Source organism: Microtus pennsylvanicus, chromosome 9 (assembly GCF_037038515.1).
Source record: "Microtus pennsylvanicus isolate mMicPen1 chromosome 9, mMicPen1.hap1, whole genome shotgun sequence".
NCBI classification, from domain to species: domain Eukaryota; kingdom Metazoa; phylum Chordata; class Mammalia; order Rodentia; family Cricetidae; genus Microtus; species Microtus pennsylvanicus.
Window position 1 is genome coordinate 10195518 of NC_134587.1, and position 72089 is coordinate 10267606.

The 72089-nt window shown below is 40.7% G+C and overlaps 1 protein-coding gene across 3 annotated transcripts; it reads left to right on the forward strand.

Annotated features, from left to right (window-relative positions):
• Positions 1-1089: 1089 nt before the first annotated feature.
• Positions 1090-48603, forward strand: Sp3 (Sp3 transcription factor). 3 transcript variants are annotated; one of them, XM_075984884.1, is made up of 7 exons: positions 1143-1288; positions 1907-2043; positions 2536-2685; positions 10283-11642; positions 39859-40051; positions 45214-45410; positions 46864-48603. In XM_075984884.1, exons 1-7 carry the CDS (start codon positions 1282-1284, stop codon positions 47178-47180), a joined length of 2361 nt encoding a protein of 786 aa, XP_075840999.1. In that variant the 5' UTR covers positions 1143-1281; the 3' UTR covers positions 47181-48603. The 3 variants fall into 3 exon arrangements, with proteins under 3 accessions (XP_075841001.1, XP_075840999.1, XP_075841000.1); XM_075984885.1 differs by lacking the exon at positions 2536-2685 and having other exon boundaries at positions 1144-1288; XM_075984886.1 differs by lacking the exons at positions 10283-11642; positions 45214-45410; positions 46864-48603 and having other exon boundaries at positions 1090-1288; positions 39859-40045.
• The last annotated feature ends 23486 nt before the right edge of the window (positions 48604-72089 follow it).

Sequence of the window (72089 nt, forward strand, 5' to 3'; positions counted from 1 at the left end):
CTTCCTCTTGAATTTAACCTTTTAGCAAATGTATCCAAAGGTACATAGGCAGCTATGTCTCTTGTTGGCAGAGCACACAGAGAACCTGAGCATTTTTCTCCTGAATGACAGCAAGTCATTAAGGATGTCAAAGGAAGGAGTGTTAACCTAAATCACTAAGTGAAAAAGTGTACCTAAATGCTCCCAAGGGGGAAGGGCACTTTAGTGAGATTTACTATTTTAACAAATGTTGGCAATTGTTGACTTGCTTTCTCAGGAGGATTAAGCAGCAAAACAATTTGAAAAGGTGATTGTGCTTCATTAAGTATAATATAGCTAAGCCTGTTTTTGTATCACGGGCCAGAATTAAAACTCTTTTCCCTTAAGAAGAGACTTGAGATACCTTTTTGCAATAAGCGCCTGCCTCTAGGGTCCATAAAAGATGGTTGGAAACCAGGGGCTAAAGGGGGTCTGAAGGGGGGAAGGGAAGGCGATGGATCCGACAGTGGATTGAATGTGTGTGAAAAAGTCCTCCTACAGCCTCGGAGGGGGTGTCTCCCCCAATACCAGCTCCCTCCCCCAGGGCTCATGGGGCGGGTCCGGTTTGCTCAGTAGCAGCGGCGACCGCAGCAGCAGCCTTGGGGCTGAGCGGCGGTGGCCTCCTGGCAGCGCCGGCAAGAGGCAGCTCCGAGAGCCCAGGCCCTGGGGAGATCCAGCTCAGGCGGCTGCCAGGATGGAGGAAACGTCGAGCGGAGCCGGAGCCACCGGGGACGGACTTCCTCCCCAGCTCAGCTCCCCGACAGCTTGGCGAGGCCTGATCCGAGGGCCGGCGAGTAGAGGAGGCTTGTGCCTCGGGCCTGGCGGCAGCGGCGGCCGAGGAACAACACGGGCACGGCGGGGTAAACGCGCGAGCCGGGGCCGCTCTCAGGAACCTACAGCGCCACGGCCGCTCATTGTCTCTCCCCTTCCACCCGGGGGCAAACAGGAAGCCCGCCGCCTGGCCGAGCGACGGACGGGCGCCGGGACCAATGAGCGCAGCCGACGGCGAGCGTGGCGGCAAATGAGCGCCGGGAAGAGGGGCGGAACTTCCGGGCGGGCTGTCACCCTCTTCCCCCCTTTTGGGCTGGAGGCTCCACCTTTTGTGTTTCCCGCACAGTCAATCAAAATAGGAAAAAAAAAATCCCCGGACCGCTCGGGCCGTGTCCGCCGCCGCTTCCCGCATCCTCTCCCGCCGCCGCCGCCTTCGCTTCTCACCATGTGTAAGGCGGCGGGGAGCCCCGCCTGAGGTGTCCTAAACACACTATGACCGGTACGTAAGAGCCGTGCGAGAGCAACCCTCGCTGCCTCCGCCGCTGCCGCCCACAGCCAGCCCGGGGCCGCCACCGCCGGCTCCCGGCCCCGAGCGTGCGGACCGAGTGTCTGTGGAGGCGCAAAGCCGCACTCGCCGTCTCCTCCCTTCCTTCCCCTTCCCCGCCAGCCAGCGTCCAGCCCTCCAGCCCCCACCAGCAGCGCTGAGCGCCCCGGCGGCTTTGGGCCGGGCCGGCCCCGCTCCCGCCGGGAGCGCATCCCCCTGTGTGCGGGCGCGGGCGGCGGGCGGGCGTGTGTGTGAGTGACTGACGGTGCGAGAGCGGCGAGCGCCGCGGAGGGAAAGGGGAGGAGAGGAGAGAGGAGAGGAGAGGGGGCAGGGGCAGCGCGGGGAGGAGGAGGAGGGAACGAGGAGGAGGAGGGTTACAGCCGCGGCGGGCGGGGGCAGCAGGAGGGGAGGAGGGAGCGCGCCGCCGCGGCCGCGGGCCCGGGCCCGGGGGGAGGGGAGGGGAAAGGGGCCGGGGACCCGGCTGGCGCTAATGTGGCCGCGGCCCGCGGGCCCCCCTCCCTCCCCGCACCCGCCTTCCTCCCCGCCCCATCCCCCCCCGCGCTGTGCCTGCAGCTCCCGAAAAGCCTGTGAAACAAGAGGAAATGGCTGCCTTGGACGTGGACAGCGGCGGCGGCGGCCATGCAGAGTATCTGCAGCAACAGCAGCAGCAACAGCAGCAGCACGGAAACGGCGCGGCAGCGGCGGCCCAGGTGAGGAGCGGCTGAGCGCGGCCCGGCTCCCCGCGCGCCGCTTTCTCCTCCCCTCGCCCTCCCTCCTTCCCTCCCTCCCTCCCGCGCGCGCCCGCCCCTCCCCCGCCCCGGGAGCTGCCCGCCCGAGGCGCCAACGCTCCGACCCCGCCCGCGCGCCCCCGCCCGCCGCCTTTTTTTCTTTTTTTTTCTCTCTTGTGCGTGTGTTAAGTGTGCAAGCGTGCGCGCCCTCCCGGGTGGGATCGGGGCGGAGGGGGAGGCCCGGCGCGCTGCCGTCCGCCGCGGGGCCGCCGAGCGGGCCGAGCGCGGGGAGAGGCGCCGCCGACCCGGAGGAGGAGGAGGAGGAGGAGGAGGAGGAGGAGGAGAGCGCGGGCCCGGCCGGCGCGGCGCGGAGCGGAGAGGCGCGGAGCGAGCCGCACTTCCTGTGCGAGCGGGCCCGGCCCTAACCGCCACCCCCTCCCTGTCTTCCTCTCTGAACCCGCCCATCGCGGGTAGGACACCCAGCCGTCACCGCTCGCTCTGCTGGCCGCTACCTGCAGCAAGATAGGGCCGCCATCGCCGGGCGACGACGACGAGGAGGCGGCCGCAGCCGCCGCCGCCGCCGGGGCCCCCGCTGCCGCCGCTACCGCTGCCGCCGCCGGAGCGGTAAGTCCCGCGCGCACGGCCCGCCCCCGCCGAGGCCCCGCGCCCGCCATCCCGGGCCCGCCCGCCCGCCCTCCCGCCCAGAGGCCTCCCGCCGCCGCGCGCTCGCCCGCCAGCCCGCCACGCGCGGCCTCCCCGGCCCCGCCGCGCTTTCCTGCCCGCTCGCGTCCCGGCTGGGAGCCCAGGCCGGCCCGCGCTTCCCGGAGGTTGTCACGGCGGCATCGAGCGCAAAATTCTAAACAAAATGAAGTCTGGGAGGGAGGCGGTGGGGGGTGGGCACGGGACTCCAAAATGGATGTTGGAGGAATTGGGCTCGGGGCTCGCAAACTCGCTCGCTCGCAGCACTGCCTGTGCAGGCTCGGAGCCTATCGGCCATGGGTAGAATCAGCTCCAGAGGCTGGGGCTCGAGTTTCCAGAGTTTTTCAATCTTGGGATGGTTTGCTGAAGTTCCCTGATCTTGGCTAGTGTAGGCCGTAGATCATTTAAAGAGCATGTTTTATACGGAGGGACGAACACTTTCCATTAGTTTTTTTTTTTAACCTGACCATTCACAATTCGTGGCTTTTTCAGTCTGTTACAACTTAGCACCAGTTTTTCCTGAGTAGGGTTAAGTGAAACAGTTGGAGGCTATGGAAATTTAAAAGTTAAAAATTGGCTAGAATATAGGTCTTAGAAACAAAAAGCACGTGAGAGTCATTTTGTTTATATGCATGTTAGTGCACTCCATTCTTAGAGTGGAATATGGTTGGCAAAATTGAAATTTATGACTACTCTGATTAGGATGTGTTGGGGTTCTTTTGGAAATTTTAGAATATCTAGGGCATGGAGAGGAGCTGGAAGTCTTACGTGAAGACTGTTTAGAATAGATGCTGTAGGCAACGTGAGTTTTACATTTGTGTGGATCATTGCTTTTTTTTAAGCCTAAGGTGAACACACTTCTCGAGACTAGATTTTTTTAGAGGTGGGTTATAAGAATCGATTTATGTAGTGGCAGTTTGGATTGTCACTGTTGGAAAAGTTTGCTATTGCTAATTTTTACACTATGTTAGTAAATAGATAATTTTAGTCTTATACTATGGACATTGGGAGTGTTTTTAATGTCTTGTACTTTTTAAAGCAGATTAAAATGTAAAAAGCTTTTCAGAAAATTAGTTTTAAACAAACATAGGCAGATTAGCAAACTTTTAAAGTAAGTTATAGTACCTCCCAGTCCCAAAATGTCAGAATAAGTGTATTGGTTACTTTTGTAAGCCACTACAGAAGTAAAATTGAAAAACAGACTTTAATATTTTAAATACAGCAAGACTTTTCTTGTAACTACCAAAGTCTAGAAATGCTTTACAGACGGGGGAGGGGAATGGTGGCAAGAAGACTAGGGGTAAAAACATGTATTTTAGTCTCATTCAGGATTTAGCAATATTTCCTTGCTTTAAGATTCTCTGAAGTATCAGGTCACTACCAAGAACACATTTCCTGCCAGATGAGCATGAATAATCTGAGCTCATTAACAGTAATAATATTATGAAAATTTAGTTTTGCTAGAGAACCCCCAAACTTGGCTTTTTTTTGTGTGTGTGCATGTTTGGTACTTGATCAGTCTCAGAGTTTTTTCAATTTCTCATTTTGAGCAAAGTTGGAAAAAACTGAGCTGAATGTTGAATAAGCTGAAAAACATGAGCTCTCTGTGTATTTTTGTCTAAACATTAATGGAAAATGAAAGTTAATTTCCACCTTAAAAGTGATTCAAAATTTTTTGGAACATTTTAGAGAATAAACTAATTCAAATGAATTCATTGGGATACTTGCCACATTTAAAGCTATATTGTGATAAATATGTCTTCAGTACTCTTAGATTACTGGAGATCACTGGAGGACTATAGTGTCTTGAGAGTTGCATTAAAAAGCTGTGGAATATTTTCAGATTTATATCAAAACTGGAAGTGCTGAATCAGAGTTAACTTAAACCCTTCACCCAGTTCCCCCCATGCTTCCATTACTTCGGCACATTTCTCTGCTCTGAGACAGCACTGATGTATTGCTGAGAGAGTGCAGATCTTATTTGAGTTCTGCCAGTTTTTCCATTAATGTCCATTTTCTGATCTAGGTTCTAATCGAAGATAGCTAGCAAATGTGTCTAAAGTCAAGTGCAGATGTTGAACCTAATGCCAGTTTAGCTTGGTATTTCAAGATGAAAACTACTAAAGACTTGTTTAAATATTATTTTGAGTTTGGAACTTGTTATAAGAGAGTATCCTGCCAAGGGTGTTTGTGCAGCTAAAGATTAGACAGTCGCAGTTCCACCTGTAATGTCCTCTAGCATGGACATCCAAAGACGCTAAAACAAGGCTCCTTTGTTTGCATTGCTAATACTTAGGAAGTATGAAATCTCTGCATATATTCAATTAACTTGTCCAATTTATATGCTTGAACTTACTTCATTTGTACTTAGTAAAATAAACTATACAAGCAAACCTTATGAAAATCACTGTTTAAGTTACAGATTTAGTGTTCATGAGTTTTGCAGGTAAATGCTGACACATTTCTAGTAGGCTCTTTTGCCCTTAAGACCTACAGGGCTGGGATTTAGCTTAGGGACAGGGACAGGGCTTGCCTAGCACTTGCAAAGCCTTGCCTTCCTTTTCTCCCTCCTCCCCCACCCCCACCCGCATTGGGGTTGGGGAAGACCCTACAGTGTCATTGAAGTTGGAGTTCTAATTGAAGTTTTTCTTGAATATCTGCCCAAGAATGTTATGTTTTACTACACCTTAATTCCACACTTGTTCTGGTTTTTATAAAGCCACTTACGGGGTCTGAGAAATTAATGGCATTGAGAGTTTCTTTTCCTTTTCCACTGCTACAATCTAAGAAGACAGATCCTGTTTTTTGTTTGTTTTGTTTTGTTTTCCTTCAATCTTTCTGTCATTTTTATGCCCTGTTCCATTGGAGAGTGCCCTTGTCATGAATTGCTATAGCAACATCATTGGGAGTGCCATCACCCCCCAGGGCTTCTGTAGGCTATGGTCCTTTTTACCTTGTGTGTGAAAATACACACTTTTTTTTTTTTTTTTTTTTTTTTGTTTTTCGAGACAGGGTTTCTCTGTAGCTTTGGAGCCTGTCCTGGAACTAGCTCTGTAGACCAGGCTGGCCTCGAACTCACAGAGATCCGCCTGCCTCTGCCTCCCCAGTGCTGGGATTAAAGGTGTGCGCCACCACCGCCCGGCAAAATACACATTTCTTAAATGCCAACTTTGATATTAGATAATGTTTTCTTTGTTTTTAATTTCTAGTAAGAATCTTAGAGTGACTGAAAAAATGGCTTAGTTTTACTAGGAAACTTCCGTGGAGCTTTACCTGACACCTAAAGCAGCCCAAGCCCCACTGTGTCTTCACCTACTGCTTCCCCTTGTTTCTGCAGAGCTTCCGGTCACTGTCTTTGGTATTAGGTGGATTTATTACTTTTCCATTGGGTATTTAATGTACTTGATCTTTTTCCTTGGTATGTTGATAGAACTTGCATGAAGGAAAGGGCTTCAGACTTTGTAGATTTTGAGCTATCTAGAACTTGCTCATAGTGGAATTGCATAAATAGGTTTAAAATTGTTTTATAGTTTCTTGGCCACTAATATCTCAAAGTCAGTTTTACTAGTGATTTTTTTCATTCTATATACACTTCCTATAATTTTCTTTTGAGTGATTTGAAACTAATACATTTATTCAGAAAGTGTAAATTGATCTTACTTTGTTCCAGGTGTCTAATGGATGTTTTTTAAGTCTGATAACATAGTTTTAATAATTAATGATAACTTGAAATTACATAATGCTTTGCATATGTGTGTGTGTACGTGTGTGCACATACAGAGTTTGTTTTCCTTGTCCCCTTTTTAGACATTTTTGATATATAGCCCCAGTGGGCCTCCTGCCAAGTTGTTTGGTTTATAGGTATAAGCCACTGACCTAGCCCTAATACTTTCTTAAAAGTGCTTTTCACTTTAGGATTATTCACAAAAGTCTTAATTTATCGTTTTATGTTTGATGTAAGTCTACCCCTTCATTTAACTGAGTTTACTGTGGGAAGTTGGTCCAGTAGTTTACTTAGGTCTGACGAGGTGACATAGATAGTATTTAGGTGGACTTGACACTTGAGTAGCTGTGTTTATTTTCAAGGAACTTGTTGACTAGAAAGCTGTTCACTAATGATTAAATATATCCTTTATTACTCTTGTGAGAAATTATCAATCAGTATGTCATACATTTGTCATTTTATTTTGAAAACAAATGGACAAAGTAACAGCTTTGTAAAACTAGCTTATGATAGTATAAAGTACTGTATTTCTCTATAACTCTAAGAATATTTGTGGATTTAGTGTAAAGTACTGTATTCCTCTATAACAATATTTGTGGATTTAGTATAAAGTACTGTATTTCTCTATAACTACGAATATTTGTGAATTTCATACAAGCTAAAAATTTGACAGTTAATTCTCAATTGAACAATAACTTAAGATGATGAATGGATTTTATTTTATGCAGATAAAATAGACTAAATTTCAGTTTTCTTAAAATGCTGAGAGACTGAAATAAAACATTGTATTGTAATGTTAGAAAAGATTACTTATGGTTATAATTTCAGTTCCAAGTCAAAATTGAACCAAAAGTGACTTCAGTGCCTGATCCTTGATATAAATGTTGAAGACTAGCTTTAAGTGTGTTTTAGTTCAGGCCTGGAGATTTCTAGTGGGTCCGGTTTCTTCATTTATTTTCTTCTGCATTTATTTCAGTCTCCTTCATTGGGCCTTTAGTTTATCTCTATAAAATACAGATGTGATTGCATCAATCACTTGCTTATAAACCTTTTATAGTTCTCATTTACTATCTACAGGATAAAGTCCAAACGATTTAGCATGATCTACAAAGCCATTTACAAGTCTTGACAGAAGTGTCTGCTTGTATTTCCCATTGCTTTTGTCTATGAATATAAGCCTTTTCTGGACCCTCTCTTGAACTCCTAAGGTTTCTTTCTGTCTTGTGGATTTTATTGTCTGTACTTCTATTTATTAATGCCTCTAACTGACCAAAGTAAAATTTTATATGTTAATGACTTAATTATCTTTAGTATGGACAGTCCCCACCTCCTACCCCCCATCTTCTGTGTTCTCACATTGTGTTTTGATTAGTGGTTAGTATATTCCACTTTTCACATTATATTAGTATATGTGTCTATGTTTGCTTGAATAGAGTTGTGACCATTTGTAGACAAATTTTATTTTGCTTGTACATGCTTGTTTCATCTTCACAAATATGCTGAAATGTTTGCATTAAATCAAAGATGAGCTGTAGTTTATTCTTTGGAATAGACTTTTCAACTATGAAAATTGAGTATTGGATTTCTTAGTGTCTCACTATAGTCTCAGAATTGGTGACTGTAAAAAAAATTAAAATAAGTAACCGTTGTAAAGTTTGTGAAGATGCTAGTGTCAGTTACAAACTAGGCTGGCCTCTCAAGCAGTACTTCATAGGAAGTAGATACGCTGTTCCTTGATGCTCAGTCATATTTGACATTATTGGGCAAGCTATATTTGTATATTTTCATTGTTCGGTGACATACAGTGTTATTAAATCAAAATGGATCTGGAATAAGTGAGGTAGTAATGGCTTTATTTTGATGGTAAGAAGGATATATAGGGTCCTTTTCCCAATGTTTTTATGACTGGTCTTAGTACACTTAGTATACTTTACTCCTAGTCATTTAGTGAGGGCTAGTATAACAGTATTTGAGAAGGGGTTGGGATCTAGTGGTAGGTGTTTCCCCTTAGTATTAAATACACTGTCTCTTGTATTTCTTATCTATGAAGTGTAAATGCTAATAACAGTACCACAGGATTGCTTTAATAGTGTGGAACTATGGTACCTGGCATATGAAAGAAAACTTCATATGTCAGATTCTGCCTCACCCCCCTTTAAAAAAATCTGCTCTTTAACCTTGTTATGTAGGATTTTTTGCATTGTTTGTCTACATTAGCATTTTTCTAATGCTAAATCTATAAACCATGGGGATGATTCTTGAGTGTTACAGAATGTAAAACGTATATGCTTCATGTTGCAATTTTAGGGTATTAGGTGCAGCCACATTGTTTATTATCCAGCATTTAGCTAGTATTAAAACTCTGTGGACTTGACTTCTGTGTAGTCACAGGACAATCACTTTTCCTCATTAAGTGTTGTTTTTGTTTGTTTGAGACAAGGCCTTACTCACAGCCTGGGCGGGCCTTGGATTCCACATGACCCTCCTGCTTCCCCGATGCTGGGATTGTGGGTAGGAGTCTTATTAACATTACCCAGATGCTATGTGTTTTTTGTTTTGTTTTTTGAAGGTTTCATCTCCCTGCACCCCTAGTAGTTGTTTATATATCTATATAGATATAGATAGTATATATAGTATATAGTAGTTACTGATAATATGTATGTATATACACACACATATATATAAATAAAATTTGGTGGTTTAAACATCATAAAATTGTGGCTTTTTAAGATTTATAACATAGCAATAATACATAGATTTACTCTTCTAATGCAGATAGCTTGGTAACTAACACTATGCAGTTTGTGTATATCTATCTATTTCCCCCATCCCCCCAGTGGTACCTGATATGAAGGTTTTTGTTGTTGTTTGTTTTTTTGCTTGTTTTTTTTTTTTTAAAGTCTTGCTATATAGCCCAGGCTTGCTTCACCTTTTTTTTTTTTTTCCTTTTTCTTTCTTTTTCCAAATTGGTTCCAAGTGCTGGGATTGAAGGCGTGCACCATCAACGCTCAGTGCCCAAGCTAGACCTAAACTTGAGGCAGGCATCTGCTTCAGCCTCCTGAGTGTTGACATCACAGTTGTTCTATCCTGTCTCCCTCCCTTAAAACAGGGTTTCCCTGCAGTCTCCCGAAACACTCTGGAGACCAGGCTGGCTGGTCTTGAACTCATATCCCACTTGCCTCTGCCTCCCGAATGCCAGGATTAAAGGTGTGCCTCACTATTACCTGGCTTATTTAAGTATTTTTAGTGGGTTGAATACTCTTTGCACTCTGTTCTGTTCATAATCTTGCCTACACCCCTTTATTTGTACAGCTTAAAGATATAGATGAGTGCTTAAAAGATAAATTTGTATTGCTAAGCTATATCTATATCTACCTATCTCTATATATAAGTATATGTATATATACTTCACCTACCCACACCCCCAGTTCCTCCGCTGCTTTGGCTGAGTCTGAAAAATCATGTGGATATGTGAGTTCCAAGACAAGTCTGGCCAACATAGTGAGACCTTGTCCATCTCCCCCTAAAACAAACAAACCAACAAAACCTGTGGTTGTAAAATAATCTACAATATCCTGATTAAGGTACTTCTCCATGTAAATAGGATGTACTATGGTTATCATAATTTACAATTAGAAGTGAAAGTCACTATGGTATGTATAGCGCTGCTTCTGTATGTGAACTCTTATTAAGATGGCTTTCATATTTACATAGTGGGATTTATACTAGATGAGGATTTTTTGGAATTGGGTTAAACTATAACAAATACATCACAACATTTTTGTTTTTTTCATCCAGACAGGTGATTTGGCTTCTGCACAGTTAGGAGGAGCACCAAACCGATGGGAGGTTTTGTCAGCCACACCTACAACTATAAAAGATGAAGCTGGTAATCTAGTACAGATTCCAGGTGCTGCTACTTCAAGTGGGCAGTATGTCCTTCCCCTTCAGAATTTACAGAATCAACAAATATTTTCAGTTGCACCAGGATCAGATTCATCAAATGGTACAGTGTCCAATGTTCAGTATCAAGTAATACCACAGATTCAGTCAACAGATGCCCAGCAGGTTCAGATTGGCTTCACAGGCTCCTCAGATAATGGGGGTATAAATCAAGAAAACAGTCAAATTCAGATCATTCCTGGCTCTAATCAAACCTTACTTGCCTCTGGAACACCTCCTGCTAATATCCAGAATCTCATACCACAGACTGGTCAAGTCCAGGTTCAGGGAGTTGCAATTGGTGGTTCATCATTTCCTGGCCAAACTCAAGTAGTTGCTAATGTGCCTCTTGGTCTGCCAGGAAATATTACCTTTGTACCAATCAATAGTGTTGATCTAGATTCTTTGGGACTCTCGGGAAGTTCTCAGACAATGACTGCAGGCATTAATGCCGATGGACATTTGATAAACACAGGACAAGCTATGGATAGTTCAGACAATTCAGAAAGGACTGGTGAGCGGGTTTCTCCTGATGTTAATGAAACTAATACTGATACAGATTTATTTGTGCCAACATCCTCTTCATCACAGTTACCTGTTACGATAGATAGCACAGGTATATTACAACAAAACACAAATAGCTTGACTACTTCTAGTGGGCAAGTCCATTCTTCAGATCTTCAGGGAAATTATATCCAGTCGCCTGTTTCTGAAGAGACACAGGCTCAGAATATTCAGGTTTCTACAGCACAGCCTGTTGTACAACATCTACAACTTCAAGATTCTCAGCAACCAACCAGTCAAGCCCAAATTGTGCAAGGTATTACACCACAGACAATCCATGGCGTGCAAGCCAGTGGTCAAAATATATCACAACAGGCTTTACAAAACCTGCAGTTGCAGCTGAATCCTGGAACCTTTTTAATTCAGGCACAGACAGTGACCCCTTCTGGACAGATAACCTGGCAAACATTTCAAGTACAAGGGGTACAGAACTTGCAGAATTTGCAAATACAGAATACTGCTGCCCAGCAAATAACTTTGACGCCTGTTCAGACACTCACGCTTGGTCAAGTCGCAGCAGGTGGAGCGTTGACTTCAACTCCAGTTAGTCTAAGCACTGGTCAGTTGCCAAATCTACAGACAGTTACAGTAAATTCTATAGATTCTACTGGTATACAGCTACATCCAGGAGAGAATGCTGACAGTCCTGCAGGTGAGTCTTAATGATATGCCGTAAGAAGTACAATGATAATGTACAGGGAAACTTGGCTTTAGTTGTTGTGTATCAGCATCTGGCACCATTAAAGGTGACATCCTTGTATGTATATAAAAGGAGGCATCATAGTATCTTCCAAATTGTTCTTTTTGAAACTTTGTAATAGTTGTGAAAGATTTTCTGTTGTACTAGTAACACCCCCCTCCAACAGGTACATACTTGTTTTGGCTTATGATTAATATTATCAGGCATCATATGTTTTTTGGGGGGTGGGGGGGAGCAGGAGAGTGTCTTCATTGTTCTTGGTGTGGGATGAGTTTGACTTCTGGGAGCAGGGCGGGATAGTGTAGCTAGCTCAAGACTGGCCTAGAAATTGCTATGTAGACCAAGCTGACTTTGAACTCAGAGATTGACCTCCTTCTGTATCCCCCAGTGCTGCAATTCAAGATGTGTGCTACCAAGCCTGGCTGAGTTAAACATTGTATATCTTTAGATGGAGTATTAGATTGGCATAATAAAACATGGTGCTAGAAGTTAAGAGTACTTAACAGTCTCAGCCACTAGATATGTGATTCTGGGTGTTTTTCTCTGGCAAATTCAATGTCTTCATTGTATAAAATGTTAAGACTAGGAAACTAGGTGGATACTGGCCAGAGCTTACATTTTGATTTTTGTGATAGAGGCCCTTAAATTTGGCTGAGTTAGAAATAGCTATTGATAGGTATAGATTGTAGAAGATTTAAGTCTACTCGTTGAATGCTTTGCATGATGAAATAATGAAGCTTAAAATGTAGCATTGCTAACAATATTAATGTTATTTGTCTAGATAACATTGGATATTTTTGTTTCACACTAATTCCTGACTTTTATAACTTTAATTCCTCTAGTTTACATTTACATTTCTGAGGAGATTATACTGTTAAAACTTTCCAGTCTGTCTGATCTTTAGTCTTAAATTGGGTTACAGAATTGAAGTGATTGAAGGAACATCTACATTTTTTTTTAAATGTGCCAATTTTTACTGTTTTTTTTTTTTTTAGACAGTTTCTCTGTGTAGCCCTGGCTGTCCTAGAACTAGCTATGTAGATCAGATGGCCTGAAATTTAGGAGATCCACCTGCCTCTGCCTCCCAAGTGCTGGATTAAAAACTGCCCCCACCCCCGGCATCACTCTTTTTTTAAAAAAAAAATATTTATTTATTTATTTAGTATACAATATTCTGTCTGTGTGTATACCTGCAGGCCAGAAGAGGGCACCAAACCCCATTACAGATGGTTGTGAGCCACCATGTGGTTGCTGGGAATTGAACTCAGGACCTTTGGAAGAGCAGGCAATGTTCTTAACCTCTGAGCCATCTCTCCAGCCCCCCCCCCATCACTCTTAATTATTTTTTCCTCCCATTTTCTCTCTTTTATTAGAAATTTAGATATGTGTCCTTGAGTCTCATTTGCATTTGGAAATTCTTTATTGTATCTGGGGTTTCCGAAACTGATTGAGAATAGGCTACACACACACACACACACACACACACACCTTATTTTGATCTTTGAAACAGAGTTTCTCTCTGTAGTCCTGGCTGTCCTGAAACTCCATCTGTAGACCAGGCTGGCCTCAAACTCCTTTCTGAGTTCTGAGGTTAAAGGTGTGTGCACCACCACCTGACTTAGAGTAAGGATTTTCAGAGTTTATCTGTAGGCCTCTAGAGAGTCTGGGGATCCTTTGAGAAATCCTTTTTCTAATAATACAAAGACATTATTTGCCTTTTTTTTTTTTAAACTATGTTCACAGTGACTGATCAGATTTTTAAACTCAAGGCTGGAGAGATGACTCAGTGGTTAAAAACATTTGTAGCTCAATATGAGGACCAGTTCTGATCCTAGCTTGTTGGGTGGCTCACAACGTGTGTAACTCCATTTCCTAAACCTGCATCTGACACCTTATCCTGGCCTCTGCAAGCACCTGCATATACCCCTGTGAATGTAAACACACACACATATATTAAAAGAAAGGAAAAAACCTTGCAACTGTACAAGTATTTGTATTCTTCATGATTATATACTTCTAGTTGAGTAAAATTACAATCTCACTGAAAACCTGCTTGATAAGTCAGTCACGTTTACAAAATTTTGACTCGCAATGTTGCATAACTTTTATTTTTTTTTTTTTTTTTGGTTTTTTTCGAGACAAGGTTTCTCTGTGGTTTTGGAGCCTGTCCTGGAACTAGCTCTTGTAGACCAGGCTGGTCTCGAACTCACAGAGATCCGCCTGCCTCTGCCTCCCGAGTGCTGGGATTACAGGCGTGCGCCACCACCGCCCGGCCTTTTTTTTTTTTTTTTTTTTTGGTTTTTTCGAGACAAGGTTTCTCTGTGGTTTTGGAGCCTGTCCTGGAACTAGCTCTTGTAGACCAGGCTGGTCTCGAACTCACAGAGATCCGCCTGCCTCTGCCTCCCGAGTGCTGGGATTACAGGCGTGCGCCACCACCGCCCGGCCTGCATAACTTTTAAAAGTAGCAGCCTTTTATAGAAATTCCATGTGTGTGAATGCCGGTCATTTATGTATATGTGGTTGATTCAGAAGGGGCTGGTTCTCTTTCTGCTTGTGGGAACTGGGATCAAATTCAGGTGCTTAAAATTCATCTTAAGTGCTTAAAAATAATAGCTTTATTGAAGTATAATCCACATAGAAAACTTGTAAAGAGTACAGTTCAATAGTTTTCAATATGGTCACAGACATGTGCAACTATAATCTGCCTATTTTTGGAGCATTTTCATCACCTCAAGCAACCCATACTTAGCCACTTCTCATACTTACCTACTTTCTATCTCTTAATTTGCTTTTCAGTTCATATTAATGACCTATTGTGCCTCACTTTCATCTGATAGTATTTTCAAGGTTCATTCATGTTGTAGATGTGTATGTTACTTCATTTTATGACTAATATTCCATGGAGGGATATATTAAAACTTGTTTGTTGGTAGTCATTGGGTTTCTGTTTTTTTGTTATTGTGAATCATGCTGTTATAAGTGTGTACGTGTGTGTGTTTGCCTGCCTGCCTGTCTGTGTGTGTGAGAGAGAGAGAACGTGTACAAACATACTGTTTTTTGTTTTATGCACGAGGGTTCCAGTTTCTCTGCACCTCCATCAGTACTTAAAAATTGACTACTTTTTTCACTTTTGAAATTGTAGTTGGGTGAAAATGATAACTCAGTGTGTTTGGGTGTTTTTCCTACATGTATATTTGTGTAGCATGTATGGTGCCCACAGAGGCTAGAAAAGAATATTGGATTCCCTGGAACTGGAATTGCAGATGATTGTGAGCTACGAGGTGGCTACTGAAATTGAACTTGGGTCCTCTGGAAGAGTAGTCAAGTGTTCTTAACCACTGAGCCATTTCTTCATCCTCAAAACTAGTTTTTGATACCTCAGAAATGAAGTGATGTGTTTTCGTAAGAATAAAAGTGAGCTATCTGATTGGCAAATAACTTGTCAGTATAAATTGAGGATTTCCGGGAGAAGTTGCAAGTTTTTCTTTGGCTCAGATTTACTATGCAAGTAAATTTACTATGCAAGTTTATATTTTTTCTGCTGCTATGGGTGGTAGTGATAAAGATTTTAAAAATAGAATTGGATGCTTGACACTTGGAAGTTTTAGAAGAGCTGAGTGAACCCATGGTTCCTTTTTTTTTTTTTTTTGGGTTTTTCAAGACAGGGTTTCTCTGTGGCTTTGGAGCCTGTAGACCAGGCTGGTCTCGAACTCACAGAGATCCGCCTGCCTCCTGCCTCCCGAGTGCTGGGATTAAAGGCGTGTGCCACCATCGCCCGGCTGAACCCACAGTCCTAAATGAGCAGTTTACAATGGCACAAACCATTTAAATGGCAGGATAGGTCAATAGAACATGGAAAGCTTACTGATAGTGTTTAAGAGTCTACATTAAAACTGACCTTTAAGAGACTGGTGGTGCATGCCTTTAATCCCGGCACTTGGGAGGCAGCATTAGATGGATCTGAGTTTGAGGCCAGTGTGGTCTATAGAGCAAATTTCAGAACAGGCAAAGCTACATAGAGAGTCCTTATCTTGAAGAATCAAAAAAAAAAAAAGAACAAGTTTGGGGTAGGGTAGTATCAAAGAATACCTACAGTAAGCTGAAAGGCTCTTAAATTATTCCTTTTTTCCCCAGACCTCATAGCACTAGCAGTTGAATATAGAATCTGATCTGAGATTCTGTCTTCTTTCCTCAAGCAGTCAAGGATTTGCAAAAGTGTAAAGCACATTCCCCCCTTCGTGTTGTGTACTCCTGGCTGTAAATGGTTCTTGCTGTGTAGAACAGGCTGGGCTTATTTTGTTTTGAGACAGTTTCTCTATTTAGCCCTAGCTGTCCTAGAACTCACTCTTGTAGACCAGACTGGCCTTGATCTCACAGAGATCCTCCTGCCTCTGCTTCCTGGTGCTGGGATTAAAGGTGTGGCCACTACCACCTGGCCAGTACACACTGGTCTTTAAAATTTACAGTATTGATCCTTCTGTCTCTGCCTTCTAAGTGTGGGATTACAGACATGTACCACTATGCCTGGCTTGTTTTCTCTTTAAAAAAACTTTTGTTTGACAAGTAGCTTTTCATAAAGTGTTCATTTGTGTTAATGTGATGTGTTTATTTAGCTGTTTATTTACTTGATGCTGGGGATTAAGCCTGGGGGCCTGACACATGCTTAGGCAAGTACTCTTAGGATTTATTTTTAAGTTTTGTGTATTCCTCTCTCTCTCTCTGTGTATGTGTGTGTGTGTGTATGTGTGTTTATCAGAGAGATCATGGATATCCTATTATGAATAAAATGTTTTTGAACTTTAGAGAGGTTAAAACGAGAGGGCTGGGGTTGGTGCTCAGTGCTTAATACACAACAAGTTTTGGATTTAATCCTTTTATGCTTGAAAATTACTTCTGAAGGAGACATCTGAAGATATAAGCTGATATATTCGAAAATTCTGAAATGTTCTAAAAAAATTTAGAAATTCTTTTTTCCAGTTTTTGAAGATTTTATAAGGTTAGTGTTATACAGTGCTAAATATGTTAGGAAAACATTACTGGAAATTTTACGATTTTGTTTTGAGACAAATCTCACTCTTAGACAGACTTCAGACCTGCATCAATCTTTCTTCCTTGGCCTCTCAGGTGCTGGGGCTGCAGACATCCACAGTGCAGGACATACTTTAGATTCGTGTTGATTGTGAAACTAAGTTGGGATACTTGAAGTGCTTCCATGAAGTTACCTTCAGGTGTTAGCAGATAGAAGTAGTGACTTAAATATAAGGTAGGAGTTTTAAGGCAGTGACTTTTTTTTTTTTGCATGGGTACTCTAGCACTAATAATAAAAGATAGGACACTTTCATTTTGGGAATAAGTCTTTACTTTGTGTGAATAGTTGAATATGTTGTAGGTGTGGATGGTAAGGCCTACCTTACCCATTTTTTTCTCTTGACATTCTTTCTGTAGATCTGGTGCCCATTGATTGGTTAGAATGGGTTGTCAGCAAGCTCCAGGGATCTTCCTGTTACCCTCTTTTCTTTTTTTACTGGGGGATCTGAACTCAGGTCTGGGCTAACAGTTTGTACTGCAGACCTTTTACTAGCTGAGCCATTTCCCAAGCCCCAGTAAACATTAGGTTATTAGGAAAACTTTTTTTACTGTCCTTTTAATTGTCAAGGTGGGGAAAAGAAGGCTGGGCTTAGTGATATATATAGCCCTGATCCACAGCATTAAAAGGGGGGAGGGAGAAAAAAGTAACAGAGTAAAAAATTTTTGTCTGTACTTAGGCATAGATACCTAGATGAAAATGCTTAAAAGTATGTCCTTGTTTGACATATTTTAGTTTTGGTAGATAGGAATTTAATTCCAGTTTTCCAAACTATTGGAGGAGGACCCCTAACCAGTGTTCTATAATTTGTTATTTTAAAAAAGCCTTTATTCTAGCCTCTTTTTGTATGATTTATTTTTATGTGCATTGATGTTTTGCCTGCATGTATGTCCATGTGAAGGTGCCACTACCATGTGGGTGCTGGGAATTGAACCCAGGTCCTTTGGAAGAACAGACAGTTCTTCCAACCACTGAGTCATCTTTCCAGCTCCTATTCCAGCCTTTTTAAAGCAGTGAATTTGACCAAACTTCTTGACCTTTTTAAAATCCTTTCATTGCCTCTCCTCCTTTAGGAACTGACTCTTGGTGCAGAGAGTAAGCACAAGGCAAAGAGGGGAGAGGTTTGGCTAAGCCAGTAGGAAGGGAACTGAGGAAGAATGGGGTAAGAGGAAATTCATAACTGTTGGAACCTGGTTACATTGGGATTTTATTTTGATGTTCAAGTGAATGGCTTTAGTATACTGTTAGTTGGATATCAGAATCTGCTGGACTAGAAATGAAATGTTGAATAGCTATGACGAGATGAAACAATTCAGGTCTAGTTGGAAATTCTGTTCTAATTTCAGTAAACAGGTCATGATTTTCATAAAACAGTTTACTAATTTTTATGTCTATGAGTGTTCTGTCTACATGTTTGCCTGTGTATCAGGTATATGTCAGGTGCCTGCAGAGAAGAGGATATCGGGTCCCCTGGATCTGAGGTACTTTGTGGATGCTAGGAATTGACCCTGGGTCCTCAACAAGAGCAGCCAGTGCTTACTGCTGAGCCCTCTCTCTAGCCCTGAATCTTTTTATTATTTATTTATTTATTTATTTATTTATTTATTTATTTATTTATAAGTGAAACTCAGGCCAGTAACTCAAATCTCAGTTTTAGAAATCAAGGATCCTAACACAGCACAGCCTAAATACTAAATAAATACATACTAAGGAAGTAGTTGTGGTAATTACAGACCTAGGAGTTTTTCTTAGGAGGAAGATTACTCAAACAGAAGATGATAGTTGAGACAGAAAGAAGGCAGAGTGGAGCAAAGATGTTTAAGTAGACAAGCAGGAGGAAATGTAGGATACAGGTATAGAGTTGGATATTGTGACTGGGGGCAGATATGGGGACTAGAAGCAATGTGTCAGAAAATGTGTTCTTGCTTTATAATAGAAACCAGGTGGGGTAGGAGGGCAAATGCTACAAGTTTGAGAGGGAGGTCACTTGAAAACATTAGAAATTAGAATGTGAAATGAATAGGATCAGTACTAGATGCTCTCTTGAATAGTAGTGTTTTCTCCAGTCATCCATACTGCTGAGGTGGAGATAGCTGCATTGTATATATTCCTTAGTCTCTGTTCTAAACTATGCTTCTTTTCTCACTTCGTTAGTCTGCCTCTTAGAGTCTGCTGTGCAGTTGGTAAGGTAGAACACATACCTCTGACCTTTCCCCTTTCCAGTACATACTCTTTGTGCTCTGTGTGTGTTTTGTTTTGTTTTTTGAGGCATGGTCTCACTATGTAGCCCTAGCTATCCTAGAACTCACTAGTAGACCACGCTGGCCTTGAACTCAACAGAGATCCTCCTGAATTCTAGGATTAAATAAAGGCTTGCGCCATTACATCTGGCTGACATTTCACATTTCAGATAGTCAATGCTCACATTAAACACAAATTTACAAGCTACAAACGGGTAGTTTAAAAATACCTTTCTGCAATTTTTTGTTCACTTTTCTTTAGAACTGAGTTTTAGACACACCAGATTTTCATTATCCCTTCCTTTTGTTGGTGAATATTTATGTGAGATTATACAATCTCAGCAATAAGCTGCATGTTCTCTCATATGGAACCTAGCCAGTGCCATACATATATGTCACAAGTGTACCTGTGGGTATAGTATAATGTGAAGGGAAAAAAAAAAGAGCTGGATAATCAGGATGAGGAAGGGGAGAATGCAAGTAACCAACATGAGTTATAAAAGGATGTGAAGCTAATTGTCAGATTCTAGTTATGTTGTGGATTTTTTTTATTGTTCTTGGTGGTGATAGTTAAGTGGATAAAATATATTCACTGCTGAAAGTGTAAAATTTAATGTTAAGCTTCATTAATAGCTTCCATTTCTAATGCCAATTCTAATTGTAGATAAATTCATTGATATAAATTTTGGTGTGTGTTTTTATTTACACTTTTTAAATAATAAAGCTTATAAAGTAAAAAAAATCTCAATAGCATCAATAAAAAGATAATTTAAAAAGTTTTCTTTGTAAAGTAAAATCCCTTCATAGTATGTGACCTTGTAACCAGTTTTATACCCATGTCTTCATGTTCTCTTAACAGTTCTGGACATCTGTACCTTCCTTCCGAGTTAAACATTTCTATACTGTGTCTCTTGATATTTCTAGCTATAATTGTTCCATTTCTGTTTGTTTTTCGAGACCGTTTCTCTGTAGCCCTGGCTGTCCTGGAATTCACTTTGCAGACCAGGCTGGCCTCAAACTCAGATCCACTTGCTTCTGCCTGAGTGCAGGGATTAAAGGCGTGCATACCATCGCCTGGCTAGTATTTTATTTTTTAAAGAGATATTTATGTGTATGAGTGTTTTGCTTTTATGTATGTGTATATGGACACCATGTGCGTGCGTGGTGCCTGTAGAAGTCAAAGGGGGCCCTTGAATCCTCTGGAAGTGGAGTGGTAGATGGCTGTGAGCCACGTGTGGGTGCTGGAAACTAAACCTCAGTCCTCTAAGAAAAGCAGAATGATCTTTACTACTGAGCCGTTTCTTCAGCTTCATATTTTCACATCATTCATGAGTGGAAATTGTGGACTACTCAAAAGTTGTTAAAAGATGAGATTTGACTTCTGTTGGTAGAAATCTGTAATGCTTGGATTAGTGACTCCTGTTCCTAGTAATAACGCTGGCCCCTATATGACTATGAACTTGGCTTAAAGGTGGGAGGAGTGTTTCATGATCCATGAAAATCTTGAAGATGGATTGTGCCTCTGGTATCTTACTGGTTTCTTTCCTGTATTCTGAAGAAAATAGTTGATAAGTTTGGGGTAGAGGAAGACAGACGTTCATAATGAAAAAGTAGTGTTGGTTCTCAAATCTGAACAAGAGCTCATTTTATAATACTTTTGATTCTTACATTTTGCCTTATTTGGATAAATACAGAAAAAAGGCTCAAAAATATGAAAGGAGGGTAGATAGTTTTGTTTTTGTTTTTTTGACATAGGGTTTCTGTGTAGCTTTGGAGCCTGTCCTGGAACTTGCTCTGTAGATCAGGCTGGCCTCAAACTCACAGAGATCCACCTGCTTCTGCCTCCTAAGTGTTGGGATTAAAGGTGTGCCCCATCACTGCCCTACAGTAGGTTTGTTTTTAAAGAGTAATGTTTGATCGAATAGTCCCTTTGTTATATTGGGTGATCTTTAAGAGGACTAAGTACACCTTCATATTCTCTTAGTTTGCTGATTTGTTGAGTCATATAGTATAAAATTATACTGTATAAAGCCTTGTAATTGACTAAGTTACTAGTTTCTATGATTCAAGTGAGAGGGTTTCTAGTGTTGGGAAAATCTTTTAGAGAAGGTAGAATTTGAATGAGGGTGTCTAGATTTGCTCAGGTAAAGGCTTGAGGGCAAGATGCTTGCTAGTGAGTGCAAAGAGGGTCCTCTTCGGGAGACAGGGCTTTATTAATGTTTTTTTGCTTTGAGTGGTTGGGGTTTTGAGATAAAGTCTCATTGCATAGCCCAGGTTTGCCTTGAACTTTGAAGCATACTATGTCGGCTTTCTGAATGCTGATAGAACAGGTATGCCCAGCCCAGAAGACAGTTTTAATAACTCAAATAACTCAGCATTTCTCCCTGTCCGCCACTTACTTGCATATTAAGGTTTCTGTGAGAAATCTGGTGCAAAACAAATCTGTTGAAGGAAAGGAAGCAATTTTTTTTCCTTTTAGATTATATAGCTATAGAAACTAGTAAGTCGTATGACACTGAGGAGCTTCATTAGGAAATGTTAGTATGAGTGCCATATGTGTTATTTGGTTAGTAGCTTGGAGAGCGCCCTTTATAAAAAAAACTATTCTCTGTGTACATGGTCTTCATGCCATGCATATGGTGATCAGGACAGTTTGTGGGAATCAGTTCTTTATAACATGTGGGGTACAGGGTTGGAACTCAGGTAGTTAGGCATGGTGGCATGAACATATAGACCCCCACTGAGCTGTTTCACAGTAAAATTGGATAGGAGTAGAACACTGAATTTTAGTGATAGGAACTATATATGTATGCATATATACACATATATGCATATATACACATATATGCATATATACACATATATGGCTGCAACACACACACATATATATGTATGTGTATATATATTTTGGAGTTGGGGTATCTCTAGGTAGCCCTGTCCTGAAACAGTAGACCAGTGCTGCAATTAAAGATGTGCACCACTATTCTTGACTTATTAAGTATTTTTTTAAGATTTTTTTTTTTATTTTTCAAGATAAGGTTTCTCTGTGTATCAGCCCTGGCTGCCCCGGAACTTATTCTGTAGAGCAGTCTGGTTGCAAACTCACAGGTTGCCTGTTCTGCTTCTGCTTCTCAGTTCTGGGATTAAAGGTGTGTACTACCATGCCCAGCTAGAAATATATAATTTTTTAATTTAGGGTTACAACACTTTGAAGAGGAATAACATGAATAAATGAATGCTGGGAAACACTTGGGGATAAATTGGACCGAGGAGAAACTAGACCTAAAGGTAAAAGGCTGTTTCAGTTATACAAGATAAAGTGATGAAAGGAAGGAAGAGTATCAAGTGTTGAGACTGTATTTAGAGGATTTGTGGATCCATTGTTAGGTTATATCCTTGACAATTTAAGATTCTCCTTAATTTGGGTATGACAAGTAATTTGATGACTTGAAATGACTATAGCAATAGAAATGTAGAGAGTGAGCTTAGAATGTAAACCAAATTAAGTAGAAGTTATAGATATTGAAGTCAGAAGATAATTGACAACGGAGCTAATAAAGGAGTGTGTGTGGGTGGCGTTGGTGTTGGTAAGATAGCTCAGTGGTTAAGAGTGCTTACTGCCTTTGCACAGAGTTCAGTTCTCAGCACCCGCCTCATGTGGTTTATTGTTGCCTGTGAAATCCACTTGCTGTGGATTCAATACCCTCTGGTCTCTGCATATACCTCCATACGTGTAGTACATACACTCAACACAGATGTACACACACAGTTTTTTATAATCTTAAAAAGAGTTAAAGATGTTTAAGACAGTTCCGTTTGAGACATTGTTTCTCCGTGTAGTCCTGTCTATCCTTATAAACTCACTATTTAGACCAGGCTGGTATCAGACTTGAAGACTTAACTGTCTCACCGCTGCTTCCCAGATGCAATGGTTAAAGGGATGTGCCACCATGCCTGGCTTGGTTAGAAAAGTTTTGAGGGTAGATTGGGTATTTTAAGTTTACTACTACTATTAGTAAAACGTAGGTAAGTGTGTACGTTTTCTGTAACTTCTCTTATGCTCTGTCAGGGTGTTTTACTGGGTAGCATTTTCTTGTAGGAAGATTTCTCTTTCTCTGATACCTGGCATTGGGAAGTTTAGAATAGGTAGACAATTTTGTTTTGGATTGGTGTATTTTCTAGTATTGTGATAAAACATCATCTCTATGACTGAGGCAACTTATAGAAGGAAGGTTTTATTTAGGCTTAGCGTTCCAGACTGATAAATGTCCATCACAGTGTGGTGATAGCAGGCCGGCATGGTATTGGAACAGCTGAGAGCTCAACTAGAAAGCAGAGGACTGGGAATTTGAAACCTCAGTGACTTCCTCTTGCAAGTCTACACCTCTTAAGTCTCCAGACAGGATCACCAACTGGTAATCAAGTACTCAAATGCCCATGATCATGGGGGCATCTTATTCAAACCACAGCGTTTTGATTTTTATCATTTTTTCTCAGAAAAGCAATTGCATGATTGACTAGATTTAATCATCTAAGTATCTTAGTAAGTTAGAACACTGTAAAGTCTGGAAAGATAGATGGCTTAGCAGTGAAGAACACTGACCTCTTTCCCAGAGGACCTGAGTGCAGTTCCTAGCACTCACATGACAGCTCACAACTGTCTGTAGATCTAGTCTTAGGGAATCCAGAACACTGTCTTCTGGCCTATGCACGTACCAGGCACAAACATACATGCAAGCAAAACACTCATGTACATAAAGTAAACAAACCTTTAAACTTTAAGTTTATAAGGAAAAATTAATGGCTGTTTGGAGTGAACACACATCTGAAACAGTGCAGTTTTCTCTAAATATGTATGTCTCTTGTTAGGATGCTTTTTATTGCTTATCACTGACAAATTTTTAATTCCAAATATTTCTTGTAATTCAGCCATTACCATGGATCTTCAGATATCCCAAATGCTTTTGCGAATGCTTGACTGTAAATGGAACAGAGTAAGCATTTACTCCGAGGAAAGGGGGAGTTAGTTCAGCCTCACCTGTGAGACCACAGCGTCAGCTTTTTAACCTTGAAAATCTGATACTGATCTTTATATTTGGGTGAGTGAGTAGACAATTGATTTCTAGTGTTAAATGTTAGGAAATTATGAAGGAAATAGAAGAACCTTTGTAAAAATTGTTTTTAGTATTTGTTAATATTATCCCGTCCCCTTCTTTTTGAGACAGGGTTTTGCTCTATATAGTTCTGCAGCCGTCCTCCTTCTTAAGTGCCGTGTCAGACGTGCGCCACAGTGCTTTGCTTTCCTTTGCCCCACTTGTAAGGAATGAATGTGACATTTTCATCTAATTTTCAGAGTCTTGGTATGAAGTTGTGAAAGGAATTTGAAGTCTTGTTTGAGTAGAGTTTGGGCAGTGTTGATACTTTTCTTGTTGCTTTTCCAAATCTTCACAAACTTTGTTAAAGGAGAAATATGTTAGTTGGTAAAGAATTTTGCTTGTCAAAATCACTGTTACTTAGTTGGTTTCAGAGTCTAATTCAGTCTAGATTATGATCTCACCTTTTATTGCTCCCCTTTCCTCTTTCCCTTCCCCCCTTTCAAAACCTTCGTCTCTCCCTCCCTCCTTTTTCTCTGATCTCCTTGAGCAAACCTTCTACCCTAGAAATGCAAGGGTGTGTATTGAGGGAGAAGGAGGAAACGTTGGGTTAAAATCCATTGAAAACATAGTTTGAAAGTTTCAAATCGTGATTTTTTTTTTTTAAATGAGTCTAGCACAGTTTTAATCCCAGCGCTTGGGAGGCAGGTGGGTCTGAGCCTGGTCAACAGGAGTTCAGGACAGCCAGGATTACACAAAGACACCCTGTCCCCAAACCAAACCAAAATAATAAAGAAGTCTGCTTAGCACACCCTTCCCACACATACTTAAATTGTGTATAATTGCTTTGGTTATTGTGAATGCCAGTGTCTGTTCCATCATGATTGATCTGTGAGAAAAGCTTGAAGTACAACATTAGCTGTCATATGGTGGATATGAGTAAAAAACGTTTAAAATACTGTAATTTTAGGGATTATACAATCTGCTTTTAAGTGCTTGAAATATGTCTAGACTGAGGTATGAAAATATACAAATTAAAATTTGAAGATTTAGTGTTGAAGAGTATACAAATCTCATTTTTTTTGATAGTCTCATGTCACCTAGGTAACGGTCCCTTGAAGTCTTTGTCCTGTTGTTTTACTTTGAATGTGCTGGGATTACAGGCATGAACCACATTGCCTGGCTCAAATGAGTAATTTTTATATTGCTCTTAAGTGAAATAGTATTAAAATTTGCTGCTTTTTACCTACTTGACAGTAGTAAATTGTTGGATTATACAGTTAATAAGCTGTTTTAATTAAAAACTGATAGAAGGAATGTATGTTCTTAACAGAAAACCTTACCTGTAGCATTGGCTCAATCAGGCAGAGTAAACTGCCTGTGGGGACGGTAATGTGTAAAGGAGAAACATTTGCTAAAACTTAGCTGCAGAAGCAGCAAGGACTTGTATTGTTTTGGGGGATGACCTTGGAAAGCAAACAGTATTTTAGCTGCCATTATCAACCCTCCCCCACCCCCAAACTCTGAGGAGTGAGGTGCACTGGAAAAGAATGTCAATCCTTTAGAGAGGATCCACTCAAAGTTACTGGTGGCTGTCACTCACTCCCATTGTTAAAACTTAGGAAAAGGTTAAGGTGACTCAGTGGTTTGTTAAAGGGCTTAGTGCTTTTCATTTGGGTTAGGAGGAAAGGAGACGAAAGGTGTTGATGGATGGCTAAGTTTGAGGAAACTCAAGTATGCTCAGCTGGTAGAGGGAGCAGAGAAACCTGGTAGACTTACGTCAGTATTGGGGGAGGAGGTGTGGTTTAGACACTGGCATTCGGAACACTCAGTAGATGAAACCTGGTCAGCTTCTCAGTTGTGTAGCCAAAGAAACCACAGACCTGAACAAAAATCTGAAAATGGTTTAACTCCAGGATTTGATCTAGCCTGGCTCAGGCCACTCTGGTCCACTTGTGTGCTGAGGATTCCTTTCATTTAGGGGACATACTCCGATGTTGTTTTAACTTGTGTTGAGTGAGGATTACAGATAAAGAAAAATCTTACAGAAGAGGCTGGAAAAGTAGTGTAGTGAGAAACTTCTCTTAAGAGTTAAGAGATTTCTCAATCCTCTTGAATTTTTTGTTGTGTCAAACCATCAAGATGTTAGGGTTGTTTATTATTATTTTTTCAAGACAGGGTTTCTCTATAGCTTTGGAGTCTGTCCTGGAACTAACTCTTGTAAACCAGGTTGTCTTCAAATTCACAGAGATCCTCCTGCCTCTGCCTCCTGAGTGCTGGCTTTTAAGGCCTGTGCTACTATTGCCTGGCTTAGGGTTGTTTATTATATAGTACAGTCTTACTAGTCCCAACTTGATGTGATAGAATGTAATTTTGAGGAACTCTTGTTCTTGAGGACAGGGCCAGGTTTGGGTTTTCAACACTCACCCATGTGGTGGCTCACAACTGTCTGTGTCACCATCTTCTGGCCTCCATGGGTGTACAGAATATATGCAGGCAAAATATGCATATATATATATGTAAATAATGAGGAAAAAACCCAGCAACAACAGAACCTAAGTCCCGTGTAATAGCTGTAAGTTACTTTATTAATAAAGGAAGATTATTACACAAATTTAATATCCTGTGCTTTTTCATATAGAAGATAGATACTGTCAAATTGATTTTTTTTGGGGGGGGGGGGACATTCTGTTCAAACTAAGTTATTACTCAGTTTCCCAAGTAACTCATGACCTGAGGGTTTTAAATTTTAAAAGTACTTGAGATAAGTTAAATCATAAAGTAGTAAGTAATGCTCTTCCAGTTTTTAATTTTAAAAATTTATAATTCAGTTTACTAAAAATCTCTGTTACTTTAATTTCAGAAAAATGGGTTTATGCTGTATCTTTTCCATTGTATTTCAAATTAAAAGAACAATACGTAATGCCTAAAGAACACTACTGGATCTGTCTGGTGGTTTGAGACAAGATCTCAGTTCAAGCTAGCCTTAGTCTTGACAGTCTTCCTCTAGTTTAATGCTGGATTTACAGTAGACATGTGCCAATTGATGCCAGACTAAGCTATTATTTCTAAGGACATTTTAATAGCTTATTACACCAAGTTTGGAAGAGTGTTCTTACAGCGAAATTAAAATAGGTTAATATAGATTAATAATAAAACTTTCTATTTTTTGAGGCAGTCTTTCTCACACTTGAAATCCTCTTCCTCTTGCCTTCTGAGTGCTGGGTTTGCAGTTATGCAAGGAGTACAGATGCGCACCTGCATGCCCATTGCTCCATTTTTGTGTTCTTGGTGACTAGCAGAAACTCATGGCTGGGGGTCTAGAAGAAGATAGATGTCTTTTGGATAGAAACTACAAAAAATTGATCATAATTTGAGAAGTGAAAATTAAAAAAAAACAATTTATGGCTGTTTTATATAAACTACTTGTGTTATCAATAATGGGTGTGACTTTTTTTTTTTTTTTTTTTTTTTTTTTTGGTTTTTCGAGACAGGGTTTCTCTGTGGCTTTGGAGCCTGTCCTGGAACTAGCTCTTGTAGACCAGGCTGGTCTCGAACTCACAGAGATCCGCCTGCCTCTGCCTCCTGAGTGCTGGGATTAAAGGCGTGCGCCACCACCGCCCGGCTGGGTGTGACTTTTAAAGAGTGCAGTCCTCAATTCCTTAGACTAAGAAGGCAGTTTCTGTGATGTAATGATTTGACAAGTGGATGTTTGGGGGATGGGAAGAAAAGGAAAGTAAATTAGAATTCCGTTTCTTTTGCAGTTCTGAATCAAGATCAGTTTTATATCTTAAATCTTTAGTTTGACTACCTAATCATTATTTTCATAATCACTTTCAGATCATTAGTTTCTAAAAATTGAACTCCCCCCCCACCCCCCACCCCGGTTTCTCTGTGTAGCCCTATCTGTCCTGGAACTTTCTCCATAGACCAGGCTGGCCTCAAACTTAGGGGGATCCTGCCTCTGCCTCCCAAGTGATGTTGGTGGCATGTGCCGCTACTGCACTGCCCGGCTGGATTTGTTCTTAATATGAATGTTTGGTACTGTTAGAATTTGAATAGTGTGAGTTATGATTGTGTTTCAGATAAATCACTTGGTTTCTTGGATAGCAGTTATTTTTTTTTTAACGAATCTTTGTTTCTTTTTTTTTAAGATTTATTTATTTATTTATTATGTATACAACATATGCCTTGATGTATGCCCACATGCCAGAGGAGGGCGCCAGACCTCATTACAGATGGTTGTGAGCCACCACGTAGTTGCTGGGAATTGAACTCAGGACCTCTGGAAGAGCAGCCAGTGCTCTTAACCTCTGAGCTGTCTCTCTAGTCCCTTGGATAGCAGTTATTATTATGACTATCTTTCAGTTCTTTTTTTTTTTTTTTTTTAAGCCTAGGGAGAACATCTTAACAACTTTAGAGTAGCTTCAAAAACTATTTTTTAAAATTTGGAGAAAAAGCGGGGAAAACTATCTCATGGAAGAGGGTAGACCCTTAGGAAATCATGTATCTTCAGTAATTTTTAATATTGCTGTACATTTTTCATTATTCTAAACTTTTTGGCATTGATTTTTATCTTTGAGATCCCTAAAACAAGTCCTTTGTAAGTGGGAGCCATTCCTAGGGTTTTTCTTTAATTGAAGTTTAAAAAGAAAACATTTAAATTTATCATCTTAATTGCACCATAATACTTGAATGGAGTCAGAACAGCTTTTGAGAGCTGGGTCTCTTCCCACTAGGAGGGTCCTAGAGCTCGGGTTGTAAGGTTTGGCAGCAAGCACTTTTACCCATTGAACCTTCACTTCATTCAGTACTTACTAATTTGTTTTTAATTGTTCACTTAAATATGTTCATATTGTACAACATAGCTCTTAAACTTGGTGATATTACAAAACCACAGTTCTTTATGTACTCAATGCAAATTCCCTTTGTTCTTTTCTCTAGACTGTAACTTTCTACTTTCTGTTTTAGTGATCTGGCTACTTTTAAGATACTTGATGTTTATGGAATTTGAGTTTTGCTAATTGCTTATTTCAATTGCCATAATGTCCTTGAGTTATTTCTACTTGGTAGTATGTAAGGATTCCATAAGACTACGTAGTAGGTACATACTGAAATTCTCAGGTTTTAAAGTCATTAATTTTATCAAACTGCAGTTAATGTATATTACACATATGGGAAGCTAATAATACTCTGTGAACTGTTTCTTATGCAAAGAACTAATGTATGTGTTTGCACATTCTCTCACACATAATAGTGTGCTTGTGGAGGTCAGAGACCAGAGTTCAGTGTTGACTCTCTTCCTTAGTTGCATGCCCCCCCCCCCCCCTTGTTTTTAAAAGACAGGATCTAACTATGTAACCCTGACTGCCCTGGACCTACCTGGCTATTTAGAACAGACTGACCTTAAATTCACAGAGCTCTGCCTATCTCTGCCTTTAAAGTGCTGGGATTAAAGATGTGGATCACCAAATCTTACCTTCACCTTATTTTTGAGGTAGTGTTTCTTTGTTTTTTAGTTCAAACCTTTTTTTTTTTTTTTAAATTTTCTTTGTGTCTTTCACATCAAGCATCTCCATCCTGTTTATTCAGGGTCCCTTCCTATCTACCCTTTGCTCTTGTAATCTCCCTGTCCAAAAAGAAAAAAAAAAGAGAAGGAAAAAACAATCTTGTCATGGAAGCTGTAACAGTGTAACACAATCACACAGTAATCTCTTTGTATCCCTATATCTTTACTTGCAAGTGTTCATTGCAAAGAGTCATTCCTCTGGCTCGGGTCTGGCTCCTGTCTCTGTTTTCTGCTACACTGTTGAGGTTGGGCCATCACTGGAACTCCTTGGTTATCTTGTTGTTGCCCTTTGTTGTGGAAATCCTGCGGCTTTGGGTCTGAAGGACCAGTCCCTTCACAAGATGTGAATGCTGGGGTGGGCCAACACCTAATTCTGGTTCTGGGCCTGGATAGGATAGTCAGTCATCCCGCCAGCTCTTCCTTGTCCTCGCCACCAGGGTGAGCTCTCCTGCATTGTCCTGGCAAATTTACTCCTTGCTGCAGTTAGCAAAGGGCAGGGCCAGTTCTCCTGCTTTCACATCCTCAGGGTCAGGTCACTTAATACTTTCAAGGTGCTGACCTGTGTTGCCAGCTCTCACACCTGCCTGAGGCTTGATGGGCATTGGGGAGGCCATCTCTCCCTGACCCATGCCATCACATGACAGATGGGTATAGGGCAACTCTTCCATGCTCACAACTTCAGGGCTGGCTCATTCATGAGATAGTGTTTCTTTATGAACCTGGAGTTCACCGATCCATACACAATGGCCAGAAAACTCCCCATTCGGATCCCCAGGACTGGGATTACAGGCATATACCATCAAACCTGTCTCTTTACATGGAGGCTGTGGATTTGAGCTCTGCTTTTTCATGGTTGCATGGCAAACACTTTACCCATCAAGCCATCTCAGCCCCAGAAGTTAATTCTCAGTAAGATCTCTAAATAGATTTATGTAAATATACCTATTTTTTTGTTCTTTGTACCAACTCTGTCCGTTTTAACTGTGACTTAGGTAACTAGGCAGCATCTCTATGGTGTCATATAGAAAAAATATCAAGGGTAATTGGAGGCATGTGGTGTCATTATATTTAATGTTTACCGTGGTCCATAGTAAGTATTAAAATGTATTAGCTATCATTGTCTAAAAGATTAAAACACATAACAAGTTAAAAAAGTGAAGCTAGTATTTTATTGTTTATGCTGTATTAATAGCAGGTCATATGATCTTTTTCTCAATTGTGGTAAAGCAACAAAGTGGGATCTTTTGTGAGGCATTCAGAAAGTCTTAATTTATGAGTGTATATGCCTTGCTTGTATGTGTTTAAATAGGTTGTATTGTCTAAATTTATTAGGAAGAATAACTGCTCCACAATAGTTTCTTTAAGTGGGCAGAAAAGCTTTGATGGTAATCTGAAAAACTGCAGTTTTAAAAAAGAAACTATTTAATAAGGGATTTTTAGTTGGGATAAAGCAGTCCTAGAAGAGGAGTGATCCAAATCTTTTTTTTTTTTTTTTTTTTTTTTTTGTTTTTTCGAGACAGGATTTCTCTGTAACTTTGGAGCCTGTCCTGGAACTAGCTCTTGTAGACCAGGTTGGTCTCGAACTCACAGAGATCCACCTGCCTCTGCCTCCCGAGTGCTGGGATTAAAGGCGTGTGCCACCACCGCCCGGCTGAGTGATCCAAATCTTAAGGAGTGAAGTTTAGGGGATGGTTACTTAAAAATTGAGGTAATGCAACATATATTCTATCTTTTGTAATATTTGGAAGTACCAAAATAAAATTTAGTTTTGAATCCTTAGAGTCAGGTGCAGTGACTCATTCCTGGAACAGGAGGATTCCACAAGTTCAAGGCCAGCCTGGACTACACAGCAAGTTTCAGGTTAGCCTGGGCTATTGAATGAGACCCTATCTTAAAAACAAATAAAAACAAATGAATCTGTCTTGTATTGTTTTGATTAGCCCAGGGATGTTAAGTTTCTAGGAACCCATGTCTATAAAACTGTTCCCTTAAAAGAAAAGTTAGGTAAAATTTTTTTGATAGCTCTGGAATATGTCCATAAGAATGTTTAGGAAAACCTAAATAAACAGTGTATGCGACTTTGTAGGGCATATCCTGTAATTCTGTTTGTGGTTTGTGTGCAGATGAGAATGATTAAAGGAAAGAGGTAAATAAAACCTTAAAAATCAAAGAAGTATTTTCATTAGTATTTCATTAGCTTTAAAAAAATTAAAGGCAGAAAATGAAAGACTTGGATCGAAACCATACACTATTGATAAAGGAGGAGGAGGTCTCATTTTCTCAACACTACCACAATTCATATTTATACAGTGTTAACTATATTAAATATGCGCATTCCAGACTTAAAGCAGTTAAGAATTGACATTCTGTTTGCTCTATTGATAGTTAGTGCCAGGTTTTAGGAAGAGGTTGTTTTGTTTCCTGGTAATACTTTTGATTGAAATCTATGTCCTGAGTTAGTACTTAATTGATGTTGAAAATTAGTTTTATCTTTGTAATCATATTGTATGCCGCTGTGCGTATGTGTCTTCTATACGTCTCATCATCTAAGTTTTTATTTCCCCCTTTTGAAATGTGAACTCTTAGATGTTTTCGGCCCCTCCGCTGCATCCCATTCTTCTCCCACTCTGTCTGATGTCCATAATGTTAGTGAACTCTTAAATGTGAAGGAACTTTTCACATACATTTTCTCCTCCCATTTATTAGTTTATTTTACAGTTTTGTCTTAAAAACAAAACACAACAGAAGTCATAGGACAAACATAGTCCAGAGGGAAATGTAAACATTTTTGAGGAAGATGATCAATGTAATTAAAAACAGTGCTGGTACTTTGTAAAGTTCTTAAATATGTTATGCAAATAACCTCAGATTTCTATTTCTGTCACATAGTTTTCTAATTTAACTTTTTCTTCAAATTCTAAGTCATTTAAATAAGCACTTTTGCTATTTATATTACTGATATATGTTGTACAGGCATTGTACTTGGTATAAGCTAAAATACCGTAAGTATTTCAGATAGTCTTACATGTTAAATCTACTTGTGGGTTAACCTAGGGAATGTCCCGACCTTTTCTTTTTAAAACAATTTTTTTTTATTACTCAGTTATGTGTGTCTGTGTATGTGTCCAAGGACCTGAGAGAGGTGTTGGCTTCTTGAAGCTGGAGCTCCAAACAGTTGTGAGCTGCCTGATATGGATGCTGGGAATTGAACTCCGGTCCTCTTGCAAGAAACAATATGTGCTCATACTACTGAGCTATTTCTCCAGCCTGACATTTTCTAAATCTTTGTGTTAGTCAGTTTCTAGTCCTGTGTAACAACATACCTAGCACAATCAAGTTTGAAAAGATTTTTTTGGTTTACAGTTGTGGTGGCTTCAGTCCTTTGAACAGTTAGTTGGCTTTGTTTTCTTGGGTGCGAGCACATCCTTGTAAGGAGTGTCTGTCAGGCAAAACTTCTTATCCTTCCCCCTACGAGGGGGCACATGGTGACCTAAAGACTTTGTGTTTGTTTTTCGATCCCAGACTAGCCTTGAACCCCCATTTCTCTTGGCTTTAATTGCACAAGTGCTGGGATTACAGGAGTTTATGATGAACATACTCAGCTGGTCATAAAGACCTTCGGCTACTTGAAGGTTTCTCCATCTCCCAGTTGTGCCACCATGGGGAGCATGCTTTGTCACATGGACCTTTGAGGCACATTTCAGATCTAAACTATAGTGATTATGTTCACAGCAGAACTCTTGGAAAGAGTTGAGTCAGCTCTGAGTGGTTTTGAACCGTTTCATGGAAATAGCTCTTGTCAAGTTAGGTAGTGCTTACTACACCTTTTCTTGATTGTATGTATGTATGTATGTAATGTGTGTATGTATGCATGTAATGTATGTATGTGTGTAATGCTTTTTGTTGGGACAGGGTTTTTCTATGCAGCCATGGCTATCCTGGAACTCTGTAGACCAGGCTGGCCTCAACTTGGAGATCTGCCTACCTTTGCCTCCCAGTGCTAGGATTAAAGGTGTGTGCCACTAGTACCCTGCTTACTTACTATTTAACATGGTTGATTATATTTCTAAAAAAACTGACTTCTTTTGACTTGTTTCTTCCTTCATTGGCTACTCTTTTTTTTTATTTTTTTATTTATTATGTATACAACATTCATGTATGCCCGCACTCCAGAGGAGGGCGCCAGATCTCATTACAGATGGTTGTGAGCCACCATGTGGTTGCTGGGAATTGAATTCAGGACCTCTGGAAGAGCAGCCAGTGCTCTTAACCTCTGAGCCATCTCTCCAGCCCCTCATTGGCTACTCTTGCTTTGCTTGTTTGACATGGAGATCGAGCCCAGATCCTTGACTACCCTAGGAAAACCACCACTGCCCTCTCATAGTGTGGATCAGATTGGCTTGAAACCTATTTTATAGCCCAGGCAAGCTTTGATCTTGGTTTCTTATGTGACGGCTTCCCTAGTGCAGGCGTGCATTAAGGCCAGTGGAAACTGTCATCTTTAAAGAATCACTGTGTAGCTCTGACTGCCCAAGAACTTGTTATATAGCCCAGGCTGGCCTTGAGCTCACAGAGGTCTGCCTGTTTCTGCTTCATAAGTGCTGGGATTAAAGGTCTATGTCACTACATTTGGTAAGTGGCTGAGTAATTTATAATAGTTTACTATTATAATTAGTGTCCCTATGTTTATCCTTGTCTTCTACAGACTTTATACAGCATCCAGGGTAACCCTGAGTTTATTTTAATAAAATCCAATTCAGATACTCCTTTCCGTAATTCTATCAGAATAACATGTAAGGTTGTATAATAGCCTGCATAATAATGTATGTCATGTATGGTTCTCTTCCCTTGTCTACCCAATTTTTACCTCTTTGATCTTAATACAGTTCTTCTTAATACATTGATTCTTAAACTCTTACCATACAGGCTGCCTCCTTTTCTTTGAACTCATCAGGCATACATCCAACTTGTTTTTCTTTCTGCTTTGACTATACCTCTCAGTTATCTCCTTATGTCAGATGTCACCACATTGGCAGAAGCTGTCTCTGTCCACTCTGTTAAAAATAGTAATTACTCCCTTCTCTCCCCTTTCTATTCCTCCTTAGCCTGTTTCTTCTTCCATATACTTAATTGCCACCAAGTGCTGCCTACTTTCTTGTCCTCTCCTAATTAAAAGGTAAACCGTATAAAGATGTGTATTTAACTCTTGGTAACAATTTCGCCTTAGAACCTAGAAGAGTAACTTAACACGTTGCAGCTGTTTATGTCTTTGAACAAATAAAATTATATTCTAAACTTCAAATAATGAACTTAATTTTTAGAAGATACCCTAAGTTCCTTGGTTTTCAACTCAGTTAAGTGGAGGGAAAAATTAGAAACTAAAGATGCAACCATAGTAAGAGAAATTGAGGTATAATTTTCAGGTAATATACGAGTCATGAACATTAACTATATTTTAGAAGATAAAAAGGAATTGGCTTTTTCAGCAATACAGAACTCTTTCCATATCTAGTTATTATCCATATCAGAAGTGTCCCATTGAGTGGCACATTTGTTATATTTGGTGACTCCACCCTAAGAAATTATAACAGCACACGTATTTTAGGTTTCTTTTGGTGGTATACATTCTGTGAGTTTAAATTAATACATAAATCATATTATCCCATTGAACCGATAGAGTATTTTTATTCCTCTAGAATTCTTCTTTCCTGATTTTTTGAAATTAAATCCTGGGGAAAAATAGAAAATTAGTACAAGCTGGGTGGTGGTGGCGCACGCCTTTTATCCCAGCATTTGGGAGGCAGAGGCAGGCTGAGCTCTGTGAGTTCGAGGTCAGCCTGGTCTACAAGAGCGAGTTCCAGGATAGGCTTCAAAGCTACAGAGAAGCCCTGTCTCCAAACAAAAAGAAGAAAGGGAAAAGAAAATTAGTGTATTACATTGTTTCAATAAAGAGATGTGATTATATTTTTATTTAGGAGCAAGATTTTGGTAGGTTGAGTACAAGATGACTTGGAGAAAGATGAGAGAGAGCCTTGCATGCACTAGCAGACTTAGCTGAAGTTGATAGTTTATGTATTTAGGTTACTGATGCCAAGGGGATACAAGGAGAAGGTTTGTTTTTTTATTGGACAAGATGTGTTCAGTTTGGACTTGGCTAAGTTGTATACATCTGCACAGTAAGAAAGAAAACTAAATTGTGTTAGCAGCTCTTTTTCTGGCTGTAAGTATATTTTGAAGGTTCAGGAAGAGAATGAGCAATAGATTAGAGTAGGAATGTTCTAAAACAGTGGCTCTCAACGGGGTGAGAGAGCTTTCCTCGGGGTTGTGTATCAGATATCCTCTATCTCCGATACTTACATTATGATTCATAGCAGTAACAGAGTTTATAAAGTAGCAATGGAAATAATTTATGGTTGTAGGTCACAACATAAGGAACTGTATTAAAGGGTCTCAGCATTAGGAAGGTTGAGAACCACTGTCTTCCTTCCTTCCTTCCTTCCTTCCTTCCTTCCTTCCTTCCTTCCTTCCTTCCTTCCTTCCTTCCTTCCTTCCTTCCCTCTCTCCCTAAATTTTATGTGTATTGGTGTTTTACCTGTATATATATATATATGTTTGTGTGAGGGTGGCAGAACTCCTGGAACTAAAGTTATAGACATTTGTGAGTCATGGGGTGCTGGGAATTGAACCTGGGTCCAGTGTTTTTAACCAGTGAGCCATCTCTATCTATCCCCTTATTTTTGTGTGCTTGTTATTTTTGATGGTCTTTAAGTGTTAGTAGTCCATATTCAGATAGGTCTTTCTGTCTCTTTCTTTACTTATTATAGTAGTCCTAGCTGGCCTAGAAGTCTCTATGTAGGCCAGACTAACCCCAGACTTGAAGCAGTCCTCCTCCACCTGCTGCCTGGTTGTTGGGATACAGCACTTGGTTTATTATATTTTTTTCTTTTTAAAAATATTTTTTAATATAGATTCTCACACTAAACTTAAACTGGTCTGGAATTCATTGTGCAGCTCATACTGGTCTCCAACCAGTATTTTGGAGCAGTCCTCCTGTCTGAGCCAGTATTTTTAAGATATATTCTTAAAATGTCTTGCCCCTGCTTTTCCCTCTGTCCCAGTATCACAGATGGTGTTGAGTAAACACATAGAAAATTGAGACTTAAATGTCATGATCAGTTTTTAAAACATCTAGTAAAATTCTCCTTTTATTTTTGTGTATATGCTATCTGTAAAGTAGCCTTATTAAGCTTGTTAGAGCTAACATTGTACAACCAACCGCAGTGCTCACGTGGTGTCTGTCACGTGACAGACGGACACCTAATGTGAGAGGGCAGGGTCTATGATCTCTAAATGTGGAGAGGTCTGTAATATCTGGTTCTCTATTAAGAATAGAAAAACAACAGATAGAATACCACTTTTTAAATTTTTAGCCACCAGATGAAACTCACACTGCACATAGACTCATAATTGTTGGAATACCTGGATGAGGGAATGTGTTCTTTTTGTCCCTCATCTGACAGGAAGAGTTGCTCTGTCAGCTAAATCTTGAGGTACTCTCTGGGATTATCATCTCTTCCTGGCATTTTGGACTCCCCCCCCCCCAAAATAACACATAAGTGAATATTTCTCATAAGCAGCTAAACACAGTCCTCTTTCTTGTTTCTCAGAATAAAACAGTCCTTGTTGTTTTTAACTTTCAACCTTCTGCTATGTTTCTTCATGTCTCTTGAACATATTTAAAAAGTTGATTTCTTTAAAAAATATTTTTTTTTTTACTAAAGATATTTTATTTTTGTACGTGCATGGGGATGTGACTGCAGGTACCCGCAGAGGCCAAAGGCTTCCATTCATAAGGAGTTGTAAGCTACCTGGTGTGGATGCTATAAGCTGAACGCAGGTCCTCTGCAAGAGTTGTATGTGTTCTTAACCACTGAGCCATTTCTTCAGCCCTTGGTTTTGTTTTGACAGTCTTGCTATGTAGACTAGGTTAACTTCAGATTCATGAACCTTTTGCTTAGCTTCCGAAGAGATCTGAGACTACATATGTGTGCAACAATATGTACCCAGTTATGCTTGTTATTAGTAGTACTTTCTTGCTCACTATTTATTTTTAATTATGCACATGTATTGGTGGTTGGAGATTGCTCAGTGGTTAAGAGAGCATGTGCTGATTTGCAGAGGACCCAGGCTAGATTCTCAGTACCCATGTCAGGTGCTTGTAACTGCCTGTAGCTCTGTGGGGCTCTAATGCCTTTGACATTCACGGGCACCTGCATTCACATGTACACACACATAATTAAAAATAAAAATAAGTGTTAAAAACTATGTGTGCATTTGTGTGTACATGTGAGTGCAGCTACTCTTGAAGGCCAAAAGAGGCTGTTGGCTCCTGTGCCATTGGGATTCTAGGCAGTTGGAGCCACCATGTTGGGGCAGGAACCAAACCTGGTTCCTCTGGAAAAGCAACACAGTCTGTTAGCCACTGAGCTGGTTCTCAGCCCTGTCAGTCACTGATTGGCATTGATTCAGATATTCTTATGTCGTGGACGCTAATATCCACCCTAATGCTCAGGCCTGAATTCCTTCTCTTCTTTTTCCCCTATATTTTTTATGTAGTTAAGTTTGCATTACTGTAAAATTATATGCATTTTGTTTTTATGTTTCCTGATGCTAGGGACCAAATTTTGGGCACTACCACCAAACTGCACCCAAAGCCCTACATATTTTATTTTCAAGGTTATTTTTGTCCAAAGTATTAGTGATTAATAAAGATCAAAAATAGGATTCTGAGGTTTGTATATATGCTTTTCAGGAATTTGGGGGTGTTTTTGTTGCCGTAAAGGATTCTATATAGGTATATGATACTTTTATCATCATTTACTATCTTTTAGAATCAGTTTTCTGAGTTGAGAAAACTAGTTGTCATAGGTTCACCTAGAAAATCATGCATTATTGATAATGTAGAGATCCTTCCTTGTCTTGGCCAAGAAAATAACACGATTTCTTGCTATATTCACTTTTTATCATTCTATACTCATTTTGCTTCCCAGTCTGGTTTATAATAAACCAGAAACCTTCTCATACTTGGCATCGCCATTATAACAGTCAGTAACTGTTGACTTTGAAGCTTGAGTTTGCATGTTACTATACAAATGAATGCAGGTGTATGCTCTCTGTCTGTGCTGGCCCCCTCCTCCTGTGTGTGGGAGGGAGGGAAGGAAGAAGAGAAGGAGAGAGAGAGAGAGAGAGAGAGAGAGAGAGAGAATGAATATGAATATGGAGACCAACAATTGACCTTGGGTGTCTGTCTCGATTATCCTCCTTTTTGAGACAGAAGCTCTTTCTGAACCTGGAGCTGATTTGGCTATGCTAGCTAGCCAGTAGGCTCTAGGAATCCACTCAACTTGTATGTGTTCCCTGGTGTGCTGTGCTGTCCCCGCCCCCATGACATGTATGTACTGCAGTGCCCAACTTTTATGTGGGTATTGGGGACTTAGATCTTCATGCTCCTGAGGCAGGGCACTAAACTGACTGAGATGTATCCCTGGCCTTGTGAATATGTATTATTCCTTTACATTCATATGGTATCTATAAGTAGAATGGCTACAAGTTGTAAGATATTAAAGATGTATGTTCCAGGCTAAATTGGTCATTAAATTTATTGATTGAATGAAACAATCAATTTATTGTTTGTTTATTGATTGAAATTCTATTTATTGAATAATTTTTTGAATAATATTTATTGATTGAAACAAACAAGTTTCAACTGTTTGTTATGCTGAAGCAGGAAGTTCATGACTAGCCTGGAAAACTTAATCATAACATATCTCAAAATTAAATATTACAAGAAAAAAGAAGGGGCCTGTGAGGCCCTAGGTTTGGCCCTGTAGTACCTCAGTTAACTAATGAACAGCATATTTGAAGTTTACATTTCTTACTGGATCTTTAAAAAAAGTAAACTTTGCTGCTTGCCCTGTTCCCTCTTCTGTGAAGTCTTAAAAATAAAATTGATAGTTTTGAAGGGATAAAGCTACAAAGGAAAGTGAATATGCCTTATAAACAGTTGAAGTTTTTTCTTATACTCACTTTAACTGAGAAAAGTTTGAAACTAATGTTTGTCTTTTTAAACCAGTAAGCTGTATCTCATGTATTTGTGTGCTGCCGCCCCCCTTATCTTTAGATATTAGGATCAAGGAAGAAGAACCTGACCCTGAAGAGTGGCAGCTCAGTGGTGACTCTACATTAAATACCAATGACCTAACACACTTACGAGTACAAGTGGTAGATGAAGAAGGGGACCAACAGCATCAAGAAGGAAAAAGACTTCGGAGGGTAGCTTGCACCTGTCCCAACTGTAAAGAAGGCGGTGGGAGGTATGCACACATCAACCATGTGTTGTTTGAAGGAGTGCTAATATCATCCTAATGTTTAAAATACTGCATGCCATATCACTTAATTATGGTAAATTATTCATCACATGATCATTTTGGGTGTGTGACTGTATGAGTGGCAGAAGTTAGACAACTAAATATAGATTCTCATATCTAAATGCCTTTAAAACTAAAATTGCTTAGTCTTTAAAAGATTATAACAGATAGAATTTTATAGACCTCAGTTTATTAGCCTGTTTGCAAACTGGTATTGAGTTTGACCTAAGTACAGAGAAAAATGCTATATAATGCAGAGAATGCTATATAAAAATAAGTTCAAAAATAGTTGATAAGTGTGAATACTTCCATTTTCAACAGAAATGAGAATGAAAGGTCTTAATGATGGGGACTTACTTTTTTCAAAAGTAGCATGGTAGGATTTACCTCTTTTTTTTTTTTTAAGATATACTAAGACAAAAATGTTATAAGAATGAGTTTAAATGGTTGGTAATTACTTTAAATGTAGCTAGAGTAAACTTATTAAGAGATTTAGGTAATAAAAAACCAACAAAATCCATCCTGATGTTAGTATAAGAAACATTTTAAATAATTGGTACAGTATTATACAAGATGGAATGAAAAATGTCAGATTTTAGCAAAATGAAAACTTGGATAGCAGTGTTGATATCAAGCAAGTTGCAGTTAAATTGGAAAATACAAGACAGGCAGGATTATATTTCATAATGACATTTCTGTCTAGATTCAGTAATCACAGTATCTGTTTGCTCAGTTTGAAATATATAAAGCAAAAACAGAATGCTAAAGTTGTGCTAGCAAATCTCCACTCATCGTAAGAGGCTTCAATACCTTTTCGCCTATGACCTACTTTAAGTATGCAAAATACGCTGAACAGTATAACTGTATAAATGCACATGGTTATAAACTTGATTATCTTTCAGTTCTCTGGTTGGTCCTATTAGTTGATTTCTACTTTGATCAATTCATTTGCAACAATAATGACTAGGGCAGAGATATCTTTCAGTGAGTCCTGAAAACCACACAAAGGGGAGGCGACTCATAGCTGCTAACATGCGAAAGCTACTGTATTCTTACAAGTGACACATATGTGTCACACATAGGTAAAATTACTTACATGCACACGTGCACTCAAGTAGAATTGCCAGCACTCAGTGAGAGTTTAAGGCCAACCTGAGCTATAATGTGAGACCATGTTTTCCAGGAAAACAAACCAAAACTGGACCAACTGGGTTTCGAACCCATTTATATACTCCCGAGTTTTAACCCTTACATTGTATTGCCAACTCAATGGATCTGCTTCTGAACATGACCTTAGATAATTTAGTGGAATTCTGGATAGGCAGTAACGTTCCTGAAATGTACTTTATTTAAAAGGCACTTTCAAAATAAATTACTCATCAGATCTATATGGTGGTCAGTGCTTAGCCTTTACTTAGACAGTTAAACATGTTCCAAAAATGCAGAGGAAGTAGAATATTTCAGAACAACACATAAAAGCCCCACAAGTCAAAATCCTATCTCAGGATCTAGCCACTGTAACATTTTTGTGTAATACTGCATATACTTTAAAGCAGAAACATCTGTTTATGTCTCTTGTTTTGTAAGTTTTTGTGGCCTTATTTCCATGTCTGAGCTGTGTCATCTTTTGATCTATGTATAGTATTGTATGTGGATATATAATTTAATTTTCTCCTTTGTTTGGGATTCATCAAAATCCTCACATATACGTCCTTGTACATCTGTCTGATTGTCTCATTAGTGTATGTTGGCAGAAATAGAATTGTTGGGTCAATGGAGTTGTCTACTAAAAAGCCATATCCCTCTATACTTAGAGCAGCCCTGTCTCGAATGTCTATGTTCTCATGTGCTGACCAATTCCTTCTGCTTTCTTTTAAACCTTTTAAAGTTTGATAGGCAAGAATTATCTCGTTTATTTTAGTTTATGTTTTGTTTATTGCTTGGTGAGGTTGAACATATTTGGTAATTAGGTTTATAAAATTTATTTTGTGAATTGTCTGTCTTGTGGAACTGTTAGTTTATGTGAACTTTTACATGTACAAGTATGTTTTCTCAGTTCTTTCTACATTACCTTAACTGTCAGTGGTCTGCACAGTGCACTATATAAGTAACGGAGTTCACTTACAATTAACAAAAAATTAAGTTAGTCTTTTAGATGCTAAAAGTATGCCAGAAGTGATAGCAGGTAATGTTTTTTTTTCATAGAATTTTTTCCTTCATTCTTTTTATAACTTTTTCTAAACAAATCAAGGTTCTTAGGATAGTAGTAGTTTCATAGACTTGATTTGAACAGAATTCAACAGGTTTCTATCCTTAGCTTGTATAAATAGCTAATTATTAGAAGCATTAACATAAATAGTCTAGGAACATTCTGCAACTTAAATTAATTGTTTTAAAAGAGTAGAGTATTGGCTTTTTTTTCTTAACCATTTTCTAAATACATATACAAATGGGCAAAATAGCATTTTTAGAAATCTAATTTCATTTAGCTGCAGAAAACTGTTTTGTTTACTTTTTTGAGCAAGCTATAAAAGAAATTATTTCAGGGGCTGGAGAGATGTCTCGGTAGTTAATAGCATTGGCTGTTCTTCCAGAGGACCCAGCTTTGGTCCCCAGCACTGATATGGCAGCTCACAAACATCAGTAACCGGAGTCCCAGGGGTCTAGCACCTTCTGTTCTCTATGAGCACTGCTTGTGGTGCATAGATAAACGTGCAGGAAAATCACTCACATTATAAAGTCATAGATTTAAATCAAAGTGGTTCAATTAGCCAGTTTTTATATAGCAGAACCAGTCTTTAGACACTAGTAGAAGAAATAATTGTAACAATACAAAATGATCCAAAGGCATTATTGTTACATGGGTTTTGTGTGAATTAAGCATCAATCCATTAAATTATTTTACAAAGTTGTCAGCATTTCAGCTTGCGTTTCTGCCACCATAAGCAAAAGCGGCTGGGATTATTTATCTTTCCTTAACTTTGTCCAGAATTTAGATTTATTTTGTGTTGCTGTCTTGTCATTGAATTATTGGGCGCAAGTTTAGACACTCACGAGTAGAAATTTAAAATTGCTAGTTACGTGGGGCTATATGATGGGCATTATTATGTTCAAGATGGGAACACTTGAAGAGCTTTTCCCTCAGGGGATAGGCCGTGAATACCTCTGGTCTATCTAGATCTTTCCTTGGGTTGAATCTCCTTAAGTACTAATTTGAACCTCAGCAAGCTAAACATTTAACTTATAATACAGTTGATGCAACTTGATATTTTTCTTAGATGCATATCCCATATTTAATGACTTTTTTTCATTTGCTTTATAATTCAACAGGAAAAAAAAACCTTTCCCTTCCATTTTTTTCTCAGTCTTCTGAGAACCTGTGTTTGTTGCTGTTCATTTGTTTGGTCTTGTATTTTGTTGGTACTCACAGGCTGAGTTTTGCTAAATTTGTCAAATCACACTGTTGAGTTTATAAAATCACAGTAGTTCACCAAAGTGGCAGCCTTAACAAAGGAGTGTGAAGTCATGAGTGAACTGAGTTGGGTTTCCTGTGAAATTGCTATGGTGAACGCAACATTAATACTAGTGAAGACACTGTTTCTTTCTCTTAGATCTATTTAAGAATAAAGCAAATTTTAAAAAGCTAAATTAAATGGAAACAAGACTTGGACATTGAAAATAAGCCAGGAAAAACCTGTTTTTTTCTCAACTCAGCTCTTTAAAGAGATTTAGAAATTGGGGGTGGACTGGAGCAGGAACTAGAATGTGTTAGATTATGACATCCTTGCCCTTGAGACAACAGCATGATTCCTCCTTGTCTTTACTTATGCTATTCCTCTGCCTGGAATGCCTTCCCTCCTTTCTATCTAAATCCTACCCACCTCCTCCACGAAGCCTTCTCTAACTACTGGAGCCCACATTGATGTCTCCCTGTTCAGAACACCTATGGCATCTAACAGCCAGCACTGCACCGTTTAGCACTGTTTGTCCTATGGCAATTTCACATGCTACTGAGTGTGAGTACATTAAAATATAAATGTGGGGGAAATTTGAGAAACGATAGGTAGATTGTATACAGGAGGATTTAGTAGTTGTGGAAGGTTTACAGGCTACACTTAGATTGAGGTTGAGGGAGGAGGGGAGTTGGGAAGGGGTTAAAGGTGCCTTTTTTTTTAATCTTAGAGAAACATTGTAAAGTTTATACAGTGTTTTGATAATTATGTCCAAAAAGTCATGCTTTAAAAATATATTCAGTAACAATCCTAATTAATTTTTGTCAAGAAATGTTTATGCTTAATGCTATTGAGATACCGTTTCTGGATTCAAAAAGGTTTCTTCTTGCTTAGACTAAGATGCCTCTGTTCACTCATCTAAGCACGACTCCCCAACTGTCCTTTGTATCAAATACTTAAATCTATTGTAAAATTCTGAACCGTGGAAAAAATGGTAATTTGTTATATTTCTGTGAATAATTTGGGGTGGCTGCATTGGTTTATGGGGGGAGAATTTTAACAGTAAAGATACTTTTTTTTGATTTGTAGTTTTTGTGTGAGATACCAGGAGAGTTAAGAACATAGCTTTAGCTAGATTTTCTTGAAACTGGATTTCAAGTCAGTGTATGTTAGGTGTGACCATTGGAGCACTTAAATCATGTTAATCTAAAACTGCTTCAGCTGTCTATCTGCCTTCTAATTGTATGTGATGAATTTCTGTACAGTATTCTTTGGATAAGAAATTACAAAAATTATCTTACATTATGACTTTGAATAAAACTAGTTTCCTGTACTGTTAATTGAATTGGTTCTGTATTTGCGAATGATTCTGATGGGATAGTTTAGCTTATTGTGCATTCTTTGTGTATGAAGTGTTCTTTTAGTTACATCATTATTGAATATAGTTATATTCAGACAATTCTTGAATAAAATTAATACATTAAATTTGTTGTTTAAAATACATAAATTTCTATTTAAATAGATTTAAAATGGTTTTGGTTTCTGATTGTTCTCTTGGTGATAATATCTTCTCTTTGAAACTCAAGAAGCTATATGATGATATAAGTGGTTTTGAATGTTTTGATATAAATGTATATTATTTTGTGTGTTTTTTAGAGGCACCAACCTTGGGAAGAAGAAGCAACACATTTGTCATATACCAGGATGTGGAAAAGTCTATGGGAAAACCTCACATTTGAGAGCGCATCTACGTTGGCATTCTGGAGAGCGTCCTTTTATTTGTAACTGGATGTTCTGTGGCAAAAGATTTACACGAAGTGATGAATTACAAAGGCACAGAAGAACACACACAGGTTACTAATACCTTTATGTTTTTCCCCTTGCCTTCCTCCCTCCCTTTTTGTTAGGGATTGAGCCCATGTGTATACTCAAAACACATTGAGCTGTCTCCCTAATCTATATAGTTGGTTTTAACAGACAAAATGAATTGTAGTCTATAGCTGCTAGACATTTTTTCAGCATGACTTACTTATCAGATCTTTAAATTGATTAATTAGATCAAAAATCAGCCCTCAGTAATACTAATTTCAAGTCCAAAGAACAAGCCAGTATAGATTTTCTTGAGGAATGGCTTTTATGTTGTATATACTGAGTTAGCTTTCATTGACTGTTGAATGTCTTAAACCACATTTTACTGTTTATTCTGGTCACATATTTAAAATTAGCTGCTGTTTCTCTTATTGTTATGGTAGCAATATCTATTTTGAAATTCTAATATTTTATCTTTTCTGTTTGAGTATCTGAGGTGAGGGAAAGGCATTTTATTGAGGTATTTGTTAATTTTTTCTTTTTTTATATAATATATGGTGATTGTATGAGATGGGTATAGGTCAGACTCAAACTGAAGTCTAACGTAATGTAATTTTCTGCCAAAATTAAATAATCAAAGTGTTCATCATTCTATGTGTAGTGTTGAAGAATTGAGAACTGATACTCTAAGGTGATGTGTAGAAGGAAGCGTGGTCAAATGAATAACATGAGTTTTGAAGTCTGATACACTAGGACTACTTGCAGTTTTTCTATTAGGTTAAGTAAATAAGTTGTCTCTGCTTCACAACTCTTAATTTGGCTTTGAATGTCAGAAGATAACATTGGAGTATGAGGCAGTATATATGCACATAAGATTCTCTGCTTTTAGTTCTGTTCCTTGTTATTACAAAGATAAAAAATGTGATTAACCTTTTTGAAACTAACAATGAGTGGCAGGACTTTCTATTACAGTTAGGAGAGAAAGTTGTAGATATAATAACATTGAGTGATTGGAATGTAGATCCTAAGATGGCCCCCAATAGAATTTTCCCCGGTGGAATTTATCCTCAGTAGGTTGTGAAAAAGAATAATGTATATGGAGAAGAAAAAATATGACCAAATACATATGGGTTATTTGTTCACCCAAGGGCATGGATTAAAGAGGGAACATGAATTCATAAGGTAGTACCTTGATAGTGTTGGGTAGTCTTGGTGCATGTGTTTATTCCAGCACTCAGTGGCAGGCAGATCTCCAAGTTGAAGACAGTCTGATCTACATCGTGAGTTTCAGGACAGTCAGGGCTACACAGAGAAACCCTGTTTCAGAGGGAAAAGGATGCCAAATATTTGGGCAGAGTTATCGCCATAGGGGAAGTCTTACGGGGGGGGGCAGCTGATTTCGACTAATACAGCTCTTCTAGATCTTCTGTTTCAGGAGAGACCATCGTTAATTGTAAAAGTGAATTTAAAAATAAGCAGTTTCATTTTTCTTCACAGGTGAAAAGAAGTTTGTTTGTCCAGAATGTTCAAAACGTTTTATGAGAAGTGACCACCTTGCCAAACATATTAAAACACATCAAAATAAAAAAGTTATTCATTCTAGCAGTACAGTGCTAGCATCTGTGGAAGCTGGGAGGGATGATGCCTTGATTACTGCAGGAGGAACAACACTTATCCTTGCAAATATTCAGCAGGGGGCTGTTTCAGGGATAGGAACTGTCAACACTTCTGCCACCAGCAATCAGGACATCCTTACCAACACTGAAATACCTTTGCAGCTTGTCACAGTTTCTGGAAATGAGACAATGGAGTAAATATTACACAAATACTTATTCATTGTGGTTATTTTTATACAGTAGTGAGAAGAATATTGTTCCTAAGTTCTTAGATATCTTTTTATTGATGTGCAAAAATTTTTGGATTGACAGTAACTTGGTTATACATGACACTGAAATGCCTTACTTTGTATGATATTCCATAGTATATTAAAATGGTAAAATTGCATGGGTTTTGTAGGTACTTTTGGAATCTAGAAGAAATGAAATTTTACCAAGTTATATAAAGAGAAAATTGAATTTAACAATGCGAATGGTAGTCTAACCAAATGCATCAATCCTGTGTGGTTTAGTGTAAAAATGAGAAACTGTTGGTATTTATCTATTGTAAGATAAAAAAAAGTTGATGGGTGAAAGAAATCATGTTATGATAAATTTTTGTAATTTTCTTGATGACTGGAATTTTTATTATGCATAACTGACAAATCAAGTTTCCAAGCAAATGTTACATAGTGTAGGCTTTACTTAGCTTATCAATTTGTCATTTTGAAGCTAATTATTTTAATTAGGTTAACTGTACAATATTTTAAGCATTACTCTTGTAAGATTTTGAAAACTACATTTTAACATGGACCTTTAGGGATAGTCACCTTTTAAATCCTGTTGAAAAGCCATGTTTAAGATTTAATTTGCCAAAATAATGTCTTGTTAATATTCTTTCAATAATGAAGTTGGGCAATATAACCGATGTTTTTAAAAAGTTGAAAATGTGTAGGTTGAGGCATTTGGGTGGTAAGAAAATGTTCTAGTGAATTACTCCTTTTCCTGAAGTTTGGAGGACCAAAAAAAGAACAAAAACAATAATAATAAGGTGTATTGCGTCTTAGCAGTGATTGTTTTCTTTCTTTTTTAAATCCAATCTTGTTTCCAAAAAACATGTCTGCCAGGGCCTTAAAAGCCATTGTGTAAATTACCAATAAAGTATAACATATGCAAACATAACAAAATCACTTCCACAGTGACGATACTCCAACCATATGGATATTAGTCATAGAAACTAGAAGCTTTATGATATTTTTTTAATTTTTTTGTCTAGATAGTCTGCACTTAAATATCAACCATTTTCCTTTTTTTGCTTCTTTCCATAAAATTTATATGTATCCAATACATTTAATTGAGAAATGTATGTTTTTTATTATGCTGTATTTTCTTTTTATTTTTTAATTATTGTTTATATTTTCAATTAAAAATGTACAAAATAAAATTACATTGCTGGTCTTGTAAGAGCGCTACAATTTTCCTAAATGTACCTATAGCTGCAGCAGTTCACCTATTTCAAGAAGTTGGATTCTGTTCATTTGTTATCTTAAGACCACCTCAGACTGAAAGGCTACCTTATTGTACGTTTAAAGTGTATTATAACAGTGTGGTAGTTAATAAAACACTATTTTTTTTCTTTTGAGTTTGTTGTAGTCCAATGGATTTAAAATACTGCAGTGGTATGGATAAGAAAGTCTGACTTATCTTTAATTTTGGCCTCTTATTTTAAGATTCTTGATTTCAGACGCTGGGATTGTACACAAATATATTTACTTAAAAAGAGGTGCTGGCAATTTAATTTTTCACTTAAAATGAATTTATTAAATATAACTGGAAAAAGTAACTTCTTAGCTCATATTGATTTTTATCACTTATCAATGCCATTTTGCAAACTACTTCCCTTTACAAAGCACTGCAAAGTATTTTGATTTATGAGAGTTGTGAATTTACTTAGGTATTCCTGCAGCTGTGGTATTCATGGCAGGCAAGAGCTATTCTAAAGGTTTTGAGTATTGTGCCTGGGATGGCTATACAGGAAGGGAGGTAGGAGTGCGAGAAGACAGCGGGCTGTTTCTTTCTGTGTGTGTCATTATTGATGAGGTTTCCATCAGCTGTTATCCAGGCCCAACCTAACATTGTTACTTGTAATTTTTAGTGCGTGTGTTGGTCAACTCTAGGCGCACACAGTAATCGTGGGCAGTTTTTCTAAATAAAGCTTAAACCTAGGATGTTAAAAGGGAACTGTTACTTGGACTTTATTGGAAATCAATACTTTGAGATTGAGGATAAGAATTTGAAATAATTTTTTAGAATAGTTTTCATTAAGATTATAAGTAGAGGTTGCTTGCAGAACCAAACATACACTGAATCAAAAGGTGGGTTGTGTGTGTGTGTGGAGGGGAGAATTGGGGGTGTAGGGAGGTTACGCCTCAGGGCTCCCAGTTAGGTCAGGCTGACTGGTCAGTTAACCTTGTGGGGCAGGGATGTTCCTACCTCCCTGGTTGGGGACCACCACCCCTGGGATTTTTCTTGTGGGTTTTTATGGGCTCAGACTTGAGTCCTCATGCTTATGTAGACTTTACTGACTGAATTACCCTAGCACCAAGATGTTTTTAAGTAATTGAAGATTGACAGTTTCAAAACATTTCAATGTAGAAATTCCCAAGCATATTTAGACTAAATGCACCGAAGAAAGGTGTTAATGGTCTTAAAGACTTTGTGGACTTTAAATATTTTATTTAACAGGTGAAAATATTTGACTTCAATGTAGTGATTGTATTATTGTTTTTATATTTGAATATTGGATGTTTTAGAAACAGTATTTGAGGCATTGCTCTGAAGCCAAGTTCTGTAGTTAAAAAAAAATCTATCACTGGACAAGAATATTTCTCTGTAGATGTCTTAATAGTTGGTCCAGTTTTTTTAATAACTAGAGTTACTGCACATTGTATTGATATAGAAGTAATTACTATTGTACATCTACTGAGCTGGGTGTCTACTGTACCTCAAAGATACCATTCAATGCTTCAAATGGAGGTATACACACCACAACATCAGCTACCTTATAACTTTGGCCTCAGAATAGTGAAAGTGCTTTCATTAAAGTCACTTGTTAGGTAAGCTGGAAGCATGTTAGATGAGACATTTTATAGGAAATAATTCTTGGGACCAGAGATGACTCTACATAAAAGGTGCTTGCCACACAAGTGGGGCAACCTGAGTTTAGTTCTCTGCTTGGAAGCCTTGTAGAGGTTGAGGGAGAACCAGCTCCACACACGGTTCCCTGCCTACCACATACATGCTGCCACAATTGTGTGCATGCAATAATAAAAAGGAATAGATAGTTCTTAACCAGTATTGTCCATCAGGAAACCCTAGTAAGCGTTTTTATTTTTTGAGACAACCTCATTTAGCTCAGGCTTCCCTTGAGGTTGTAGCTGGAGGTGAGCTGCTCCTCTGCCTCCCATGTGCTGGGATTACACATCACTTCCACCATACTTGGTTTGTGCTACAAAATTTTTTAGGAAAAAATGTGAGTGCAGCCACAGCCGTAGCTACAGTAGAGCTCGGAGGACAGCACTGTGGGGTTGGTGTTATCGTCACTTTGAGAAACAAGCCGTGCCCGCTCCCCCATCTGCTGAGGCAGGCTTGATCTTCAGCTTCTGGCCTGAGCTTGATCTCTTTTCTGTCTTCCTCTTGGAGAGGCAGCTCCGCTTCTGCCTCTCTCCCCACTTCTCTGCTCCCCCTTCACTCTCTCGCTCTGTCCTCTTCTTTCTCCCCCCTCTACTCTTCCCCTTCTCCCCTCTTTCTTTCCTTCCCATTCCATAATTCAACTAACAAATATCCAGTTCTATTCTGTACAATGTGTCTGTCCATGTCCCTGTCTCCTGCCTGTCTGCCATGTGTCTCTCTGCCTGGGAATTGCTGCTCCTAGGGCCCGCTGCCTGCTGCCACAGGCCCGCTACCACCATTTGGGGACCTACAACATTTCTGCTGCCTATTGTTGCCGGGGATCTTGCAGAATTTTTAAAAAATCATAACGGTTGTCCATCTAGAGACGAAGAGGTCAAGATTAGGCTGTTAGGATTTTGTGGAAAGCACTTTGCCTGCTGAGCCATTTTATAGGTTCTGGAAAAACGGTTTTTTCTTTTTTAATACTATTTTTGTTTTATGTGTGTGGGAATTTTGTCTGCATGTTATTTCTGTATCACATGTACCTGGTGCTCAAGGAGGCCAGAAGAGGGTGTTGGATCCCCTGGGTTGGTTGTTGGCCAAGGTGTGGGTGCTGCTCATCAAACCTGGGTCCTCTGGAAAAGCAGCCAGTGCTCTTAAGTGCTGAACCACCTCTAGCCTCCTAGTCCATTTGACTTGCTTCATCCGTGACTAGATAGGGTGGGTTTTTTTTGTGTGTATGTTTTTTTTGGCAGCATCTTAGGTTGTTACCTAACCTTTATTATGATCATTTAAAACTCAACAGCAAAAACATAGACGTTTTATATAAGAAGAAAATAGTAGCAGCTATCCTTGTATTACGTATTTAATTTTGCTTGGGAAGAGCGTATGCTTTTATAAGCCCTCCCCCCAAACCAAGCAACCCACTTTAAAACAAAAATAATGTAAAAATTAATAAATGGTATTTTACGGGAAAAATAACTGCAATAGGCATTTCTTTCAGATTCTTGTTATAGATTAGATCCTAGAACTGTCAAATTTCGTTAAGTTTTTGTTTCATTGTATTTAATATTTGGATTAGAATTTTGAAATTTTGGTTTTAAAGATTGGCATTCTATAAACTACAGTTGAATTTTATGAGGTTAGTAAATATTTTCAGTGTAAATAGACTAGTGAGCTATAAATAAGTAGTCTTGTGTGACAGCAGGAAACCAGTTGACATCCTGGAAACAGAATTTGATGTTAGTGGTTCACCTTTATTAAGGTTGAAAAGATTGGTCTCTTGCCTTGTTCTTACTTATATGTAAAATCATTTACATATGTATTTGTTGCATTTGTAAAGTGTTTGGGAAAAATGCATGAGTCCTCAGGAAAAAATAAACTTCATCCAGGTCCAGAGTTTTCAGGCACTGATAAGCTGAGGACTAAACCCGGGCAAAGGAGCTTAGGGCTGGGAGACCTGCCAAGGAGACTCAGACACTAGAGAGAGGTTGAACATCACACACCACTGCTGGCCTTAGGTTGCAGAACCGCCTACTTGCTGAGTAGTTGAGTGGGTAAAAAGACTGGTCATCTGAGAGTGTGGGAAGAGTGGAGACAACAGCAAAGTTTTAGCGGTTAGGAGCTGATTGGTGAGCTTTGCTATTGGGGAAACACTTGTACTGAACAAATAGAAAAAAATAAGGTGAAATTATTCTATCACCCATAAAGCAATTTCCTTTTAACATTCATGAGGTTTTTTATTTTTTATTTTATTTGGTTTTTCAACACAGGGTTTCTCTGTAGCTTTGGATCCTGTTCTGGAACTAGTTCTCTTGTAGACCAGGCTGGACTTGAACTCACAAAGATCCGCCTGCCTCTGCCTCCCGAGTGCTGGGATTAAAGGTGTGCACCACCACCACCCGGCTCATTCATGAGTTTTTTTATTTTTTTATTATTTTTTTCATGAGTTTTTTTAAAAGACATTTTTGAGTTTATAAAACAAACCATAGTATATGTATTTTAAAAGTATTTCAGGCTGATTGTGACATGCCTTTAACCCCAGCCCCCAAGAGGCAGGCAGATCTGAGTTCAAGGACAAGGGCTAGACAATGAGACCCTGTTTTAAAACAAAATTTTCATATTTTGTGGCATTTAAATTATCAGACTTAGAACCTTGAGTGTACTATACAAGTATTTTACCACTGAGCTACATCTTTAGCCCTTAAAAATACTAAAGCTGGGCGACTTACTTTCAAATAAAATGTTTGTTAACTGCCTATTTGATGTAACCCCCCCCCCCCCCCGTGTGTGTGTGAATGTGCTAGGGGAAAGATATGTTAAGAGCACTGCTGTTGTTGCAGAGGACTGATTCCCAGATTTCACATAGCTGCTCACAACAATGTAATTGGCAGGATCAAGGGGATTGGCACCCTGTTTTGTAGGCAGAGACTGCTCGTTTGTTCCTGGCCGCCCAGACCTGAGTCATCACACAGAAACTCTATTAATTACCACACTGTTTGGCTAATGACTAGCGTATTCCTAGCTAGCTCTTACATCTTATTAACCCATTTCTGTCTATATCACTACGAGGCTGTGGCCTACTGGCAAGGTTCCTTAGGCAGCTACATGGCATCTCTTTGACTCTGCCTACTCTCTCTGTTTCAGCCTGGCTATATTTTGCCTTGCCATAGGCCAAAGCAGTTTTATTCATTAACCACTAAGCAACACATACACGGAAGGACCTCCCACATTATCGTTACAGCCTTCTTGCTGCATTGCCACATATGGTGAACCTACATAAATGTAGGCAAAATAACACACACACAACTTTTAAGAATGGGTGCTGAAGGAAATGTGTGTCTCCTCCCAACTTCCCACTTTCGGTCTCTTTTCAAGTCCATGCTACTCTACAGACATTTTACCTTAAAGCATTCTCATCCATAGAAAGGGTAACAGGATCGCCATCTTAAAAAGTAAGCATGTAATAAACAGGTCTGCATCAGGGGTTCCTTGGTAGGCTACCATCTGCTTAGTTCCTCTATGTGTGACCTTACTGATCCTCTGGGATGGATTACACTGCCACGGGGTGGACTTGGCTTAGGCGAAATAGGGAATTACGAACAATGTTTTCTGGCTTAGTCCTAAACAAGTAGCTCCCGTACCATACGTAGTCATAAAATTTGTAGGGCTGATCTCATCTGTCCTTCAACTGACATTTGAGAGCATATTATATACATACATAATACATACATAGCATACATTGATACACATATACACATACACTTAGGATGAAATGATAACTCTTACATGATTTCTACGTGTTCTGGGTAGAGGCTCATGCCATGACTACAATTACCTTTCTGGCTTTAAACAAGTTCTGTTTGGTTTCTCTTGTGTCATGTGCTTGTTTCATTATAACAGTACAGTCCCTTTATTTAAAAAGTTAAGAGAAGGCTAGTTTTTAAGAGTTACAGCATAACTCTGCTAACTGCCCACAGATGTGGTATCTGGAAGGTCTACCCCCAAACACGGGAGAGCCTAAGTGTAGCCCTGAGGCTGCCTGCTTGCCACAGTTCACGAGGACAGCCTTTATGACATCCACACAGAACAGAGAGCCTTCCTTGTTTACACTCTCGTGTTGAACTTGAGGGTTACTTGATAGGCCAAATTCAGAAAAAAAAACAGTGCCAAAAAAATAGCTTCTGGAGTTTACCAAAATCTAAACTACTCTTCCTTGGATGTCAGTGAGTCAACCCTGAGAGGGAAGTTATAAACTGTAAAGCTGCAACGGAGCCACAAATCACTTTTTAATCCGCTGGGAAAGGGGGAAGGGGAACCAGCCTGTGGAGATACAGCAGATGTGGGGTGAGTTCTTTTCTGAAAGAAGACAAAGGTAAGGGTTTCTGAGACATTTTGTGTGTTCTGGAATTGAAGCTTAGGATGGGGGTGGGGTGGGCAGAGATAGAAGAGTCACCACACTGGCACGGAGAAGGCCAGTGGTGTAGTCTGTGCTGTGTGGACTGACTGCTGGGTAGCCTGAATCTCAAATCCTGTTACTGCTAGATCTCTTGACAACCTAGATGTGAAGAGTTGCCACAGGAGGCGCCTTGCTGCTGTCGGGAGGTCTTAACATGACTACATGACTTGAAGCTGGCCTTTTGGTTTCTGACCCATTGTGATCATTCTTGTTCTTGAGGCTTTCCCCACAACTCTGAGAGCTTAGCAACGCAGTCTGCAATTTAAAATTCCTCACTTGATTTGTCATGAAGAGCAGGCAGAAATGGACAGGATCATGGTTTCCCTAAGGTTGTAGAGCCAGGCTGCGGAAGAGCCGCTGTGAAGCCCGTCACTCAACTCTTATAAAGCAGCAGCAGCAGCAAGGTGCTTTTTATTTTTTTTTAAGACCCTTTCTGCTGTCTCAGGTTCCTATTGCCCTACCAGCAGGCAGCTAGGTGAGGTTTGGCTTCATGACCCACTTTTGGAGGAATTACCTGCACTCTCCACTTTTCTCAGCCTTCACAATCCCCTCTATGTTTTGGTTTTTGCTCCATAGTCCATTGAAAACGCTGATGTCAGCAGTGGCCTCTTCACTAAACCACAAACCACGTGAAGGGTGTCCGGCTCAGGTGCTCTGCTGTGGCACTACCCCAGTGACTTACTGCCAGCTAAGCTGCTGTTCCTAAGATCGCCACAGCCTCCAGAGCAGTGCTACCAACTGACGACTGAGCATCCAAAACCTGAGCCTGCGGAGGTGTTTGGTATTCAAATGATAACAAATCTTGTTTATCGATTCACTAATTGATAGACATTTCGTGTGGCTGCTACGTATATTTGTGTACAAGTATTTACTTGGATTCCTGTTTCAAGCTCTTGCATATATACTTAGGAGTAGAATTGCTGGATCTGCTGTGCCCTTGATTTGAAAAGAAAAAAATGTATTTCTGGATTCCTAGATGTGCGTTTTGGCCCTGCACCTGCTTGTGCCTGCGTTGGATTCTTCCCGTGTGAACCACTTCTCTTTCCATCAGGAGAATGGTAGCTCTAGCTAGCAGGATATCTTTTGGAAAGATCAGCTGTGCCTCGTGGAGCAGAGATCTGCTGATTGGCTGGAGAATGGATCCAGTCTCAGTTCTCATCCCGGGGAACACCAGGAGTTGATTACAAGTGCCATTCCTGTGTATCTACCTAGGCAGTCCGCTCCCTGACTTGCTCAGCTGGACTGGGAGGGGTGATGCCCATCCATGTCTCTGGCTCTTGGCTTGCATGAAGGCAGCTATGACCCTTGTGGTTCTCACGTGTTCACGTCACCTCGGCTAATTTCCCATGGTGAGTTTGACCTTAGAGGCGAAACAAAAACTTGTCTTGATAATAACACTGGTGCTGCTAATTAAATACAGCCAAGTTACACTTAATCTTAATTTGTTTTTCAAGACCAAGTCTTAAGTAAAATTTGAGCTTTATGAAGTAAAAAATTCTGAGTAGAATAAGTGATAATGACTTAGATTTCACCAGCATGTTGTCTAGATCTCCAGTGACGGACCCATAGTTTGTTTGAACAGTAGTCTGTCTCTTTATGTTAGTGGCAGGTTTCTTTTCTTTGATACTTGCATATTCAGCTTTTATCAAATGGGATAAGGTGTCTCTACTTACCAGCCCTGTTCTAGACTCATCTCCATCTTCAGGGTCACATCTCAGGTTGTCGGGAGGAGTCTGGACAGATCTGTCTTCCTGTCCCGCTCTTTGTATCCATGCTCCTCTCTGCTGACATTTGTAACAGGAGAAGGTTACAGTTAGGAGAGGCCCTTACCCACATTTTCTTTCCCTTGTGAAGCCCACAATAGTTTCCATTCCCCTTTTAATTACATTTTCGCTATGGTTTGGGTAAGACCACATTGCTTGCTGCCCAAATTATTTTCCAACTACCAAATTGCTAAGTAAGTCCCTGACAATTTCCCCAAACCATTTCCTCCATGTTTTTAGGCAAGCTGTCTTTTACAATACTCCTTATGATGATATAATTACAACATCAATATCTACACTTTTTGTTATAAATACCTACTAATTCTTTTTTTTTTAATGCTTCAAAATAATGTAAGTAGTTCTCAGGTATTAAAAGATACTATCAACAGGTATTAAAAGTACTGACTGTTGAGGAAGAAATAGAGAGGAAGCAGTTTCTCTGAAGGAGCCACTAACTTCAGCCCCCAGTGATATGTCTCTGTATGTTTCTGCTCATTAGAATTGGTGACTTCCCTACCTTCTTTTGAATTGTTTTGTGAAACGGGAGGGTATGAAATGTCTGTACTCAGTAACTTTTCCTGTGTCTTGTGGAATCCGAGTCTCTTTGGAGACACACAAATGGCCTTTGTGGTTAGTCACTCCATAGCAGCTGATTCTCTGCCCTGGAAACATTGTTTCCTTTGTGTGCGGCTCGAGATAATAAACATCAGGACACCACAGAAGGCTAGTGGGGATGGAAACCTGAGGACAGGACTATGTCGGGGATGCATTAAAAAATGCTGCGATTTCATCCAACCCTCCATACTTCTGAGAGAAACGAGGCGTCTGAAGGTTTTCTTGGGCAGGTTGGTTGGTTTTTCTCCCTCTGGTTTCACTATGGTTTTGTATCTTTCACTATGGTTTTCGTTTCAAAGTTTAAACATGGGGCTTAGTCCGTCAATGGTCATAATTCATGGGATCCACTCACCAAAATCATTCCTATCTAGTCATCCAGCAACGTTCAGGAAGACACAGGAAGGTACATGGTGAGCCATGAGGCTAGAATCGGGGCTGTTGGTTGGTCTGGTGGCAGGGAGAGACTGGGTCTTTGACAGAAGACTGCAAAGCTGATGAAGACGAGCATCTTAGAGATCTCCACAGTGAAGCCAAGGCGGAGTCTATCAAGGCCTTGCCAGAGCCAGTAGCTTTTCTCATTATCTGCTATCTTGATCCCTTCTAAAGCTTCTTATGGGAAGTTCCTGAGAAGTGTTTCATTAACAAAGCAGGGCTATTTTAGTGGATTATAGTGACATAGACCAAATTCATGAATGATAGAGACATAATTTGTGTTCTCTCTCTCTCTCTCTCTCTCTCTCTCTCTCTCTCTCTCTCTCTCTCTCTCTTTCTCTGCCTCTCTCCCACCCCTCTCAATAATCTCTTTCCTCTCCCCATCTCCACCCCGAGCTGGCTTGAACCTGCTGCAGTCCCTCTCCCCAGTACTGAGATTATAGGAGTGAATCATCATACCAAACTTATATTTTTCCCCCTGATTTTGTCCACCGAATCCCATCTTTCCTTGCTTTCAGTAGTGTTTAAGAATGAAAATGCTGTGAGGATTATTTTATATAGTCCCTTACATCTCACATGAGAATGACACCAATTCTGAGACGTGTAAAATAACAGTGCACCGCTGAAATCCTGGGAACCAGGAATTCCTTTTCAGTGAAAAGTGTTAGGGGCAGACAGAACGTTGCAGGAAATAGAACAGTGTCCAGTGAAACCAGACGGGGGTCTACAGGCACTTCCTGAAGAAGTGGGGGAAGTTACTGACGATAAAGAGCTAGGTGACCCACTCTGGGAGCTGAGACCATATGTGCCAAGTTCAAGGCCAACATGGTGTGACAGAGTACAAGATCATTCCGGAATATTATAGGTACCATGTGAGGAAAAAAGTTTGTTGGATAGAGGTAATCCCATACTAGGGAAGCTAGCGTGTCTATTTTGCTTAGCACTGCCTCCTCAGCCTGTTTTGGTACAAAAAGCTTTCAATAAATATTTGTCGTATGATTGAGGAAAAGCGTTGTGGTGGTTTGAATGGGAATGGTCCCCATGGAGTAGTGTACTTGAATGCTTAGTCACCAGGCAGTGGAACTGTTTGAGAAGGATTAGAAGGAGTAGGAGGTGTGGCCTTGTTGGAAGTGGGCTATGAGGTTTTAAAACCCCAGTCAGGCCCAGTGTTTCTCTGCTTTCTGCCTTTGGATCAGGATATAAAATTCTCCACTATTGCCCCAGCACCTTGCCTGTCTGCTTCCCACCATGATGATGATGCTCTAACTCTCTGAAATTGTAAGCAAGCTCCCAATTAAACCTTTTCTTTATAAGAGTTGCCTTGGTCATGGTGACTCTTCACAGCAGTAGAATACTGGCCAAGACAGGCTGCTAATGTTGCAGGCTGCTGGAGAGGTGGGTGGGTGGGTCAGGAAAGGAAAGCGCAGAAGAAAAGAAACCGAGTTGAGTGAGGGAAGGACACCAGGAAAATCCAAAGCGCCAGGACCACCCTTTTTGTCTGCCTGTCTCTCTCGTGGTTACTTAGTTGGTGGAACCCCGTTTCCTGTTCTGCAGAAGTGCCCCAGAAGTACTTCCTACAGCCTGAGCTTCTGCTGTATGGACACAGTCCCCTCCATAGTCAGTCATGTTCCACTAGCCAGGGCCCGAAGCTGTGGCAGGAGTAACGAAGGAACACCACTGAGTCTTAGCACCGGGCCAGGGGCTCTGCCCACCCCTGAGCAGCACATTTTTATCTGAAGACAGAGTTGTTTTTTTTAATAATATTTATTTATTTATTTATTATGTATACAATATTCTGTCTGTGTGTATGCCTGAAGGCCAGAAGAGGGCACCAGACCTCATTACAGATGGTTGTGAGCCACCATGTGGTTGCTGGGAATTGAACTCAGGACCTTTGGAAGAGCAGGCAATGCTCTTAACCGCTGAGCCATCTCTCCAGCCCCTGAAGACAGAGTTTGACTTAGAACTTGGAACCAATAGCTACCTTTCTCCTTGGGGATATTGAAGTGGGATTTAAAGAAAGCAGGCTGGTAAGTCAGAGCCCTAGAAAGGGAAGACCAATGGAGTGATTGTCAGAATGTGGTTCGGCTCCTTTCTTACGTCTTTAATGCCTTGCCTTTAAAATAATGAGAATCATCCCATCTTTGGGGGTCTTCAAATGATTAAGTGAGCAGACACAGGTCAAGTGCCTGGTGTCTTGTTGGCACTCACAAACGGATTTGTCACCAGTTCAGAGATGTTATGGTTTGGATTGGAAACGTCCCCCCACACATTAGTTTTTGAATGCCTTTTCCCAGCTGGGATGCTGTTTTGGGATGGTTAGGACTCAGGAGACAGAGCTCCCTAGATAGAGTTAGCCACTAGGGTTCTATATGACAGTTGTGTATTCCTTTGGCCCCGGCTTTGCCTTCTCATTCCCGATCTCCTTTGCTGTGACCAGCCATGCTGCGGGCTCCACCTTGACTCCCCTGCCCTTGTGGACTAAACTGTCTAACGGTGTGAGGCAAAATCGAGACACTTTTATTTATCTAAAAATATTCTAAAATTAATACAACTTTGTTTTGCCTTTTGGGTCTCAGTGAAAGGGAATTTAAGGGTTTCTGTTGTTGTTTTGTTTTTAATCAAAGATGTGTCCATTAGTGTTTCCATTATAAGATGAATGTTCTAAGTCAGCAGGGGGCTATTACAATCTATAAAAACTTGACTAACCATCAATTCCTGAATTAAATCTCTCTGGGTAGCTGGGTTGGTGTCAGGTGGGCGTGAACCATGGAGAGATGTCATGTAGAGGTAGTATAGCAAACATCCTCGGTGCTTCCCATGACCACATCAGTTTACTGTGCGCGGTAGAGTCGGCGTCCCAGACACAGCCCATGTTCTCTATTCTCCTAATTTAAACAATCACGTTAAACCTGGGGGAGACAGTGACCCTGCTTTTTGCTCTCACCGAGAAGAGACTCTAGGTGCATGACTTCCAATCGGTTGTCTTGCCCAATTCCTTCTTTAAATGCTTCCCCAACGCCAGACTACTGTGTCTCCTACATCTGGTTTGTGCATGGAGACACCCACGAGCTTCTTCCGCTGGGCGGGCTGGCACAGGTCTCACCTTGTGGTTCAGCCCCTCGGAGGCTGCACTTGCTGCCTGGAGGAGCCGTCAACTCCGCAGACAGGGAGTGTTTCATGGCACCCCCTTTTCCACACCATCTGTCTGACCTGGACCCATTCCAAATACTTGGGCTCTGCCAGCGGAATGGCCTCTCTGCTACAGAAGCTTTGTAATCTGCTAATTGACAGGGTAAGGAAAATTTACATTTGGGTTACAGCTGAAAAGTTGGATGTTTCTTTGATGGGACTTTAAATGCCGACATATGCTGTGTTGGTGTTTGATTTTAGGCATCCCTGTTTGTGCACAATCCAGTGCCCTCCCCTGTGCTCTCTGCTTCATTGAGAACTTGACATCCTCAGGAGAAGAGCACCAATATGACCTACCAGGGAATTAGCCTCTACTTCGTTTACTCATTAGCAATGATTTTATTATTATAATCTCTCTGTAGCAGGAGACAGATGGCAAAGACCTTTTGCATTATTGAGCAAGATGCAGGATTGGGCATAGCCTGGCTCACTTAATGGCGAATATCCTCAGGACTCAGGCAGCTTATAAGCATCTTTGCATCGATACAGGGCTTGGTCCTACATTCAGCGCTCAATGTGTGTGCAAATCTGTTGACATTTCATTTTTCTTCTCAAGGGTGGCGGGCAGCGGAACCCTAAGGCAGCTTCGTTACGCTCACGCTGTTCGAGTTGACATGCGTGCTTGTTCACGCTTTGAAATGCTGCTTGAGGACCCGGTGTGAACAACAGTGCGGTCACACCTACCGATCCAGACTCCTCCCGGAAGCCAGGAGCTCGAACGAGCACGGTATCATAGCGTGCCCCTGGACTCTGCAGGCGGCTCTCTCTGGCTCCCGCAGCCAGCAACCTGTACTTGAGCGGTGAAGGGAAGACGAGAATGGGAGACGATTTCTTCCCTACCTTTGAAAACTTCAAAGTTCTTCCCAATCTGGTTCTGATGATCCCTGTCTCAGCACAAAGCGCACATAAAGGTCTGAAATCCGCACACTGATCGGAAATAGTTTTTTTAGAAAGTCAGGTTTAATCCCATGAGCCAAATGATCACTACCAACGGCGATCAGGGAAAACCAAAGTCCACGGCAAACTCTAATTTGGCAAATGCATAAAAGGTTCAAAAGAGCAGAGGTCTCATTTACATTCCTCGCTCTTGTATGGGATTTTCTCCTGTATTAGTAATTAAAGGGTCCAGGCCACGGAGCGCAACTGTATCACATAATAGCCATCGGGAACACGCTAACAACTTCCTTGAAGTAACACACACTAGGGTGTTTATGGTTCGGTGTCTCATGGACTCTCTTTGATCTAAATTAGGATTCATTGGCAAACTCACAATAGGCTCCACATGTACCCCTCTCAACCTCTTTCTTTTAATCATGGAAATTAGAGATGGAAAATATCCATTAAGTCACTTAGTCCATTTCCCTGCCAGGGTGAAATTGTTGCCTGGGATTCGGGGGGTAATGCTCCGTCCAGCTTACACGTACATGTCTCCTGGGACACGAGGGCTCTCCGTTTTATAATTTCTTCCCTTAAAATTCAGAGGGGAAAAAAATATAAAACAGAGAAAAGCTTCCTCCGTCCTTACGGCTTGGAGGTAGTGATGCCATGGTGGGGTGTTTGCATGGCGTGGGCTTTCTGAAGACCCTTCCTTTGCTGCCCCGGCTCCTCTACCCATCACCTACACAGATGAGAGCAGCCTTCTCTCCAACTTGTTTTACTCTTCAACCTGGTGGAATGGTCCAGGTTCCTGAACCTCCCTGTCAGCTTGAGCTAGCAAGTTCTCTACTCCAACAGCTGGAGCTAGCGAATTCTCTACTCTGTCAGCTGGAGCTAGCAAATTCTCTACTCTGTCAGCTGGAGCTAGCAAATTCTCTTCTCTGTCAGCTTGAGCTAGCAAGCCCTCTAGGGGCATGAGGCTGGGAGAGGAGAGGCTGCTTATTTTAAGCTCCACAGGGAACCTTACAAGCTGCACAGCCCTGACCAAAGCACAAGGTCACTGACGCAGCGTGAGCTAATGACTGGACCGCTGCCTGGCTTGTGAGTGGCCTGTTGCAATATTTTTATACTTTGGACATTTGGCATCGGAATGATACGAAGTGTGTGTCATTGCACACTTCTTTGACTCAGGTTCAGCAAACGAAGGAAGAAGCTTGTCATTCAGCAGCTGCCTGCAGCATCTCCAGCTGCAGAGGTCAGCTTTATGGGAAAGCCACAGAACCCATTGACCACACCTGCAGTGGGCTTTCTGTAGTGCCTGAGATGAGATGACTGAAGAGGTAAACACCCACTGTGAGATTTGCGTTTTGGGTTTGTTTGAGAGGTTCTATTAAAATTTGATAAGCTAGCATTTTAGATTCTGATCCAGATGTGTAGAGTGTGATCATTCGAATTATAAGATGGAAGTCTTCCCCTGCCCCAAATTCACCATGGGCTTCAGTAAATAGCTCATTTCCCACAAGCATTTGAAGAGGGAGTCAGGATTGCAAAACCTGGTGTATTTACTACCAGCATATTTCCATTAGAGAATTATGTCTAAACACGTGGCTCCTTTTTTTTTTTTTAAAGATTTATTTATTTCTTATGTATACAACATTCTGCCTCCATGTATGCCCACACGCCAGAAGAGGGCGCCAGATCTCATTACAGATGGTTGTGAACTACCATGTGGTTGCTGGGAACTGAACTCAGGACCTCTGGAAGAGCAGCCAGTGCTCCTAACCACTGAGCCATCTCTCCAGCCCCCTAAGATAATTCTTGTTGTAAGTACCCTAAAGGTGATGAGAAACAACGGGCCTCTGAATGTATTAAAAGCGACAACAACAACAATGAAGCAAGCAAGCAAATAAACAAAAAACAAACAAAACATCCAGAGCTGGGGAAGTGACTCAGTTGACAAGAACTGAATTTAGTCCCCAGCACCTATGTACAAGATAAATGCTGGGCTATACACTTGTAATCCCAGGGCTGGGAGGGGCGGAAGCAGGAGGATTCCCGGAGTTTAATGGCCAGGTGAACTGGCTGTCTCCAGGCCCATGAGAGACTCTATCTCAGAGAGTAAAGTGGAGGGTTGTCCAGATGCCCAGCACTTACTGCTATGCCTGCCGACCTCAGTTCCACCCGTGGACCCCACATGGTGGTAGGAGATTACTGACTCTCACAAGCCCCCAGACCTCCACACGCGTGTGGTGGCGGGCACTCCCGCACTGGAACAGCTGTACTGGTTAGTTTTGTCAACTTGACTCAAATAGAGTCACCTGGGAAGAACCTCGACCCAAGGATCGCCCAGCTCGCATTGACCTGTGGCCATGTCTGTGGGGCATTTTCTTGATGGCTACTTGATGTGTGGGAACCCAGCCCAAGGGGCGGTGCTCTTCCTAGGCAAGTAGGCCAGCATTGTCTAAGAGAGGGAACTGATTAAGTCAGGAAAAGGAAGCCAGCAAGCACCTCCATCCAGGGTCTGTGCTTCAGTTCCTGCCTCCAGGTTCCTGCTTGAATTCCTGCAGTGGCTTCCCTTTGTGATGGACTGTGAGGTGAAATAAAATAGCCCCACCCCAGGTTGCTCTTGGTCAGTGCTTTATCATAGCAGTAGAGATGCTAACTGGAAGATCTCCCCCCAAAATGAATTAATAACTGCAATACATTTAAAAATATTGATGAGGTGCTGAGCAGCTGAAGGAGACACCTGGCCTCAGTCTCCAGCCTCCACGTGCACATGAACACATATGAACAGATATTGTGTGTGTGACACACACACACACTCACACACACACACACTCACACATACACTCACACACTCTCACACACACTCACACACACAACACACACTCACACACACACTCACACACACACTCACACACACACACTCACACACACACACACTCTCACACACACACACACACTCACACACACACTCACACACAACACACACTCTCACACACACACTCACACACACATTCACACACACACACTCACACACAACACACACTCACACACACACTCACACACACACTCACACACAACACACACTCACACACACACACTCACACACACATTCACACACACACACTCACACACACACTCACACACACACTCTCACACACACACTCTCACACACTCACACACACTCACACACAACACACACTCACACACACACACTCACACACACTCACACACACACTCTTAGAATTGGTTAGACTTAGAATCTACTGACACGTTTCTGATTTGGGATCCTCTCCTTGGCCAAAAAACTCAGTTGCAGAAGCTGAGTCGGCAGTGACCGCTCCTTGTGTAGTTTAAGTATCTGGGTTTTCCGTCTATCCAGACGTGGGGCAGGACCACGCCTGTGGGATAGTGGTCTGGTATGAGGTCATGAGGCTGAAGGTCACACACATCCTAGGAGTGGCTTGAAAGATGCTTCTGTCTCAGGTAATTTCTTTGAGCTCCCAGACTAACGCCAGAGGCCCTTCCTCCACATCTCATCTCTGCACGATGTCAAGCCACTGTCGCGAGTCACCAAGACTAACCCCGATTTAGTAGATGCCTAATGTCTTGTTAAAGTCAAAGTATTTTGTTTTTGATTGATGCCCAGGGCTGGCTCACACTTATTCTTCTGGATGTGATCTTTAAATGTTGGGCAACGTGGTGCCTGGAAGGACGGCTAAGTCCCCAGATTACTAAGTTAGTGATTGGCTAACGTCAGAAGACGGCTGGAGAAAGAAAGATGCCCTGCTTAGCTCCGCGGGCCCTGTTTGCAGCAGGTAGGAACTTGCACTTTCATCCTGGGCTTTCCTCAGCCAAAAGCTTATGATTAGTAGTCAGCAAAATAAACGCGAGGGTGGGGGAAAGCCATGAGTCAGAAGATTCAGGAAGAGAAGCACACAGACCCAGGTACCGAGAGCTGAATCCCAGAGCGGTGTGTTCAGCAAGAAATGAGGTGTATGAGAAAAACACAAGCATTTATATGAAACCTTCAGTCAGTTTACCTGAGCAGCGATAGCCTGTTGTCATACTTAGTCACATGGCTCATGCTGCAGGCCCACATGCTTGTAGAAGCCACAGGGCCCTAGGCACACAGGACATGTGCTCTATAACATGGAGAGCTGCAAGGCACCCAGCTGCTCAGCCTGCCTTTAAGGCATCTCCCGTTCCGTGTGGGTCCAGTTACAGGAACCCCTGGCTCCAATCCTTCAATCCATATCCTCAGGAAAGGAAGGTAGCAGCTGAGTGACATTCTTGCCAAAAGGTTGCTGCGTTTGCTTATCATAATATTAAGCCAATCCTACTCAGAGGGACTCTGTACCTATGTCTACACCTCTACCTGGACCTTCCGACTCATGGTTTTCTCCAGCCTTTGTGTTTATTTTGATAAAGTAACTGTTAACTTTTGGCTGTAGTCTCGGTAAGTAAAGGTCTATTTTGTGGCTCAGTGCTGGCCTGCTTGCCTGACACTTGTGAGTGAGGTCCTTGGTTGGATCTATAGCACTGAATAAAAAAAACAAAACCCAAAAAACCAAAGAGTGCCAGCAAAAAAAAAACCAAACCAAACAACAAAATTATGAGATAAATACGATAATCTAATACTGTCTAAATGTAGATATGAAAAATTACTAGGAGATACTTTGGAAACTGTACCCTTATGTGTTGAGGCAGAATCTTGGTCTCTGTGGGTGTTACACTTTAAAACAAGTGATAATTGAGAAACATAGATACAACCAATAAATAAACCAATAAATCATTGTATGTCACTAGGGGATTGTTTTTAAAATGGTGAAATGATTTTTATTAAGTTTGCAGACCCCTGATAGGAGTATAAAGATGTATACTGTATTTAAATTCCAATTTTGATTTCAAGACTACTAACATTTTAAGTCTTAAAATTACATTAAAAAAATTTAGTGTCTGTATATGAGTATGTGTGTGTATTTGTCTGTGTGTGAGTGTGTGTCTCTATGTCTGTGTGTATGTGTGTGAGTTTGTATCTATCTGTATATGTGAGTGTACGTGTGTGTGTGTGTGTGTGTGTGTTGGAGTGGTGGGGATAGAATGTAAGGGTTAGGGAATGACATTCAGGAGCTGGTTCTCTGCTTCCATCATCTGGGTCATAGGGATTGAACTCAGGACTCAGGTCATCAGTTTTGGCAGCAAATATCCTTACTACTGAGCCATCTTCCCAACCCCTCCAAACAGTTTTTTAAAGATGGAAGGGAGGAAAGCCTGGCGATGTTGGTACTTGCCTTTAATCCCAGCACTTGGGAGGCAGAAGCAGGTGGATCTCAGTGAGTTGTCAGGAGCCAATTTCCTCCTAAAATCTTTACAGGAACCATCACCCTGGGGAGTCTGCAGAGAACCCCACACCCCTAATTGTGTTAAGAATGGATCTATTGACAGAGCCTACCCCACACCCAAATTGGCTGTTAATGAGAGCTATCTGTTAGCGGAACCCACCCCGCATTCTAAACTATCTGGAGAACTAGGTGTGTCATCTCCTAGTTGCGACTTCTTGGCCTACTGTGACCTGACCAAAGGTAACCTGGCTACGTGATCAACGAGAACCACGTGACCAACGTGAACCACGCGGCAAGAGCCCAGAACCCTGTGCCCATCCCCCCAACTCCTTACCCTATAAAAGGTTGTATCTCGTCCCTAATAAACGGAGGCTTTGACAAACTTTGCATGGCCTTCTTCCTGTCTCCTAGCCCATATCTTCCAGGTAGTGCCTCTCCGGGACCCTGGAATAACTCAACTGCCAGGCGGGCTACTAACCCTAGACTAAGTGGCCCGCCAAGGCAATCGACAGTGGCGCCCGAACAGGGACTCGGAGCACGGTCAACTATCGGACGACAACGCGCAGTCCCGGGACAACAAGAAGAAAACAGAACTCGGACAGATCTGCAGGACAAGGTAGGCGCAGGCTCACCGTCGTCCAAAAAGATATGGGACTTTCAAGGGAAGAGAAATTCATACAGGAATTTAATCAATCACTCAGGGAGAGAGGAGTAAGAGTCAAAAACAGAGATTCATATGTTTGCTTAATGTGTTTGCTTGCGGACTCAAAAGGGAGTCCCTCGAGATGCGAGAAGTTAGGGTACAATCCACACAGCTATGCCTGCCAAGCAGGCTGGCTGCTAGGGCTAGAGAGCCTATGTCTTTAACCCCCTGCCATATGGAGCGAAAGCTGACAGGCAGGTTTGCTATATAGGAATCTAGACTCAAAAAGCTACAGCTTCATTTAGGGCAGTAAATATGCTTCTTTTTCATTTTAAAAATCTTGCTTCTTGGTCAAAAATCTTTAGTTTGTAGGTATAGAAGTTTATATCTAAGGTAGATTAATTTCAGTACTGTGTTTCTGTAGGAAAGTTTTAAAATCAAAGATTGTGATATATTCAGAGGATTTTTAGAATTGTTTAGGCTATCCTGAGTTTTTATTTCTTTTGTATAAGGTTGGAGATTGTTTTTTTGAGTTCTATATTGTTCTTTTGAGTTCTGTGAAAAGTTTTGCTATAATTTTAATGAACATTTACATTAAATCTGTGAGTTCTGTGAGAAATGTTGCTATAATTTTTAATGGACATTTACACTGAATCTGTAAACTGCTTTCAGTGAAATTGTCATTTTTGCTGTGTTTCTTCTGCTTTCGCAAGAAAGTAGGGGATCTTTCAAGATTTAAAGTTCTTATCCTACAAGTTTTTCCGTTTGTACGGCCCGCTCTTGGGTGGGAGTCGTATTGTTTCAGCTTGAGGTCCTTTCCTGCTGCCAGGTATGGCTTCAAGGTGGAATGCTGAGACTCAGGCCTCTTAATTAAATTTATCAAGGGCCAGAGCTATACTCTTAACAAGCTATAGAGATGACAGGACCCAAAACTTCTGTCCTGCTTGCTTGGAATTACTCCAAGATATTTTGTGGTATTCATGAATATTAAAAAGGATGATGTCTCGTTTATCCTAGGTGTAAAAGAGGTACATCTGGGTTATTTTCAGATTCTAGGCTATGATAAAATGGTTCTGCTATGGGCATGGCTAAACACGTGTCCTTGTGGTATGGTTAAACATCTTTGTATTTAGGCCCAAAAGAAATATTGCTAAATTTTGAGGTAGATATTTGCCTAATTTTAAAAAATAGACCGAATGAGGGTCCCTCAGTGCTGGGGAGACTCTCACTCGGGTCTAGGGATGGCAGGGCGCGTAGACCATCCTTGCTGAGGTCGCACACGTGGCCTTGGTTGGTGGGGGAGGAGTTCGACCCCCAGTGACCAGGAGAAAGAATTTTTTGAGGAAAGGGGCCACACCCCAGTGGTCCGGGAGGGTCGTAAATTCCAAAAATCCAATGGTGGTCTCTGGAGGACAGCTCCCTGCCTCTCGGGACCACTCCCAATAATCCTCTAGTTCCTAAAACTACTGTGATAATTGCAGCTGGAAAACCTGTTTTTCCAGGTCAAGGTCTGGCTTTGTCTTCAGCTGATTCCTGGTGCAGGGTCGCTAAAGCGGCTAGCCCTGGATTTTTGATTTTTCTCTTCCTGCTGGGAGAGTCAGGTTCATCCAGGTTTTTCAATACTAGGTATGATCCAAAAGTGGCTGTGCCAGTATGCACTTCCAGCACCAGTTTACACTTCCAGCAATAAGAGTTTTTTCTTTACCCACATTTTCTTAAACATAAATTGTTAACAATAATTTTTAATCTTGGTCATTTCTACAAGGATAAGATAAAATCTTGGAGTTTTGGTTTGCATTTCTCTGAGGGCTAAAGGTTGTTATGTTTGAGCATTTTTTAAGTGTCTCAGTCATTTTTAAGTTCGTCTGAGAGTTTTCAGTTTAGGTCTATAACAAATATTTTTTGGATTAAAATTTTTAATAACTAATTTCCTGAGTTCTTCATATATTTTTGGAATGGATTTATGATAAGTAAAGATCTTTTCCCACTCTATAGCCTTGTTATACAAAAGTTTCTCAGTTCAGGAGATTTATGGTTTCTCCAAATGTTTATGCCACTGAGGCTGTGTTTGAGATGTGGCAAAATGTGCTTCAAAAATTTTTCTCTGTGAGGTTCAACATAATTTTTATATGCTGAGGCCTTTGGCTCATTTAAACTTAAAAAGTTTTGTACATGGAGATGGATATAGATTTATTTTCATTCTTCTACATGTTGGTGTCTAATGAGGCCAGCATTATTAGTCAAAAAATGCTTCATTTTTCCATTTTCCTATCTGCAAGGCAGACTTAAAACTTAAGAGGAGGATAGCTTAAAAACTTTTAATTAGATATACAATGGTTAAAGCCCTAGTTATAATATTCTTATGGAAGACCTTGAGCCGCTAGGTAAAATTCTTACAAAAAAAACAGTTTCCAATAGAGAGCTTAAAGCTGCCTAACAGGTACTCAAGCAGGTAAAAAATATAATTATGTTTGCTCAATTCAAAAGCAAAAACAATAATATTTTTCCAAGATCATTGCTACAATTCACACACCTGTATTTTGCTAATGTTATAGCAAAAAATCCCTTAAAGGATTTTATGCTAAATTTTACAAATGGCTTTTCAAATGGAAGAGCTGCATATATGGCTAATAAAAAAAAAATTGTGGAGCGTAACAAGGCTCCTTGAAAGCAACTCATAAAAAGTTGCAAGCAGATCTTGATGCAAACGGATCTGGCGTGATAACACCAAGCTAACCTTTGCTAAGGCAAGGTGGAAAAGTCCTTGCAATGCATTATGAAAAAACCCGACCTATTTATATTTGGGGTCGAGGATATGTTTATGCTTTTTTCACAGAAAGAAAAGAAAAGGTGGATCTAATGTCGAGGCTGCGGACATCCCACAGAGGAGTTCCAGAGGAGATTGGGGAGAGGTCCTTGGTCCAGCCTTTCCTGCCCCAAGGAGAGGAGTGCCTGATAACAGAACCTGCTACCCCACTCTGCAGGGTGTCAATTCTGCCCCTAGAGAGTCCAGGGAGACCCGCCTGAGATAAGTGCCAGGATGTGCTGCTTCAGATAGCTGAATCCAGCTCACCTCACTCAGGAATCCTCTGATGCGGACTAAACATCAGACAGCTTTAATCTTTGGGACACAGAACTCATTTTAATTAAAATATTAATGCTTCTTCACTTAAGAAGGGGGAAGATTAGGGTTCCTGTCACTGTTGCTCAGAGACTGGAACTGGTGGTATTTGATGACAACAATGTATGTCATTGTGCTCTTACTACAATTGACCTGATACTTATAACTGCTTATAGATGTTGGGAAAAGTTTGACACACGTTGTAAAATGTTTGGGTTTAATGCATATGCTAAAAATTTTAGATTTAGACCCCTTTTACACTGCCCTAATTATTGGCAGGCAGCACTCATAATCTTATTGTGGAGTAGGCATTTAGGAAGGAGGATACCTAAGGCCAGATTAAAAGGTGAATACTGGGTTTGGAAAATGCCCTTTCTTCTTGTCTGGAAGATGGAGTTATTGGTGCCCAAAATTATATCATTATATTTTGTTTGAGGAGCTACTCACAGCCTTTTCATTAGTGATAGACACAGGGGCCCAATGACGGGAGTTAGTGTGGACCCTCGCCTGAACAGCACACCATACAGAGGCTGTACTGGCCGGCTCAACAATGGCATGGTGCCAGGCACGAGGAGTGCCCTCCACATAGCCCAAGACAGGGTGACCTGTGATCTGTTTACTTTAAATCTCGCTAGATACCTTTCATTTGAGGAGCTCCAAGGACGGGTGACTTGTGGCAGGAAATCCCCCAACCTAAGACAGGATACTGGGAATCCTAGGACGGGTAAGGGGGATAAAGACCAGGTCCCCACTCGACCTAAGAATCATAAGGCACCCCTCTGTTCCCAGGAGAGGTAAATTGCTTCACCATTCGAGAGGAGTGTCTCTCCTTGTCCCAGTCCCTTCCCCTTTAGATCTGACACCTTGGTTGGACTCTGACCTGATGCCCTTCACTTAATAGCTGCCTGTCTTTATAAAAGAAAGGGGGATCTGTCAGGAGCCAATTTCCTCCTAAAATCTTTACAGGAACCATCACCCTGGGGAGTCTGCAGAGAACCCCACACCCCTAATTGTGTTAAGAATGGATCTATTGACAGAGCCTACCCCACACCCAAATTGGCTGTTAATGAGAGCTATCTGTTAGCGGAACCCACCCCGCATTCTAAACTATCTGGAGAACTAGGTGTGTCATCTCCTAGTTGCGACTTCTTGGCCTACTGTGACCTGACCAAAGGTAACCTGGCTACGTGATCAACGAGAACCACGTGACCAACGTGAACCACGCGGCAAGAGCCCAGAACCCTGTGCCCATCCCCCCAACTCCTTACCCTATAAAAGGTTGTATCTCGTCCCTAATAAACGGAGGCTTTGACAAACTTTGCATGGCCTTCTTCCTGTCTCCTAGCCCATATCTTCCAGGTAGTGCCTCTCCGGGACCCTGGAATAACTCAACTGCCAGGCGGGCTACTAACCCTAGACTAAGTGGCCCGCCAAGGCAATCGACAGTGAGTTTGAGGCCAGGCTGGTCTACAAAGCAAGCTCCAGGACAGCCAGAGCGATTACACAGA

Bases quoted from the DNA above. Each gene is read 5' to 3' on its own strand.
- Sp3 (XM_075984884.1), top strand. The intron at 2,044-2,535 runs GTGAGGAGCGGC...CATCGCGGGTAG, and splicing joins GCGCGGCAGCGGCGGCCCAG to GACACCCAGCCGTCACCGCT. The intron at 45,411-46,863 runs GTTACTAATACC...TTTTCTTCACAG, and splicing joins GCACAGAAGAACACACACAG to GTGAAAAGAAGTTTGTTTGT.